Below are 72089 nucleotides of genomic sequence, written 5' to 3' on the forward strand. Positions count from 1 at the left end.
TTTCAGCTCGTTGAAGAGACGGTCGTTTGCACTTTTCAGTTCATGATTATCAGTTTTGAGCGTGGTAAGTTCTTTGTTAACTTCCGCCATGTTAGTCTTGAACTCCTCAAATTTTTCGTTTATGAAGTCCATTGATTGCTTGACCGCCTTGAGCTCAGATACGAACACATCTGACAACTCTTTTTTTAGTTCTTCGTGTTTCACATCTAGTCGAGCAGACAGGTCAGCCAACGCCTTTCCCAGTTCCTTTATCGTTGACATACTGACAACCATTCACGGAGCAATCCAGGAAACACTGTCAAGCTACTACAAAAAGCAGCGCGTAGCATTCAGTACATACCTGCATGAAAAGGAACAGGCACTTAACACCTGCTCGATCGTGCGGTTGCCTGGATTGCTCCGGAATGATGACGCCCCGGCGCCGATCCGATGCTTATATAGTCGAGGTGTCCGCCTCCTTTTGGCCAGGGCAGCGCAGGCGCAGTGTCCGTCAGACGAACGAATGCCCAGCGCTGACGCGTGTCTCGATGTAGCACGATGATGCGACGGCAAGTCGTCGTCCGAAGCCTCAGACCAGCAGCACTCCGCCGACGAAGTACTGCATGAAAAGGAACAGGCACTTAACACCTGCTCGATCGTGCGGTTGCCTGGATTGCTCCGGAATGATGACGCCCCGGCGCCGATCCGATGCTTATATAGTCGAGGTGTCCGCCTCCTTTTGGCCAGGGCAGCGCAGGCGCAGTGTCCGTCAGACGAACGAATGCCCAGCGCTGACGCGTGTCTCGATGTAGCACGATGATGCGACGGCAAGTCGTCGTCCGAAGCCTCAGACCAGCAGCACTCCGCCGACGAAGTACTGCATGAAAAGGAACAGGCACTTAACACCTGCTCGATCGTGCGGTTGCCTGGATTGCTCCGGAATGATGACGCCCCGGCGCCGATCCGATGCTTATATAGTCGAGGTGTCCGCCTCCTTTTGGCCAGGGCAGCGCAGGCGCAGTGTCCGTCAGACGAACGAATGCCCAGCGCTGACGCGTGTCTCGATGAGCCAATCTGACGATTTGAGGGCTTCGGTATATGTACTCGTTGGACGGGGCGATATGCGGGCATGCGCTCGGTGAAAAGGGACGATGCGCACTGGTGTCTAGGATAGGTAATGATAGTGCCCTCCAAGAGCAAGTGAACACTAGATGGTATTACGTTATTTTAGCGCGAAAATCTGGGTGTCCGCGTCTGTATAAACTCGCGGGCACACAATCCAACTCGCCTCTATTTATGATGAAGCGTATACCATGTCAGACAAGCATAATCGCCTTTTGGATACGAGAGTGTGCTCCAGAATTATGCGCATAGAAACCTCAGTGCTGTCAAACAAGAATGCATTCTATAATTATAGCGTAGCTCACAACAATGATACTGTAGACTAATAATCCCTCCAAATCTTAGCGGCGGGTCGGTTAATGTGGGAAAAAATGAACCAGGCGGAACAGCGAAAATTAGTTACAGTAAGCCTAATTATTGTGAGCGAAATGCTTTTGCACGTTTGTTTCTATATAGGTTGAGTGCAATGCGGTACAGGAAAGACATTAGGGAGAGATAATGAGGAGGAAACAAGGAGGAAAGCAATTGAGAGAGGAGGAAAGAGAGGCAGGAAATGGTAAAGACGCAAGTTGACTAGGCTATGGTGCTTGAGAGAGCAGGAGGAGATAAAATGATGCCTAAAGAGAAGAGATAAAAAGATAAAAGATATATGTAGAGAAGCAGATTCAGAGGAAAGCATTGCGAAAAAAGATGAGGGAGAGGCAGCAGTAGAGAGTTTGTAAACAAAAGCGCAAACGGAAGACAAAGAAAGCGGAAGTGGAGCTCTGCATAGCGGAATTTGAGAAGTAGGCAAAATGGAAGAATTTAAAAATTTGAACACACCGTTTGTGGTATCCTTTATCAAGCGCTTGCACTCAGAATCAAGGCAGTGAAACAATATTAAAACAATGTGGCTCCTCTGGATAGTATAACGCTACTTTATCTAACCTTTCGTGCCACGGCTCCGAAAACTATTGCAATTTGCTATAACACACCAGTAAAAAAAAAAATAGTCTCAATATTACTTGTTTTCGACCCCTTTGAAATCTAATGTCAAATTCTGCCACCCGACTCAGCAGACATCTGCAATTAAAGGCCTTGAAATACACAAGACAAGTAACCCGCACTCCCAAAACACTGTGTTTTTATTTTCCCACGAAAAGTGCGCGTAACTGCACTTCTAAGCAATTTTTATCAAAATTTATAAACGCATGCAGTAATAATTGATGTCTTTCAGTTATTCTCTTCGCTATTGAGTCTTTAAGATTCAAGAGCACAATTTGCGGGTGCACTAAAGCTAGAATATTCCGTTTACAAATGAATCATTTTGATTTTTAAAGTTCATTATTTGGAGACACAACACAAGCACCCTAATTCTGAGCAAAATTTGTGGGTATTCTTTTTTATTTCCCAGCTCAATGGCTAGGCCTGTTTACAATCCTTGAATACAATATTTCTAGAACAGTCTATAAAGACCGCGGTTTTTTTTTTGCACTGCCGTAAGGTCTGACTTCAGCAAATAATTGCGAGGAGGTGCGGAGGATTACTGAGAAAATGTGAGCGTGTTTAAACAAAGCCGCAACAGGGACATCAACAGCGAAGTTATGGTTACACTGAAAGAAATGTACGTGTGGCTGAAGCCGGTACCGGTCGGTTAACGTTGATTTAGGCGCAATCAAAAGGGGCAAATCCTGAATCTGTGTTTATAATAGTTACCTGATTAAGGGAAAGTAAGCAGGTTGTACATCTTGCACTTGTGGGAATATGCGGGCTCAGTATCTGTGAAGCTGCGAATTGTCCCCAGTATCAGGCTGAGAAATTCGGAACTTTATTGAAAGTATTTCAAGTAAAACTCAATTCCGCCTTTTTATATCAGCGTCGTATACCTATGCCTGACTGTCTAAAAATTCCATGGGAGTCAGTAACCCGCACTAAAGTAGAATGAGCAATGCGCGAATAAAGCTTGCAAACTCCTTTTTGCAAAGACCTTTATTGTGACCACCATGCCAGAACATTCTGCAGCGAAATACATTTATGAAATCAGCTCATCTTCACGCCGACTGAAGTACGCAGATGGCGTGAGTTGCCATTTAAAAAAGTACCGTGACAGAACGTGTAAAATGAAGCCCCGGCTCTTCTATAAGCAAGATACAACAGTCTGGAATACAAAATCTCACCATTAAAAAAAGGCTGCAGACATTGAGTGGGTTTTTAATAATGAAATGATTAGAATGCTCCTTGTGGAATCCAAGCCCAAGGGACAATGATTTGAATGCAGAGAGGGGCGACCGTGGAGATGGCTAGCTTTAAAAAAAGAATAGATAAAAATTCTAATGCTGTATATTGTATTTTGTGACTGAAACAACAACAAAAAAACATGAAGAAGAACTTCTTTCTCCCAGGAGTTCAATAATACATCGTGTATCATAAACGCATAAAGAGTAAACATAGATATACCTACATAGATAATGTAGGTATATAATGTAGCATATACCAATTTACATGTAGGTATGGGTATACCAACATTTAAAGTGGGTATATAATGTATCATACACCCGGTAAAAAGTGTAGCATACACTCATTCAATGTGGGTGCAGACCCACCGGGAGCGCTTACGACGGAGGAATCCATCTTGCAAACTGAATTTGGGGCTCAAGGCGGCGATGGATCGAGCTATAGATTTTTGAAAAATGATACTAGTGGGCATTTCTTGGCGGTAAAAAGGCCCATGGGCGAGCATAAAAATTAGAAAGATGGCGTACACTATATGGTACATTGGGCAACAGGGTTAATTGTGAATACGAGAAGGATAAAGCACCTCGAGCGAGCCACTCGCGCGATGATCGCCACAGATATTGGTGATGTCATTTGTGCAACTGCGATGATGATGCTAAAGTTTCTACATCTTCCCCCTAGCCACTAACAAGACCAGTCAATCCACTTGGAGTAGTCAGAGGCGCTGCACTTTTCGGCTTATGATTGGTCCATCCTGAAACCCATGAAATGGCTAGGAACTAAATTTGTTTTCAAGGCGTATCGTAGCCAACCCGAGTCCAAAACACGTGTAGGTCCATATCGCCGTTGTCGAGCACAATTGTTCTTGTTTTTAGCTTGTCAGATGCCTTTTGATGGCTCTCGCTTTGCAACAGGTGTCATTGCGAGTATACCCTTCTTCGCCTTGAAACAATTTACTGCAAAGCTCCTTTTGGCCTTCTACACAATTTTAGCCGTCTCTTAGATATCGATCCGCCTGTAGGGTCACAGAGGTAGTCGAGCCTTTTCTCGGAAATGAGGCCGGGGGAATTTTTCATACCATGGAGCAATACAGTTTAAGGCTCTTTCCGATGGTTTTTAGGTTTCGGCAACGCACTTGAACCTGGCCATAGAGTTTCCGCAATCTCTCCACGACTGAGGATGAAACGACCAGTTTTAATTCGATGAAGGCTTGCATGTGATCTTGTACAAGAAGCGCCTGATCTCCGAACCGTTGTTTCAATTGCGCTACCGCCTCTTTGTAGCATTCCTCTGGCGTAGGCATTCCTGATATTGCAGAAACAGCTTTTCCAGTTGAAAGGGTAATTGCGTACTGTAATTTCTCCGTAGGTGTAAGTTAGGGGTTCGTATGAATTGTGCTCTCAAACTGGTTCCTTAATTGAAGCCATTTTCGTCGACCTCCATCGAATTTGGTCAATTCCAGGGTCACTCCAGCTTCGCTCGCGTGGCTACGGTCCCGGAAGGCGGTGAGCGTGTCTAAGAAGGTGAAATACCAGACTCACCGCTCGGATGGTCTCGGGACCGAAAGCGAAGCTCCGCCACAATTTGTACGATTCGGTAGTTGAAGGCTGCTACTTCGTATGTTTCCATAGGAACGATGTCATCGGGGGTGTCCAGATAAGTATCCTCGTCCAACTATTGGATCTGTAGAAATAGAAATTCCATCCGCTCCAGAGAAATAGCCATATACATCTGTGTGTTAAGGTGTCCAGTGCGGAGGCCTACTTCGACGTTCCGAACGATGCCATCCAGTTTTCCCCGCTGCGTGTTCCGTCGCCGTAGCTTCCTTTCAATGGAGGTCATGGTGGGTACCAAGGGTCTGGCCCTCCGGAGCAGGATTCGCCGTAATCAGGTAGCGGTCCTGCTGCTGGTCGTCTCCTACGTCAATTCCCGGGTTTCACGGCACCAATTGTGGAATCTAAGCCCATGGGAGAATGACTTCCATGCAGAGAGGGGCGACCGTGGAGACGGCTAGCTTTAATGGCGAATATGAGAACGATGAAGCTCCTCGAGCGAGTCGCGAGCGTGATGATCCCACCTATGATGATGATATCATCGGTGCAAGTACGATGATGCTACAAAAGTTTCTAAGCTCATTTTTTGGGTCGTTCATTGCTATAGCAACCGGCATTTAGCTTACCATCGTTTACAGCACGTCGTGATGGCAAAGCAGGCACTGAGTAGCCTTCCTTATCGAGTTGCTACTGTTACAGCCCGTTGGTAGTGAGGAGAGGCAAGCAAATACGCCCAGCATGAACGGTGAAGAACAGAACCAAAGCTCTTCTATTTTAGCAGCTCAATACAGCCACCTCAACCCTCTTTCCAACGTTTACTCCTGCTTCGCTGCCAATCTTGAGGCCGAGTCACAACGGCTCCACCTTTTAGGCGGGGGTATGTGTATATGGAAGATGACGATTAGTGTGCGTCCAACCAGAAAGGTTTGGCTTATTCAAGGTCACCATTTTGGTGCGAATCGCCCTTTTTGATGTGCTACGCTTGTTGACTAAAATATTCCAGGGATGCACACATTTTCCACATATTATGTGAACGTTCTACACAGTTCCATATATAGTATAGGGTACCTAGAAGGGGTGTAATAAAATGCGACCCAAGACTTGTAAACAAGAGGTTGTCAGTGTGTTAGACAAATTGCGGCCCCATCGTGCCCAGCAGTTGGAGACCACTGAAAAAAACGCAACATGTTTCTTTTCTCTGTGTTGCAGAATATTTCTTTTTGTGTCAGAGTGCAGAACATTTCTATTCATGGGCAGCGATCAAAATGCGACATAAACACCTTCAACCTTCCTGAGAATTGGTTCGATAAATCAAACATGCGAGTGAGATATATTTGCACCTATCGTTAGCCTTAAGGGCTGGGTCGCTGGTTTTTGGTTTCTTATGTCCCCAAGGGCTAACTGAAAAAGGTTCTTTTTCCGGCTATTCATCTCAAGGTAACCACAGAAATGTTACCTTTTCAACAATAGCAATGTCGTTGGATGTCTGTAAGAGAAAATAAGTGAAGTCTTAGGCATCCCCAAATCCTGAGACGGCCGTTTTGAATGAGTGATTAGGCTCTAGTTAGAGATTATGAGGAAACTATCGCTTCGCCAACGTTCTTGTGTATTTCCAAAACAAGCACGTAATATATCTGCTAGCGGGTTTCAATTCTTAGTAATAAAAATCTGCGATTGTTAGGGCGTTTATACAGGATCAGAAATCACTGTACAAGCATAGAATAAATTATGTATTCTAATTTTTATTTTCATACAGGTGTTATGTTCATGCCGTCTTAGTCAAGATCCCGATGGTGACCGGCCTCTTTACAATTGCGAAAATTGCGAAACGAAACTTTTCCGGTACTCGTACTTTCTTTATTCTTTAATGCTAAGCGGCTACCACTTGCTCTAAAGTGCAGCTAGCTGTGATTGTGGCCATGGGCCACCAATTAAACAAAATATTTCAATCTCGTTTAATTCATGAATTACTGCAGAAGGTGTAACTTCAGGTAGATAGATTACAATGCCGCTTATCATGCTTTCTATTCTACGGGATGTAAAGTCGCGTTGGCCTTTCTTGGGGACAGCGTAATAGCTCCTCTTTACAACATCAATACCCAGAAATACAATTCTTATTTATATTCCGGCTCAAAATCCTCGGTGCATGCCATATAAAGCTTCCCTAGTGCCCCTGATATAGTATTCTGAGAAACAAATCTTGAGTTGCGGATAAACAAAATGTAGTATATCCATCAACTTCTCCGCAGCAGAACTATGTGAAATAAAAGGTTGTTGGTAATACATGCCTTAAAAAGTTCCTTGCCCCTAACAGCCGGTTCAGGCTATTGACCACATAGCTGAGTATCCAGCAGGGTTTTATTTTAATAAAACTGGATAACATACCAAAAGATTGACCTACGTAAATTCTGCTGCAAATTCTCCATGGTAAAGGTTGTATCAACTGTGGTAACTTTACTCATTGCATCAGGCTGTACGTGCTTATTCTGCGCATAAAGAAGTCGAAAAAAGGAAGCGCCACTAAAGCCGTCTTCTGCTAAAATGTAAAATCGGTGTTACAAACAAGGAGAACGCATTACTGCACCCGTCTTTGAGATGATGTGTCAGATCTTAGGCGGGAGCTGCCAACATGGGCAACAGTTTCTTCCGTTCTTTTCTCCGGATATCTAAAGCTACGGATAGCGTTGTTTCATTTTAGCGTTTTATAGCGAAAGCCAATTTTGTCAGCTATTATTGTTGTTGTTCTGACCAACCCTGTCATGAGTGCACGTGCATCGCATCTTTTGTGATTCGTAAAATACAACTAATTAATTCTGTCCGAAATACACACCTCAATGAACGAATAATCAATCCGTAAATGTTTTATTTTAATTAGAACATTTATTTATTTATTTATTTATGGAATATTTATTTATTTATTTATTTATTTATTATTTATTTATTTATTTATTTATTTATTTATTTATTTATTTATTTGTTTATTTATTTACTTATTAATATTTATTCGAGTACATACAGCACCCAAATTTGGGCATTACAGTAGGGGGGAAGGGACATCAAACTTGAAACTTGATACAGGCTACGATTACCGATAACATAACACGTAAGCATGCTCAGCTTACACAGTGTCAACATATTCTTGCGAACATAAGGCAATCAAGGCAAAATAAAACACAAACAGAAATGCAAACTGAAATTGGCATCTTTCATAACAAAAATTGTGATAGAGCATTTTGAAATAAGGTTGGTGGGGTGGAGACAATATATCCTGGTTGGTTATTTCATTCATGTGTGGTTTTCAGGAAGAAAGAGTTTTTAAAGTATATATACGACATCCGTATTCGCGAGCTTTGCGAGAGTGATCTAGGCGAGACGATACATAAGTGGGATCTTTAATGTACATGTCTCTATTTAAACGAATAGGACCATTATAAATATTATGAAATAGATTTCATCTGAAGAATTTGCGTCTTTACTACAGGAGAGGCAAACCCAGATGTTTGCAAATGCACAAAGAGCGGTTATGGAAAGCATAGTTAGCATATACAAATCGCGCTGCTCGTTTCTGAACCCTTTCTGGTGCATTCGTACATATTTTAGTTTATGGATCCCCAACCACACAACCGTATTCTAAAACTGACCGAACATTAGAAAAATAGAGCGTTTCCTCAAGTTTAGGTGGGGCCTGTTTAAAGTTACGTCGACGGAAGTTCAATACCCGGCTCGCATTGGCACCGACATATTAAATGGGGTCGTTCCAGGAAAGGTTGCTCGTAAAAAAAACGACTAGGCGCTTATAGTTCTACGTAACCTCCAAACGATTGCCTCCCAGGAAGCAATGCGTATTTAGAATGTTCCTTTTGTTTGTGAAGCGAACAGTATTATATTTTGAAAAGTTGAGTGTCATATTCCATGTGGTGCACCATAATAACACAGCATTTAGATCACTTTGTAGTGGAGCAGAATGTCAAGCAGACCTGACATCACGATATTGCAGCAGTCGTCTGCATGCATGGACATGCGTCTGGACACATTTTGGCTTCTGTAATTTGTAAATATCAAAAAAAGAAGGGGTCCCAGAACAGATCCCAGGGGGACGCCTGATAACACATCGACTTCAGACTAATTCAATTCCTGTGTTATGAAGGAATGGGCAGTATCATGCAGACAGCTATGAGCTGTGCTACTGCATCCACATGAACACACGCATTCTATTCGAGTGACAATCCAAAGGGATGGTACGAAAAGCAGAAAATGACTGTATATAAGGCTCCAAGGGGACTAAGGAAGAACTGGTTCACTTCAGTCCCCTGGGACAGGCACGGTGGATGGAGCGGAGGCGGAGAAACCGGGGTGGAGGCTTGGGCGAGTCTATGCGAGGCGGCGATGTCCGCGAGGCTGCTGAGCGTTGTGCGCGAAAGAGCTCCAAACAGGCGTTATGGTCCCACGGCGACGAACGTGGCGGTGCCGATGACTAGCGTCGGGAGGAGATAGCTTATGCCTGCAACGAGGCCCCGCAACCCCCGCTGCGCGTCAGCAGCACACCGCTCACTCGTGGACCGGGCACCGGCTTCTCCCGGCGGCGTCCAGAGCTATCGCAGGGCCTACGCCGCGACGGGTGATAATTTTGAAGGCAGCGCCGGCGACGGACCTCGGGCCTACACCGCGAGGGCGCCGTCATACTGTCGTCTTGGCCGACCGCTTCCGAACTCCTTCTTCCTTGTTCTCTTCTTTGTTGCTGCAGCTTTCTCTTCCGCAAGCGCTGGGCCTCTCTTCAGCCGATTGGCCACGACACTGCACCAGACCTTTCACGACACCCTCGAGAACAACCCGCTGTTTTGTACCAACAAGGTACGCTTCAGCAACTTCAGCAAAGAGGGAGGGATATTTAGAGCAGACCTCTTAACTAATAACAAATGGTGTGATAAGGAATCAAAGGTTTTTTGAAACTCTAAGAATACAAAGTTGACTTGGCATTCATTGTCGATTGAGACGGCTATGCCATAGCAAAATTGAAGTAGTTGAGTATTGCAGGACAATCCTTTTCTGAAATTATTTTGCGTTGAGCAGAAAAAGTTATCTTGAAGATGAGAGAATAAATTGGTATAGATAATGTGTTCCATCGATTTAGATATTACACAAATGAGCGAGATTGGTCTGTAATTTTGTGTTCGCGTTTTGTCTCCAGCTTTGAAGATAGGGGCAACGTTGGCACTTTTCCAATCGTCAGTTAAACACCCAAGCGCCATTGATTTTTCCAAGAGCAAGAGTAGAAATTGGACGATTCAGACAGCACACTTTTTAAAACCATAGTTAGGAATAGGTTCAGGACGGTCTGCTTCATTTACATTATTTTCTGTACTACAGCTGAGACTCTAGTTTCCTTTTTCTTTCTTTATTAACATATTTCTTTTCTTTTTGAATATTCCCTAACTGAGGGCCGCTGGGTGGGAAACCGATTGGGCAAAAAGAGACTGAACATAAAAATTGAATTTCTCAGCTTTAACCTTTAGGTCAACGCTGAAGTCGAGGTCATCTATAACATCTGGAATCGTTTCCGTCACAGCATGCTTGCTGTTAACGTACTGCATCCATACTTCTTTTGGGTCATTTTTAATACTAAGAGTTAGGTGACCCAGATTCTCAAATTCAGCACTGCGCATCTGTTTAGCTACAATGTTGGTCACTGCTTTTACGTTTCATATATCTCGGGTTGTGGTGACTAGCGATACTTTTATTACATGCGGTGCCTGCGTTCCTTGAGACTGCTGTTCATCCAGGGCTTACTAGTCTTACGCTTTGAGGAAAGCACCCGTAATAAAACATTAGTGCGCATAAGTAATAAAAGCTTAGTTTTGAACAAGTGCCATGTAGTATTTACATCCAGCTTGGTAGCACGGTGTCTAAACTCTAGTAAAAACTGATCTAGCTCTCGGGAAAGAGAGACATAGTCACCATAATGATATTAAAACAGTTTTCGCGGAAATGGATGCGGGTGTATCACGATATCGCCACGTAATGTTCCAACAACGACTTCGCCGTCGCTTATACGTGGTATTGTTGTGACACAAGAGATGAGAGTTTGTTCATTGCAAAATATCAAGTCAAGAACAATATTGCAGGTGGGGGGTAGCCTGGTAGGACGACATAAAAAGTGACTTAGCGAATGGGCATTAATTTTCACAAAAAGCAGAGTACTGAAGCGACGACGTTGCATATTTAGGCTGAAGATGGAAATATTCACAGCAAGGCAAATTAAAATCGCCCGCCAAGACAACACGCGTTGCATCTAGGGCTAGTAAAATATTGCTAAGCTGAAGCAATGATTTGGGGACTTTCTGTGTCGGTGGACTGTAAACGACCCGATAGCTATTGCGGAACCGTGAGCTAGGATAATCTTGCACCATACCGCTGAGCATGACGGGGTGTTTAGCTTTACTGGCACGCTACTGATAGCACTGTGGACAAGAATGAAAACGCCCCCACCATGCGCATTGCTGTCTTTCCGATATGCCGTATAGTTCCAATGTAAAATTTTGCTGTCAGTTATGGTGTCATCCTACCACGACTCTGCGCCCACAACGACGTGTGACTTTACTAATTCAACAAGTGCACCAAACACCTCCTTTTTGTTCTTGAGGCTACGGCAATATAGAACAATAATTTTAAGTTCCGTTACGGCATCTAACTTTTAGCGCGATAGATCTTGAATTGCTGACAATCGGCCATTGCAGTTCTTGAGCCATGAATGTTGAGTTTATTGAAGTTCAGAATAAAATCACCGCTGCATTCTCTAGCAAACTGAAGTACCTTTTTACGCCCCAATCTAACCTTGTCAGGGTAGTCTTCACCAACAGAAGAATCGGTTCCCTTTAGTTTTGACGCAGTGGCAAGCAGCCATTGTTTCTCTTCAAATGACACGCACTTCACTATTATCGGCCTGTTTTCTTGCGGTGAAAAACGCACAAGGATGTGAGCTTTTTTTATAGTTTTTTTGTCTTTGTGTTCTCAGCAAGCGCAACGTACCTTCAAAATCATGTTACACCAACTAGCCCGACATCAAGCTTTACTGAACTTCATTTCAACTTCTTCGGGCTTACATGTTCCTCACCTCAGTCCCCTTCCAAAGATATGCTTGTTTATTGAACACATTGCAGAATCCAGATGCCGTACTCTGACGCTGACCTACGCCATAACGCATGGGTTAAGTGCACCGATATTTTCCATGCTGTTCGGGAGCCTTGCGCCAACAGATGCCACCGCTCGCCGCCTGTGCCAGATGCTGTGGAAAGAAACTCGGAGACAAGTAAGGCTGTTCCAGGACCACATCTGAATCACCCGCCAGGGCATTTTGGCAACCGGTCCAAGCAAGATGATGTGCACGTTCTTTCGAGACGTCGCCGACAGGGCAGGGTTACAAATGTTTACCACCTTGTTCCGACTTCTTCCGAGAAAGGGAAAAGACCACGGAAGGGAAACACAAGCTGTGCTCAACCTGTCACGAGTCCAGTTGCCAGAAAAGGCTCACGACTTCTTGGCCAAAGGGCCGAATTTTGCAGCTCATCTGCAACCAAAACCTGTGGACCTCCGCGCTATGGTGCACACCGTTGCCAACCATGCTCCAGAAGGCGCGAAAGACGCTTGCGTTACACAGGGGGTAGATTGCGTAACTGGCTGCAAGAAATTTGCAAAGGGTTTAGCCTCGACTTTTAAAGAAACCGTGGAATGCCTCTATGACAGTGGACTTGTACTACTGCAGTCCGACAAAACCGGAGAATTCGCCGTTCTTGCGGAATCGCAGTTTCAAGAGAAGGCAGAAGCAGCCATCACCAAGAACTTCCAGCGAGAGGAGGGAGGTAAGGAAAAGCACCCAAAAGAGATGCGAACGTCTGCCGAAAAGTTGTGCAACGAGTTGTGTCTAGACCATCTGGCCGAAGCAATCAAGAGCAGCACGCAGGTCAGTCTTCTCCCTTTCTTCACGCTGAAGACTCACAAGGTGGGTAAACCTTTTAGGACAATAGAAGTGGACAAAGCTACTAGGCAGAGGAATGTTGCCACTTTTCTTCAGAGGCACTTAAAGAAGTTACCAATTGATGATTCCTTCTTGGTAAGAAGCTCTGATGAAGTTGTGGACTATCTAAAAGGCAGCCACCGTATGAACTGGTTTTCAGTTGACGTTCAAGGCCCATTCTACAGCGTACCCCAAGACAATGTTTTGTTAGCAGTGGAGAAAAGTATTGATGTTTATGGGAATGTGTGATTCCAAAACGAAGCGGGTCTTTCTTCCAGGAACTTCTTGTGTCTACTGAAATTTATTTAGACTCGTTGTACATTTGTCACTAAGGGTCTGTTTTTCCGCACAAGCATTGGGTGCCAATTGGCTCTTGCATCGCGCCAGTGCTTTGTGACATATACCTTGCGTGAGGCGACAGAGAGCTGCAGGATTCTTTGAAGGCATTCCAGGTGTATAGGTGTTTTCGTTATGTTGACGATTTTCTAGTGTGCATACCATCCAGTAGCAACGTTCATGATGCTTCTATAGGTATTTTGGAGATGTTTAAGGCTGCCCACTGTGGTCTCCAGTTTACATATAAACGTGCTGCTAACGCCTGCTTGCAATTTCTAGATCTTAGCCTAAAAAAATTCCCCTGCATTTCCCCGAGGGGGAGAATGTGAAAGTGCGAATGCACGGTTGTCGGCCCGCTTGCGGCGCTTGCGCTCGGCCCCCGCAGCCCACCGCCTCGCCGCCTTCTCTTCCATCGGGTTTGTAGTATCACGTGTACACCACGCAGTTATCAAGCCGCTATAACGCCGCTGAGTCGCCAACGCACGCCGCTGACGACGTAGTTTGAATGCGTTAAAGATATAAGGCGCGTCACTAACACTGATATCAGCGTCGTGTCCGTGGCTTGGTCGGTAGAGCGTCGCGCTGCGGCCGCAAAGTCCTCGGATCGAAACCTGGCGCCGGATGCTGTTTCTTTTTTAAATATAGAGGAGCACTGCGGACGCCGACGCCGCCGACGCCCCCGCCGCCGCCGCCGGCGGTGGATGGTTTGGGGTCGCTTATAAAATATTCTGAGCACACTTGCTGGTCCTATCGAACCCGGCCAAAAAAGGGATTACTCCCTTTCGACTCGGCCCATGCAAAGCTAATCGAGCGTGGAATCGCGTTTTCGTGTCTTTCGAACGCGGTCAAAAAATCCTGCCAGCACCGTATCACGGAAAGCCTTACCTTCCAAGTCAACCGGCTAAAGAAAAGTGGTCACCGAGATGCGTTGCTAGTTTCTGTTGCAGAAAAAGTCCTGAGAACAGTTGTCAAAAGGAAAGGTGCAGAAGAAGAAGGTGTGAAAGAACGCATTCGACCTGTAGTCTTGCAATACGTTCACGGCGTTTACCACAGGTTAAAGAAAGTCGGGGGAAAGTATAAAGTACGAGTTGTTTTCACTGCACCTTCAAAGCTCGGTGGCCTTTGTAAGGCGTTGCAGTTAAGAAAAGAAAAGGGAGCATCCAAGGCAACATGCAAGGTTCGGCACGTGCGAAAGTTTGTGAATTGCGCGGGGTGTTGTATATAAGATACCTTTGTCCGGCGGTCGTTTCTACATCGGACAATCAGGCCGATGTATCAGCAAAAGACTGCGTGAGCATAGATATGCCTGCCAACAAGTCAGCTGAGTGGGAAATCTTGGGGCACACCATGCGAGCTGCAAGTGTGAGGTCGCGTTTGGTGAAACCACAATTTTGTTCCGCGCTAAAGATAAAATGACCCGGGAGATTTACGAAGCGTTTTCAGTGATTTCAGGACTTTAGGGTGAATGCGTGAGCACCCCTTCAATTGCGCTCACCCAGCGTGAGATTAAGCTTTTAGAATCATCTTTCTAATGACTGCACGTGGACCCGCTTCGACCACGGCTATCTTTTTATCTATTTTTATCAATATATTTCACCCGTCTGACTTCTCCTCCCCATCTATAGGGAATTTGTTGTTGCATTCTGTGTTTCCTATGTATGTTTTTGTTTTGTTCCGAATAAATCAGTTGTTAGTGCGCCGTCTTCTCGTAAAAGTCTACGTTTTTTTCCTGTGCAATTCTTTGTGTTCACATCAGGCGCAACGTACCTTCAAAATAATGTTACACCAACTAGAGAGGTGCTCCTTCGTCATAGTTATAAGAAACCAATTAAAACGCTTAGCTTTCCGGTTTACGGACAAAAAATTATTGCCTAAAATCCAGTTGTCACATATTTGGAATACCTCTTCTTGACTCCAGTATACTTTGTTGGGATATGATTTAAAGGATTGAACGGAAAGTATTACTATTATTTATTGGCACCGTCAAAGGATAGAGGCCGCTGTGACTGCAGCACATTTCATAAAATGGATGTCCGTAGCATAGGCTATAGAAGATGGATATGGCAGTGCAATTTCTCAATCTGTGAATAAATTTGAGGCGCTAAACAAGGGGGACCAGAAGAAACACGTAGACACAGACAAGGCGCCACTTCCAACTAAACTTTAATTGCAAAAAACCCTGGATTAAATACACTGTTTTGACGTCATGCAAGAACGTTACACCAACAACGTGTGCCAACCTACACGTGTCCATCTAAAAACTACGTCTACGTGTCTACGTGTCTACGTGTTTCTTCGGGTCCCCGTTGTTTAGCGCCTCAAATTTATTCAGTATGTTCAACCAACTAGCCCTGATCAAGCTTTTGTTACTCAATCTCTGGTCACCCACTCCTGCAGCGTACCGGGCCAATATTGAAAGATTGTGCAACCAGCTGATGCATCAATTTGTCATTGCTTTTAAAACAAAGCTTTCAGCTCTAACAGCCAACTGTTCTTTTGTGGCGTCCGGGACAACAAACTCCAAATGCGGTGGGGGTGGTAGCAGAGGGCGGAGGTGTGGGAGGTTTTCACTCACGCGGCACACTAGAGATGGCGCGGCTAATTTACCCAGCGTTCCCTGCGCGGAAGTGCCTGCTCGCCGGTGGCGGAGTCGGCGGTACACCTTGGTTTTCTGCTTTAGCGAGGGTTATATGGATCTGTTTTGGTGAGACTTCGCGTTCATTGCGCGGTGCCTTCACACGGCTTGATTAACTTGTTCGACAGCACCTCCAGTGTAACCCGAAGCCGACGTAATTAAGTAGTCGTACGGCAAACATACGTTAAGGAATATTTTACGTTAAGGAACTCTTTACGTTAAGAAATACGTTAAGAAAACAAAATGTAAAAACCACGTACAGGTATCTGGCCGCTAGAGAAGCGCCACCTTTTGCGCACTCCTTGCCAAGAATAGGACTCTGTTTTCCAAATTGGTATTTACCAATTCGTTTGTTTTCTAAGAGTATTACAAAAGGCGAAAGTAGCAACTGGTTCTGATAAATAGCGATTATAAAAATTCCCTCCGCTTTCTGGCATTTCCCACATTTACTAAATTAGCTAGTTTAAATCGGTTTAAATGGGTATCACTAAGCTCACATGCCGAATAGTTTCGGTGTCTCCGCTTGCGTCGCGCGGTGGCGTAGCACCAAGCTAGCACATCAGGATGGCTAGGTTCCCTTGTCTCACCCTTCGAAAGGCGCTCCTCTCCGTTCTTTCTCCCGACAAACGGCCGGAGTACAGCAGCGGCGACCGCCGCTTTCGGTGCGCCGTGGCGGACACTGCTGCTGCGTTCGCGATGCCGCGTTCGCGATGACGTAGCGAACACTGCAGCAGTGTCCGTGGCGGACACTGCTGCTGATGTGTTCCCGATGCTGCGTTCGCGATGACGTAACGGCTGGCAGAATATCTAGTTTCACTGTTTGTAGACCCTCGTGAGTGAAATAAAGTAACATCGCAGGAGAAATTGTTGTGGGTGTCGTTAAGTCTTTGCTTTCCAATGACCTCTACAGAGTGGATTGCAGCCATTTTTTTTAATATCTACACCATTACTGTGGCTTACATATCGGTGGCTAACATCTCGTTATCTCTACGATTTAAACTGTGCGTTCCTTGCAGCATTCTTATTAAAAAGACGGCCTAGAAGCGTTCTTTGGGTGAACGGCCGAAGCATGACGCGTGATACTAGCGGTTGTTGATATGTCGTTCAGGGCGCAATACTAACATACATTTATGTTACCAGCAGAAGCCGTAATTTGCATTACATCTTTTACATTAAAAACAAGTCCCAGGACAACAGGACATAGAAGCTGAAGCAACTGCTTCGGCGGCAATTATTAGGGGAACGTGCCTCTTCCTACGGCTAGTGATGTTTCTGACGTAGTAACCTATTAATTACTTTGTTCGGAGATAGGTTTGTGAAAAGAGGCTTGACATGGCTTAAACTTTTGGCTGAAAAAAATCACTTTGTTAGGAAGATTTTGTTATCTTATCATAAACTGACCTAACTGAAAGGAAACGCGTCTGTTGGCACATGCGTGCTCTCCGAAGAACCCACACCAGAAGTTGCCGATTTTGGTATGCTTATATTGCTCAAATCGCAACACACGTGCAGCAAAATTTTGGATGTTTCAACGCCGTGAGAGGAAGTCATGGTTGTAATTAAAAAAGGCCTCAAAAACTTCGTAATTGAAAAATACGTTTTGCTTTTTCTGGAGCACTGAACTAATTTAAAAAGGGGTAATTATGTATTATTTAAAAGGTGGTCAACAACGCATGACTGGGAATTGTTGATACAAAGTCCGGAGCAGGACATTTTTTCCGGGCTATCGTTGTAAAGAGAAACAAATACGCACATTAAATGTGTTTTAATAGCTGAGGTTACTGGGCCTTGAAGATTGAAACAAAATGTTCAATTACCCGTTATCTAGTAAGAGCTCGGCAAGCCAACTATATCCTAGATAGCAAGATAACACCCTTGACATTTAGAATTTCATTTCATTAGGTGTACGTCTATGAAATGTACGCGTACACGTATACATACGCGTATATGTGAGCCGTACGTTACAAATATATCGAGATACTGGGCGTTTTATCGTTCCACGTCCTATGCTGTGCACCATACGTGTGGCCTAAAAAGATAAAATTGCGTAGCTTGTGCCATATGTGATATTAGGAATATTGTGGGCTAGTACTGAAATTTTCTCTCTGCGTAAAAGGGACCACGGATACTTCTGCTTTTGGACAAATATTGTGTCGCGTCGAAAGGAGACACAATTTTAGTATCAAGTCCTAATACGGTAGACAGTATATTTTTGAGCGTGTGGACACCCTAGGTGCAGACAAAAAGCAACAGTGTATTTGTCAGCACTGAGAATAGAAACACTCCAAACGGTTCCAACAAAGTGTCAAACTATTTATTTTTTAGTGATTGGCCTATGAGTTTAGTATTCTGTAGAAAAATGGATTGAGGACGCAAAAACTCTCCTACGAGCAGTAGCAACCGGCAACACAAGAGGTTTTATGCGAAAGACCATTTGTTTGAACAAAAGATTCTTCGGACTTCAGGGCAACCGGTCAAACCAGCGCGATCAGCAGGGACATTATGTTTCACCACTTGCGAATGCATAGGCATGGGCGGTATCACTGCTATTCGGAGAGAAATATGGTTCGCTGATGTATATCGTTCTGGCCCCACCTACTGTTCAGATACTAGCCTACGGCGTACAATACCATGACAGCACAAGTATAACGTACAATATTGTTCGAAGCATGTAGTAGTAGTATGAGGTGCACAATTTTTGCAACTACACAGCTGAGGGCACAAGGTTAGTAGTACCGAAAGTCAAGAACAAAATGGCTTGCCATTTAAAGTACATTTCACTTTTGCGGGGTGTTTTACGTTGGCGTCCTAAAGTTTACTTTGGCCAGGGTAACAGGTAGTACAAGAGAGGAACCTCAAAAAACCAGGCCGAAAGCATGCAGATTGTATCGTGCAGGCAATGGAGCCACTAGAAAGTTTTCTTTCTGATTGTAGCACCCGAAAACCGTCTATTAATAAGTTGCTGCGTTTTTGCAGTCGCACCTTTCCATAGGGGTTATTTCCCGTGAGAGCCGGGTGCAAGCCCACACAGGCTTTAATGACATTTAGATAAATATAAATAGACCGAACATTCTAAAATGACGCGAACCTCATCTTTACATCGCGCTCAATTGCGTTGTGCAAAATTATGCGTAAACGCCTTTGGAGCCCCTGAACATTCAATGTTGAAAATAAAAATCAGCGTAAGGAATACCAAATGCTTGTTCAAAAGTCATTTTTTGTCTTATACCCAAACGCGTATTCACGAATGATTATTCGCAAGAATCTTGTGCAACCTTTGAATATCGAGCGTTGGTGCCCCCACTGTATTCTGGATTTTTTTGGTCCCAGTTGCGCAATGTTTAGAGGACAGTGCTCCTATGTTAATACCATTGAGTTGTTGCTAGAGGTAGCGTTTAGTGTCCATGATATTCCCGCGTTTGATGTCTTAGGCATTTTATCGTCCCATCAACCGTACTTTGAGTTTACAGCACAAAGTGAAAGTCTATCTGCAAGGTCCGTAGCCTTTCGACCTTTGGCGTCAATTTTCTGACACATATGTTGTCTCTAAATTCCGGCTTCTGCGTGTTCACTGTAGGAGGATAATGCCGGCAGTGTCAACAACCTTGGCTACTGTCAAGATACGCTGCTTTAGGCATGTCAGTGGGCAGTTAAAGCTACTGCCGCAAAATATATCCAGAAATTCAGAGAATTTTGTTCTCAAATGTAGCATTGTTATGCCGCTTGTCTACATTGCGCTCTCTTTGCAGCTGCATTTGTCCTAGAGCACCAGACGTTCGGGTATTAATTAGTTTAAGTAGAGATCAATTTTTAGGAATATTCCTTTTCTCTTCCCTGTGTCTATACCCCTTGTGATATGTGAAGGTGAAACAGATTTTTAAGGGTTTTTATTGTGTTATTTAGCCCTGGTAAATGCTTACGTTGCCCTTTCGGCCGAAATGCATACAAAGGCCAATTATCGAAATCGGTGCTCTATTTCTCCTCACGTTTCTCTTTAAAGAGCACTTTGAGATTGTTATTCATGTTAATGGCCAAGAGTGAATGCCGCAAACTCTATGAGGCTCAACCTAGTCCTTTACTTCAACTAATGCCAGACAACGATAGCTCATAGCAGCAGCGAAATAGGACGCGCCAGTCAGCATATATATGCCTCCGCGGAGACTTGGTGACAGACGTTGGCAAACGCGAGCCGTAAGGGGAAAGGAAACTGAATAGCAAAAGTTGAAAGAAAAATGTGATGTAGACGCTTCTTTTGTTTGGCTAAAATTTAGCTTTTAAGGCGTTTAGCGCCACGGGAGAAATTGGCTCTACGGGATTTCACCTGGTCAGTAGGAGGTACAATCATTCTCCCTGTTATCCCTTTCTTGCTGTCGTTTCGCGGTCTGGCTGTCTGCTTTGCCGTTCTCAGCCATCGCGAAACGAAAGTCGCCGAGGAAGGCGCTGATTCGACAGCGAATTTTGACGTACACTGCTACAGAATAAACGGAAAGGCCACATTCTGCCAACCGTATGGCAAGAGTTCTCTTTTTCTAAGCACCGTTCATTTTGTAATATACTGCTGATCCAAAATAAAATTGTTATCCCTCTGTCTCTTCAGATGCGTGGAAGTGCATCTTTCAGTATTCGCACGTCTTGCCTGTACACTTCAGATAATATTGAGTATGGAAAAATTGCCATACTTGTACGTAACTGTCTTCGAGCAAGAACGGGTTATTTTTCTCAATAGTTGTTGTCCCTCTTGCGTTAAGTATTTGTCTATCGAGGAGTCGTAATTTATTTCGTCATAAAAACCTATTTATATCTTTTTTAGCAAGTGTTCTCAGCTTTTAATTATTTTTTTAACCCGTTTTCAGTTCTTGCGATGCTCGAACAAGTAACAGTGGCCACTGAACATGAATGTGAGCAGTGCGCTTGTTGAAACCAGCCACAGAATTGTAATTATTGTGGCGTTTTTGTGGGACAATTGAACTAACTGGCTATATTCAGTTGTTGGGGCCTTTGTGGAACAATAAATAGAACATTTCTTTTTTCCCTGTCGCTTTTTAGAGGTCGGGAAATTCTTTATTTAAAGTTTTTTACATAACTGTAAAAAAACCTTTGTGGTTACACTTTCAATGTTGTAGGCCTAAAACTTTCTTTTGCCTGTCATTGTTTGGGGCCTAAAACGCGACATTTTTGGTATAGAAGTAGGGCCAAGACTTATCATTTCTCTTTTGTGTTTTTCGCCAATGAAATAAAGTTCTACCATTAAAACGATTAAGCGCCGCCAATAAAGTACTTTTCTCGTATTAGGCGTAGCACAGGCAGTGCAAGTTTTTCCTATTTCTTCTTATTCGTGCTTATCCTGTTTCCTTGCAACGCTTTTTAGTGCGCAGCGCTTTGGCAACCGGTAAAGGGGCTGGGCGGTGCCAGAGGCGATGGCAAAGTCGATGTAAGCGTTACCGAGCCAGCGGAAGAGACACCCAAGGCAGAGTGAAAACGGAGGAGGTTCTGGCGGAAGTAAGTGGTAGAGGAGGGTAGTCCATCACGCACTGTGCTGGCGTAATCTCCCACGCGTCAGTATGGTTCACTTCGTACCCCTCACAATTTCGCCATGCATCGTCTCTGTTCAGGGCTGTCCCCCGCACTTTTATAGACGCTGCTCCCCCCTGAGTCGCTTATTCGAACCAGCCGACATTTTAGCCGGCTTTTCAAACACGATTTGCGACAACACGGTCAGCGGCGGCGGCGATGAGCTGCAACATAACTGCAGAGCAGGGCGCGCCGCCATGCGTACGCGGATCGTGCGATCACTTGCTGAGATGCAGCAGATATGCGTAGTGGTAGCGATGACTGCACCTCACGCTGGCTACAAATTTTGCATTAGTAGTCGTCAGTGCTTTTCTAGTTTAGTCTTCGCTTGTTGGGGTTGTATAAGGTGTACATTTTTTTTAAATTTCGTCACATGAATTTTGGGAATGTTCGTATTCCTATTTCTTGGTTTTCTGAAGTTCTGTTCGACCGATTATCTAAATTTACAATCCTAACTTCCGATATTAATGCATAAAATGCAAACCCAAAATGCATACGCTAAGGAAAATGCATAATTAAAATGCATGCTATATTATCTATTACTGCCCTAAGTAACCCCATAATTGATTATGAAGAATTATTCGGTTACTTACGGCAGGTACGCATTACTTCGAAAATGCAGGTGTCCACACAGTTTCCACATTAATGCTATGTGTTATTGCTGTTTCAACGTTCTTTAATTGGATATTTTAAGTTCGTCTTTGTTTTTTGAAGTAGATGGGTAAGATGCATGGTGTAGGTTTATTAAGTTTATTTTTGAACATTTCTCTTTTTCTTCTTTTGGGTTCCCGAATTTCCATGGGAACCCATTATGCCACCACAATAAATGAATAGGGCACTTCCGCCAGTTCTCTATTTTTGTATAAATGCAGGGCGTCACACAATTGCACATTTTCGGTATATTTGTATTCGTATTTCCAGCGTTCTTTTCTGAGTATGTTTATTTTAGTATTACTTTTGTGGAGGTGTAAAAGATGCTCTTGTTTATTTTGTCATTAAATATTTGATATCCTTACTTTCTCTATTTGTAAATCTTTTCGTTTTTTAAAACGACGCTTGACGAAATATCTCTATTTAATCTACTATTACGATCAGATATGCACTTCCACCAGTTAGGCAGTTTGTGGAGCTGCCGGGAGTTGCACGGTTTGCCCCTGTTGGGTATTTTTATGCGTAGTGCCGGCGTTCTTCTCCTGGCAGATTTATTCCGGTCTCCGTTTTTCGGAGGAGATATATAAGAAATACATTTAGCTAGTTCCTATTTTAAAGTGGTTTTTTAGTTTTCATGTTATTTTTTGATGTTCAGAATTTTGTTTGAGCAATTATCTCCCCTTACGCTATTGCGACTAACCAACATGTTACTTTGGATGGTGCTGCGTTTTGGCAGTCGGAAGCGTTACACCGTTTGCCCATATTGTCCCATTTTTTCTCATGTTTCGAACGTTCTTTTCAGGCTTTTTATACTGCTCTTCGAAATTTGGAGATGTATAAATATGCAAAATGTTGCTTTTGTCAGTTAATTTCTGAAATTGTGTTGTTTCTCAATTTGTTTTTACAAATTATCTTTGCTCAATTACCACCATTACGCCTGATAAATAATACATGAGCCACTTTTTGCCAGCTACGCATCCTCGTGGGCATGCAAGGAATTTCACCGCTTCCCATTTTTGCTGTTCTTGTTTGTGTTTTAAAAGTTCTTTTCTGGGCTTCTTTAGTTTAAACTTCGGGTTTTGTAGTAAACGTATTTATTTAGTCATTTCAGAATAACTCTGAAGGCCCCCCGGTGGAGGGTATTACCTAGGGCGTACACCACTAATATTGATAGTTCGGATTTCGTACGTTATTCGAGGCACTAATTGTATTTTTTCGCTTTTTATTATTTTTTGGTTCCTTGTTATTCGGCTCAACCAGTTATCTGTATTTACTGTCGCATAATATACAAATAATTTACTTCCGCTAATCCTGCATTTTTGTACAAATGCACTGCCCTACACGAACACGCCGTAGGGTTGAATACGTTTGAGACCACCTATTTAATAATTCCTGGCACTCTAGCATGATCTGAATACATATAAGGCAGATTTGGGCCTATATAATTCCCCAGCGCGGCCGTTGCCTTCGTGGTTGTCGACTGATCCTGTCTCTCATAACATTGACATGACAGTGAAAGTGGAGATAATACCAAGTTTAAGCATAGGGAAACACAGCGCTTGTGGCCTACACGAAACCTCGTTTTCCCCAACAGGTCGACAGTGGTTGGACTGCTCGGGTACAAAAAAGTTCAGTTTTTTCACTCGTGGCAGACAGTCGGTCACCGCTCGCAGTAGCAATGCGAATCGAAATCACAGCACATAATTTACCCCCCTGTCATTTCATTTCGCATGTGTAACTTTGTTGTCTTGATTTTCACCTTGGCAAGCGGCGATAAGGAAACTTCCAACCAGGACAGCCTGTAAGCCTACCATCGCTGTCGGCAACAATCAGACCTAGCGTACCAAAATATTCCTGGGAAGGGAAGGCGCCCTACGTCAGGTGGGGCTAAGTTTATTCCGGAACTCGCCTGCTCGCTTCGCTCGGAGTGGGGCCTGCGACTGCTCCCATAAAAAAATGCACCGGTCGTACCAATCAATTAGATTTTTCCGATCACTACTTATATTATCGGCCTGCAACGGGAATTCGCAGTTAGGTCTAGCCTTGTTTCTTAGCTATGCAAACGCCAACGTACGGAACTTAAGTACGCGGTGGCCCTATGCGACTGCTTGTCGAGCATTCTTTTTGTTTAAGCATTTTTCCTAATTGATACATGCAGATACTTTGTCGAATTCACTACACGTCGAGGCACTTCCTTTCGACCTTAAGCTCGCCTATGCAAGGGGAAAAAATAACAGGAGAGGATTTAATTTGTTTAAAAATCCCAACAGCCACATTATGTGAGTGGTAAATTTAATAGTGAATTTAAAAGAAAATGTATAAAAATCAGGCTAGCAGATTTCATTAATGTCTTTATTGCCACCTAAAGATAAAACTACACCTGTGGCTTGTCTGTCGGACAAAAAATTTAAAGAACACGTGGTAAGCTATTTTATGCGAGAACACGTTCTAGGCGCTGAAACATGGAATAGCGCGTGAGCCCCTTGTTGGAAGCGTGAATTATAATATAGCTTGTCTCCGCAGTCGTGGCACGCAGTGCCAATAAAAACATATTCGTTTAAATATATCTGCTCAAAAAAATAAAAATCACCCATGACTAAGCCCCACGACGGTTGAAATGCGAAGTGTTCATGCGTGCTAAAAGAAAATTCCGAAGTTCCAAATTCCCACCATCTGCAATGAAAGTCAAACTATCAATGATCAAAGTGCAAACCGCCTGAGAGTCAATGTCTAAGCATCGAAGATAACTGTGCAAGCTGTCTGCGAGTCGAAGTCCAAAATCCTAACTGGCACATTGCAAATCTACAGTTCCCTTCAACTCAGACAAAGTTCAAATCCAACGCCCGTGCAACGAACCCGAACGAAGGTTGAGCGGCCTAAAAGCAGTGATGGACGAATCGTATATACGTCGTATACACGCCGTGCAAGTGATAGTGGCCACTGAACATAAATGTGAGCAGTGCGCTTGTTACTTACTACCATTAACGCTTTTTTTTCTTTCTGTGATCATAATCGCCAGCATCATGTGCCCTGTCATTGTGTAAAGGTGGGCGTCCTTCAGTGCGTTTGGTTACGACAGCGCCATCTGCGACAAAGACGAAGCTTTGCTCCAAGATGTCGCCCAAAATTTTCTGTACATTGAATTTTCACCCTTAAAATTTAATACCCTGCCATAAAGGCGTCACGATTTTTGAGAGGCTGCGCAAGGTACGCGTTAAATATCCAGGAAAACGAGAAGACATAAGTTTTCGCCGATTTCTGAAAAAAATTGACTACGTATTGCCAGTAAGAGTTTGATTACGAGTTTTAATATTCTATCCAGTACATTGAAACACTTTTATTACGAACCCATTAGCTTAACCATGCAAGGTAATATGTCCCGGGTACATGGTGCGTATTTGACGTATTCATTCCAGTGAAATAAAACCTCGCAGCAATACTGTAACCAAATTTAGGAGACATTGCGTATAGTTTATTTCGCAGACGTTTCATAGCCTGGATGTTCTTTTGTTACACGCAAAAACTGTACGATATTGCTCTACAATATTAACACTTCACGGATTCAAAAATCCTTGCTGATAAAATGCGGCAAGTCATTTCTGGACCACTGGGCAGTACACAGTTGGTTTGGGCACGCTACGAAGAAGACAACAGAGTTGAGAGAAAGATTCATCTGAAAAACAACTCACGAGTACAATGGTAAACTCAACAGAGCTGACAACAAATCAGAATTGGCCTAATTTGTTTATGAGCTTTCATGAGTAGCGCAAGTTTAAAGAAGAGTTTTATTATTAATGCCAAAGTAGCCTCCCCTGACCCTCCTTACACTGATATGTACGATTCATTCATTCGTACATTCATGGGGCTAGTCACTACACTCATGGAACTGGAGTTTTTATGCCAGCTCACTTACGGACAATATGGTAATCTTAAAGAAAATATGCTGATAGTCCGTATATTATGATGTCAGCCAACCAGAAATATTGCAGAAATATTGCATCTCGGAAGGCTGTTGGAAAGACATTTTCTCTGTCCTTTGAATGAATTTTATTGAGGTCACTAGCGCTTAGGTCGGTAAAATGACCACTGTGTGATATAAACGCTACACTTCATTCACAATACCTGTTGTACTGAGAACTGACATCTTTGAAGTGTACTAGTTGGGCACCATGTTTATTTCTCTACGCAATTTGATTGCATTGCTAAACAATAAAGAGTTTGTCTTAAAACGATTGAGCACCAACCCACTTTTTGTATATGATTAGATGTAATACCAACACCTTACATAACACTTACGTAAAACATTCTCATTCTACCAGAATTTCCGCCTCATGCGAGAACAATTTAGATGCAAAAAAAACAGTTACAATGAAACATAAAGCGTTCGCCGTGTCACTTTGCTTGTCTTGTTCCCCGACCTAATTAAAAAAAATTGGGCCCATCGCCCCGCAAGGGGGACTCGAGTAAATGCGTCGCATAGGGGGTGGGTGTATTGCGTTAACGTTTTCTGTTTGGGGAGTTGGTGGTAGTGAATGCGTTGTATCAGCAGCTTCTTGACGTAGTTTGAATGAGTCAAGGATATAAGGCGCGTTCGTAGCCTTTGATTCTGTGTCGGTTTTGTGGCACAGCGGGAAGAGCACCATGTACCTCGCGTTCCGCCCACAGGTAGTGAATGCGTTGTATCAGCAGCTTCTTGACGTAGTTTGAAAGAGTCAAGGATATAAGGCGCGTTCGTAGCCTTTGGATCTGTGTCGGCTTTGTGGCGCAGTGGGTAGAGCACCCTGTTTCTGCGTTCCGCCCGCAGGGTCGTAGGATCGAAAACGCGCCGATAAGTATTATTTTTTTATATAATGTAGGGGGAGGGTTGCGGACCTGTTGTTTAGAGCGAGGAGGGTAGCGTGATGTGGGAGAGGAGGAGTGGGGGAGAGGGCGCACCTGTGCGCTGAGCTGTTGCGGACGGACGGCGGACGCTACATGTGAGGTAAAGAAATGCTCCGCATTTAAAATTATTGATATTCTATCGTTATTCACACCAAAGGCAAAACGCTGTGACGAGACCTCCTTTAAGTTTCGCAAATATCGTGATGAGAAAATGTGTGGGCCTACCTTAGAAAATTTTCCTTTTCTAAGGTAGGCTTTAGTTAAATTCAGGTATTAACAATTATCTATAGGAAAGGCCTAAAACTCATACAAGCAGAATTTTAAGGTATCAGATTCACGCCACAGCAGCCATTGAAGCTCCGGTTCGCCAGCACTCCTGTGTAAATTTCTGGCGTTGTGGCGTAAAGCTGTGACGTCAGCATATTTTAGTCGGCCCTCTGTTGCGTTGCTTGTTGTAAAGCTGTTAGTGAGGCGAAATTCCAACTGAAATAAACGGAGCACTGGCGCGTTAATAAAAATGCATATCTGCGCAGCTCACTCACGCCCAACGGAGGTAACGGGCATGTTAGAGGTAGGGCTTAGGGCAGTTTCCATTAGACCACGAAATACGGTTAGTGGTCGCTTTCATACCCTGCCTACATGTTTTATTATTTTCCATAGGGCAGTGCAAGAGTGCACAAAAGTACCCGTTATAATTCTGCTCGGGGTAAAAAGGCTGACCGAATGTGCCGCTGTTGTAATCGGGGCAGCGGTGGGCCCGTCAAGACGTGCCATGGTTGGGAGCCGCACATATCGTGGTTGTTATTGGGAGTAACAAAAGAAAGCGCTGTTGAAATTGGGATAGCTGCGAACGCATCAAAACGTGGCTTGCTGGGAGCTATGGTGTAAAACTATGTCCTGTGGGTGGCAAGATACTGCCTGGCTATTAGTTTTAAAGATGTGACCATTGCTAGATTGATAACTTGTTTTATGTCACTTTGTTGACTACAAGATATACGGTTACCGCTAATTTCAACACTGTGTGAACAAACCAAAAATATAACGTACCTTTGCCGATGAAACCTGTGTATCAAGAACGGCGTGTTGTATTTATTTACTGATTATTTTTATTATTCGTTTTTTTATAGTTTCATTTCTTGTTTTCAGGAAAAAGAAAGGCTGGGCGAAAAATAAATAAAGGTGGACGTCGAAAAAACACGTCGAAAATACTTTTTTACAAATGCAATTCATCCAGACAACCGAATAAAAAAAAATCAGCAAGAAAATAATGGCAGCTGGCGGGTGCATAAGATAGCGCCTGAGATCAAATACACCATCAAGTACAAATTATCAAATCAAATACAAATCTGTATCAAATACACATCTGTCAAATACAAATCAAATACAGATCTGTCATCAAATACAAATCTGTATAAATGACAAAATAACTAACCCAGGTGCACGCAGTACGAAAGCTGCTGAAGCTGCCCAGCTGTAGTTCTTTTTTGTCGGGTCGAACGTCAGGAGTGGCCGCGCGAGAAGGGCAGCACCTGCGCCACGCAAATTATACGGTTCGCGCAAAGCAATTGGCGTCCAAGTGTCTGCAACAAGACTCCCTCTCACGGATCTCCAGAGGAGGAGGGAGAGGAAATCACCCCTGCGAGACCAGTACGGCGTCTATCGGTATGCCTGGCCACCGGCTCCTGAGGGCCGCCGGCAGAAAGGAACTCTATTGTTGGGCCTGGGAATTGGTTCCTGCGAGTCCGCTGCGCCGGGAAGATTTTGCACTCTACCCATACGCCTGGGAAAAACCAGTTTCTACCCTTGTGCGATCACGAGCTACCGACTTACAAAACGGCTCGGCCTACAAAGCTCCAGTGTCAATAACAATCGATGCAATGTCCTGTAGACAAAGAGTATCATTGTTACAATTTAGAAAGCTGTACAAAGTAAATTACACTGTTTCATGAAAGGAAGCATCTGCTTCTGTAACAATGTTTGAATGGATTAGGTAAAGATCTCTCTCTCTCTTTATCTATATATAAATAAAGAAAGATAGGGTGGCAGTCTACAACGCCACAGGAGTCATAGGGGTGTTGTTAGGCTCTTTTTCTTTCTTTCTTTCTAACGTATTTAAAAAAATGTTAACTTGATTAACCGCAGTAAGAAACCTAATACCCATATGCCTCCTTTGGTGTTGTAGACTGCCGACCTAGTTTTCCGTATTTCCTCAACGAGCACCTCATTTCCTAACTATATATATACATATATATATATATATATATATATATATATATTGTTAGGACGTAAGGACGGATATATTATGAAATAACAGCGGACAATACCTCATAATGGCTATGTGCCATCAGACATCGCCATGTGGCTGGCAGACAGCCAGCCGCACGTGTTGAAGACGGTTGGTCTGCTCAGCTTTGGGTGTGATTGTTTCTCTGCTGCATCTGCGCTTATGGACCTCTGTGACATCTGTGTCTACCTGAAAACAACACCCAGTTTTATTTTGGTGGACGTTGCGGTTCTCCAGTTACGCCCGTCTCGCTTCCTGAGGCGATCACCTCAAGGCTCAAGGGTTGCGTCGGCCCGCGTCGGTTGGCGTCCCTGACCAAGCCCTGGAACTACGCAGCCGCACCATACTAACGCCCATGCCTTGCGGTAGCGACACACACAGTGTGCCCGCGAGCCCACCTATAATCTGCGCTGATGCTCTCCGTGAACATGAACCTGCCAAGTTCAACGGCAGTAAGGAGCAAGACGTTGAGGACTGGTTGGCGTCCTTTGAACGCGTGAATACGCATAACAAACAGGATGACGCCATGAAACTCAATAATGTCTCCTTTTTTTCCTCGGTGTCCCCGGTGTGGTTCAACAACCACGGATCTGGCATAACCGCCTGGCCAGCCATCAAGACGGAAATAATTGCAGCTTTTGGCCGCCCTGGTTGTCAGAAAATGCGCGCTAAAAAACGATTACACAGCCGCTCCCAGGAGACAGGCGAGGCGTTCACGACCTACATCGAGGATTTTTTGGATCTCTGCAAGCGCGTGAACCCATCTATGACAGAGGCTGCGAAAATCAAGCCCGTCTAGAAAGGCATCAATGAGTGTGCCTTTGAAATGCTCTTGGCGAAAGGCACGCGCTTCATAGCTGAACTGGTGAACCTTTGCCAGAGCTACGACGAGCTTCGTAAACAACGAGTGTGCACATGGCGAACCTTTTCAGATACGACACCATAGCGAGCTTCGTCCGTGACCCCAAAACCTCTTCTCCGTGTTGCACATCAAACAGATCGTGCAGTCAGAAGTCGCCCGTCAGCGGTCCCCGCTGCCTGCTGAGGCCCTTCTGGAGACTCCCACTGCCCCTCCTCGTCATTACTTCAGAGTCACCACACCGCTGCCGTCTTTCGAAAGCGTCACAAGGACTCCGGTACCTATCGCCATGTCCACGGACGTAGTATCTCCCCTAAGAGGGTAGCCAGGTCTCACCAACACCATGTACCGATGAAGCCACCGCCCTTTATTTATTTATTTATTTATTTATTTATTTATTTATTTATTTATTTATTTATTTATTATTTTATTTTTTATTTATTTATTTGTTTATTTATTTATTACCCACAGCGCCTTGCGGCATTGCGGCCCTTCTCTCAGCATCCGCCCTTATCCAACTATGCCTGGCAAACGTCGGACAACCGTCCAATCTGTTTCAATTGCTGTTATGCCGAACATATCGCACGATACTGCCGCCGATGCCTGACGCCCACCAACGACGATACCGGAGCCCCTACTTATGGTCGTCGTTGCCGATCGCCACGCGAAGCCTCCTACGGGTCCGACGTCACCACTCCACCTTCCGATTCCCGCACTTTCGCTACCCGTCGCTCGTCCTCCCCTTGTCGTCTGGCTTTTTCTCCAATGCGCCACCGACAAACAGCTTCCGAACAAGAAGACTAGTTGACACAGTTCCGGGGCAAGAACTTCATTACCAGCAAACTGTCCAAAGCCTCGTTTTTCGCCCTCAAATGTTTAGACGTGTATGTGGAAAATCGGCAAATCGACGTGCTTTGGCGTTAGTGAACACGGGCGGTGCCGTTGCAGTTATTCATGCCGACCTTTGCCGTGCGGTTAGAAAAGTTACGATGCCGTTGGATGTCTTTTCGCTACGTACCGCAAACGCACAACACGTCTATGCGTCTGCAGCGTGCAGGGCGCGAGTGACGATACAGGATGTTTTGTACTTAGTAGAGTTTATGGTGCTTCATTCTTGTTACCATGACCTGATATTGGGGGGGGGGGGATTTTCTCACTCGTCACCAAGCCGTCATCAATTGTGCACATGCGGAAGTTGCATTTGCACCAGATTGCGACGCGCACCATAATTAGGCAAGTGCTGCTGAATTGGTCATGAGCGAAGCTACGAAACTTTCAACACACTGCTCTGTTTCCGTGGTGCTGGGCTGTGCGTGCACTGCTTACACAGCCGTCCTTTTTACACCGTCCGAACCTATAGCCACGGTTGAATACAGGTTATGTTTGGAAGCTCGGGGTCCACGGTGTCGCCAATACTGTCGCCGTGATTACTCAAAGTGCCCTGTGCTGATATTTGGGAGAGAGAAAGCATGCAGTTTACAAGTGGATTCTTTGCGCCTTGGTTTTTTTTTCCAATGAATAAGAAACCATTTCCGGTAGAGGTATACAGCTTTGCTGTAAAAGTCTCTTGTCTTTAAAGCACGAAGCTCTGTAGTGCGAGGCGTAACTATGTGTCGCGGTGTTGTTTTATTACACGTTACGGAGCGCTCGAGCACGAGGCGTAAACGAGTGTCCCGGTATTTTTTTGTACGCGTTGCGTTCTAGCGCGGGGTGTAAACGAGTGTCTCGGGGTTTTAGTACCAAGACTGCATAAGGCGACAATTACGACGATGAAAGAAGACGCCAACAGCCCCATCCCCGACGGGGCTTCGCCGTTATAAGGTTGCCAGTGCGTCAGCGGCACACCTGCTCACCTGCGTGCCAACTTTGAAGATGACGATAAATGATCTTGACGGAAGTGAAAGAAAAAGTTCGGACTGTCTCCACTAACGTGAAACCTAGGGAAGAGTGAAGCGTGCAGTGTATAAGTATTCTGGGCGCCTGAGAATTTTGCCAGCGGAGATGAAACTATTGGGGTAGAGGAATGCAGTCTTGCTGTAAAAGTATTGTATCTTTCAAGCGCAAAGCGTTTTAGCGCGAGGCGTAAACGAGCGAGTGTCCCGGTGTTTTTTTAGTACGCTTTACGAAGCGTTCCAGCGCGAGTTATAGAGTGTCCCGGTGTGTTTTGAGTCCGCCTTGCGTTCTAGCATGAGTTTTAAACGAGTGTCTGCGTGTTTAGTACTATGACTACGTCAGACGGCGATTACGAAGATGACAGTAGACGACAACAGCCCGATCCTCTACTGGGCTTTGCTCCTAAAACACGCTTCCTGTGGCCGCAATCGAACCTGGGTTGCGCATGGTATGAAGCCGGCGTCTATCCAATTGCTCCACTTCGGCATGGCCGCAGTGAATACCAAGCTGCAGGTACCGATTTGCACCGTACACCGCAAGGCCAAATGTTAGCCATTGAAATGAACACCCGAGAGTTACTGTGGGTATTGTAGAAAATAACTTAGTATCTCCAGAGCACAAAATCGGAGTGTGGGACTCGCCAAACAAATAATCCATCACGAGAATGCTTAGCGTTCAATCCTTGTCTTGGTTAGACAGAAAAGTTCCTGATCTTGCAATCTTCGCGTTGATTGTTGTTATCTTTCCGCTTTTTGTATTTTTTTCTTTCCGAATGCTCCCAATGATTACACGTTTATTTATACGAGACGATGCTCCAAATAAAATAATTTGTGAGTGAAATATTTTCCCGTCGCCGTCTTCTTGTCGATTTCTTAGTCAGAATTTGTTTTATATCCGATAGAATGGATACCGAGTGAAGGAGGAGAAAAACATGGTGTGGCATCGATGGCCTGCCTCTTCCTTATAGAACCACCAGAAACATGGCGACAATGTGTTTATTCCACTTACAATTAATCACACGACACAAGGGTCTGCCGTTCTAAAAAATTCTCATGGCACTTAGGTATGCTCACGTCATCTGCAGTCCAAAGCATGGCGATACTTATAATTCCATTCTTCAGTGCCACATTTTTCTTACATTTTCATTGGTTTTAATTCATTTCTAGTTACTATCTTTGTTCACTTCTTCATCGTGCTCTTTGCTAATTCTTTTTACGTTGCTGTTCTCTGTTGCAAACTCTTTTGGTAAGAATACAGGCAACGATTTATATCGCAGCTTCCCGAGAATTTCGTATTTCCAGAGGAGCCGTAGAATACTTTACAGCCTGTACTACCTCCGACCGTCTACAACAGCAGAACAAAACTAAGCGTTGTCTGCTGCTTGACAGTTGAACATGACGGGACACGAGGAGATCACGTACACCCTGGTCACTCAGAAATCTTTCTCTGCGGAAACTATGGTGTATAGTGCCAACTCTCTGCCTGTTTACGCAGACGTAAGTCTCAGAAGATCTTTTGTTTCATTCTTACATCGATGACTACTTTTGTCATCGAAGTAAGAATTAGGCAGCCACTACAATAACCCCTTCATAACGACAGTCACTACAAGAACCTTGCTGGCGGTTAGTGGCACCACAACTGTTTAGGCTAGCACCACTCCATCTATCCTACTAAAAGAACCTGAAGCGTCAAGAAAAAAGTGCGCACCAATCAACCTGGTGAAGGTGGTTGGGAAGCGAATCTTTATAAACGATTACTACGGGCTTCTACGGCCCGATGGTGTCAATGCCACGTTCCACTGTATCTATAAGAGGTTCTTTATGTTACACTTCAGAACAACGTTCGGAATGGCATTATGATTGGTGTGATATACAATTAGACTTTGTGTTTTCACCGCAATTACATACTTCTTGAACTCTTAGTCAATGAACATTTTATTGATTGATTGTAGGGTTTAACGCGCCGACGCAACGCAGGCGATGAGGCGCGCCGTAGTGGAGGGCTCCGAATTAATTTTGACCACCTGGGGATCTTTAACGTGCGCCGAAATCTCGTACACACAGGCGTTTTTGCTTTTCACCTCCATCAAAAAAGCGGCCACCGCGGCCGGGAATCGAACCCGCGACCTCGTGCTCAGCAGCGCAACGCCTTAGCCACTGAGCCTCCGCGGCGGGTCAATGCACATTTTACGGATGGTAGTCGGTTGTTTCTTAGTGGTGTCGAGCTCTATTCTAAACCCTTCGAGGGCGAAATGGACGCACCACTGGCGCGCACACGGCCGCTACACGTGCCGAGGGTGCAGCGCAAAACGGCGAGAGGAGTTCCCTGACGCTATTCCGTGGCATTCAGCGAGAATGTTCGGGTAAACGTCACCGAGGTAAACGTCCCACGTCACCGCGTGCGCTCGTAGGTCAACTTCAAGTAGAACCATTATTTTCAGTGCAGTTAATGAGGGTGGGTAGGATTGTGTCACATTTATGTTCGTTTATGTTTTTGTTACGGGATGGAATGACACTTATCATCGAACCTGTTTGCAAAGTGTATTGGCAAAGGCATTGCCGACGTAATTGTCTCGTCTGCAAATGAAAGATGTAGTAGCCCAAAAGGCTATATGAAGGAGGCAGTGGGCTATTTCAGATTACTAGCAATGGGGGTTTCATCGGAGCATCCAGCAACTGTGTCAAGGAGGGTACTTACGTAAGACTTGAAGAATCGCTCATTGGATAGATCGCTCATTGTATAGATCTGTTCCTGGCGAGGACGTGTTATCACTAGTGAAAAAGATGGCCGTCCCAGCATCCGTGAAAACCTTTTTCTCTCAGCTACAGACTGGTACGCGGCCCGTTAAGACTTGGATGCAGGAGATAGGTTTGTATTTGGTTGGTCATACAATGTGCACTTTGTGCAATATGCCGCAAATGGTTTAGCACATTTTCATGAAGTGCTGAGACGCCATCTTTTACTTGGATGTGTTACAGTGAATGATAAAAGTAGACCTCCCCGTTTCACCATAATGCATACGTTTTCCTTATGTACCTAGCGACAACAGAGTGCCATATGACCTCATCATGCCGTTAGGACAACATGCAATTTGGAGACCGAAAAAGTGCGTTGGTGCGGGCTTGTTGGTACATAACTGAATATGGAAAAACAGCGCTAAAACGGGACAAAGAACGTGACAAGAACGTGACGAATATGGCGGTGCTCCATGTTGACCCACGAACCCTGACTGTGAGCAATTACGTCGCACAAAGTATTAGTTTGCTTTTTGAAGTGTATATGGTGCAGACACTGGATGTGGAATTGCTTCCTGCTCAAAGAGAAATCTGTACGCTTGTTGATTATTTTAAGTTATTCCGTCAGCCAAAGTTCGCCAACGGTTTTTAATCTCTCCCTGACGTGTGTTGTGTGAAGCCAAAAAGTAATATAGAAAAGGGCCCGTAGTTCAAATATTAGAAGAACGAACTCTCGCTTTATTTTTTTATTATTTCTATGTTGATTTCCTCTCGGTGTCACTAATTATTTTATGTGTTCGTGAAAGTTTTTGCGTTGACGCTGACGGTCGCGACATACCTCTTGGCTGAGAGAGGTACAAAGTTTCGCCTTAAAAATGTGGTTGAGAAAGGCCACCCTGAATTAAAACCGCGACCCGCCGCGGTGGCTCGGTGGCTATGGCGTTCTGCTGCTGTGCTCAATGACGTGGGTTCAATTCGTGGCCGCGGCGGTCGTTTTTCTGATGCAGGAGAAAAGCAAAAAGCCTCGTGTTTTCGATATTTCCGCGCAAGTTATAAATATCCAGTTCGTCCAAATTAATCCGGAATCCTCCACTACGGCGTGCCTCGTCGCCTGTTTCACGTGAGTGCGTTAAAGCCTGCAATCAATCCATCGATCGATCGATCAATCAATCAATCAATCAATCAATCAATCAATCAATCAATCAATCAATCAATCAATCAATCAATCAATCAATCAATCAATCAATCAATCAATCAATCAATCAATAAATCAATCAATCAATCAATCAATCAACCCATCAATCAATCAATCAATCAATCAATGACTCAATCAATCAATCAATGAATCAATCAATCAATCAATCAATCGATGAATCAATCGATCAATAAATCAATCATTCCATCAATCAACCAATCAACCAATCAACTAACCAACCAACCAACCAATCAATCAATCAATCAATCAATCAATCAATCAATGGAACTATAACCGGGAATTTACGCTGCAAATCCGCCAACCTAAGCGCTTGGCTAAATAGGGCCTAGGTGTACGGGTTAGCAGAGGAGTCGAACAATAACATGTGCAGCCAATTAGAAAGAAAAAAAGCCGCCCGCCCGCATCTTCCCACGGGGGGAACTCGAGTAAATGCGTCGCATAGGGGTTATTGTATTGCGTGAACGTTGCGTAATTGGGTAGTTTGTGGTTACCGTTCGGATGTGGGGAGGGTTTCGTCTTTATTATTCTTATTTAATGTTTCGTGATTTTGGGACACCGGAAGGACAGGTGAAGGTATTGTGGTCATTATTATTTCTTTTATTCGTTGGTGCTGTCGTTGCACTGAACGGAGAGAACGACTGCTTTATGGTCGCTAAAGTGGACTGTCAAGGGATCTATGAGCAGCGGTCGTGCGTTGGAGTAACTGGTGAAGACGAGGTCGATGCAACTGCCGTGGATGGTGGTGGTTTGCTTGTTGCTGTTGTTGTTGTTGGAGGTGGTGGAGACGCAGTGCAGGCCGTGGCGGGTCCCCATGTACTCGACCAACCACTCGTCCTTGCGTATGTCAACGACGGAGCTCCGTGGTGGACACGAGTAACGTGGATCGTGCATCAACCAAGGATCGCAGTTGACTGAATTCCGAGCACGCGCTCCGCCGCTTATATACACAGCGCGCGCAGTAGAGGGGGAGGAGTACGGTGGAGAGACGCGCATGCGCACACTTCCGTACACAAGCGCGTGACCTTTCCACGCCTCCGCCCCCCCCCCCCGCGCCGTTATCACGCAGCTGGCACGCCGCTATCACGTGTACACGTGCCGCTGTTGCTGCTGAGCACGACGGAGCGCACGGGGGTAACTACTGCGGATGCGCGCACACACGCGCGCTACCTGCCGCACCGCCGCAGCTGTTGTTGAGAACGACGAGGCGCACGGGGTAGCTACAGCGCATGCGCGCGTAGACACGCTCCTCATGCAACGCCGCAGCTGTTGCTGAGAGCGAGGAGGGTACGAGATAGCTACGGCGCATGCGCGTGCAGACGCGCTCCCCCGCACCGCCGCAGCTGTTGCTGAGAGCGAGGAGGGTACGGGGGAGAGACGCGCACCTGCGGAGTGAGCGTGTGGACGACGCCGCCATCAACGACGGAGGACCCGGCGAGCCTAAGAAATGCTCCGCATTTAAAAACAGTTCCATTGGTAGCAATCGAACCTTGTTCCGTCGCGTTACAAAACGTGGGATTATCCAATATGTAGTATTTTATTATGGCTCACAATGTTCAGATGTGCCAACGTTAGCACCGGACATTGAAGTTGTCATATGGCTGTGGATATATCAACCTATTGTTCAGCATCTGCCTCAACTTTGGCCCTGCGGGTAAATCAAGTCTAATGATAACAGTTTTGCAATTGATAGGGATATTAAGCCTCAAAAAGTGATGAGAAAAGGAGGCAAACGGCTATCTTCCATGGGAAGTATTTCACCGGCCGCACCAAAGACATGCTTCTTAAGAAGATCCATTCTTTTGAAGGAAGTTTCAAATATGTACAAATTTTGCTAATTGTTGCGCAAGCGTAAAGTATGGCGCTTACCTTGGATGCCTCGTTAAAGCTAACGTTCACGAATGCGAAGAGCAGTGTGTGTATTCAACTATTGTAACATACCCGCAGCCCATAATTTCCTTTGGTCTATTGCGCGACTGTTCACTTTGATCATGGGCGCAGGTTCTAGCGCCTGATTACGCGGTACACTTTCGGCTAGATATGAAAGCCTTACAACAAAACAATTCGCGCCTACCAGACAAGGAGCACCTACAACGGCAAGTTCGACCATAAATGTGAGGTCAGAATTAAAGGAGCCGAAAGTGGGCGTCTTGGTAAAGAACTTGAATCTATACTTGGGTTGGCTAAATGGGCTACGGAATGAATATTGTTCATTGTAACACTTAGGACAGGAAACGAGCGTCCTCCATCGGAGAGTAGTTTAGAGTAGACGGTGTCACATTTCACATACACAGACTTGGGTTGGGCACGTAATCAGGCAATATGACAGTCGGTTGGCCACCAGAGTGACATAGTGGACACCAAGAGACGGTCTAAAAAAACAGGAAGGCCGATTACTCGATGGAATTGCTAAATAAGTAAATTCAGAGGCTAAGGACAGGGCCGGTGGAAGGTTGATGACAGAAGCCTTCGCCCTGGAGTGTACTTAACGGGCTGCTGCTGATGATGAAGCAACAGCCGGGTCTCCAACAGACAGAAGGGCTGCCAGCTATGCTGTCTTTTCACCCTTAGATAACAACTGCAAGCTGCGGCGATATTGCCACGAACCATGCATTGGGTTTCTTTATTCATGGTTTGTTTTTACTGCCAGGCTGCGCCCGGCTGTGTTATCTGTTTCCCAAGTGAAGCGCATGTTCCATTCTTTATTTTTATGCCGCATGGGTTATCTCATTCTGAGAGCATTTCTCCCTAATTTCACTGGCCTGGAATAATCTTCTTTGATCTACAATGTTCTGGAAGTAAATCGACGGTTCCAGAAGTACTCGCACCGCAAGATAAAAGCCTGAAGAGCAGACGCCGTGGTATTCCAGTCACCGACGCTCGCTTGCGTACGTCACTTTGCTGACTGCTTCTTCACCGCCTGTGTATTCTTTGAGTTGTTAGGGGAGCACAAAGTTGCTCCAATTAACTTGTTTTTCTTGAAGACAACTTCTCCATCTTTGACATCGGATATCTGGTGGAGGTGCTGGTTACGCACCCTTTATGCTCCCAACAACCTCTGGAAGCCACCAAGCCAGCCCAACTCGTGTCAGCCGCTGAGAGCAAGGTCTTCAGCCATAGTTTGGACTGCTTCCGGATAAAGTGGAGAAAGAAGACGTCAAAACCACGACGATCAGCGCAGGCACCATGACCCGCGCTACCAATCCTGCGCTCGTCCTTCAGCAACCCCGTGAGCCCCCATCATTCTATGGCTCACCTTCTGAGGATCCCGAAGACTGGTGGGATCAAGTCGAACAGATGATGCTATTTAACCAACGGGACGGCGCAGAGACACTCAGGCAAGAGTTCTACCTTCAAGATTCAGCACAGATCGGGTTTAAAAACCATGAGAGCTCCCTCGACTCTTGGAACGATTTCAGAACGCAATTTGTAGCGACGTTCAGCACGGTTGCGCGAAAAGAGCGTGCCGAAGTATTGCTGCAGACGCGGACAAAACACCCTAACAAATGCATTGTTGTGTTCGTCGAGAAGATAAAGCTTTTCAGGCGTGCTGACCCTTGCATGGCCGAGCAAAAGAAGTTACGCTTCTTGATGCGCGGTGTGAAGAAGGAACTATTTGCTGGACTTGTCCGCAACCCGAACTATTTGCTGGACTTGTCCGCAACCGAAGCTAGCACAATTACGAAGGCCCTCGAAATGCGTGCTAAGCAGTATGACCGCAACTTTGCTAGTGTGGCCAATGCGGACTACGTCGATAGCATCCAGATTTCGGCAGACAGCCAACGCGAGACTATCCGCGCAGTAGTGAGGGAGGAGCTGCGGAAACTTCTCGCAACGCCGCCGCAACCCCAAATCGCTTCCCTTACCGACGTCGTTACGGAAGAAGTTCAGCAAGCCCTAGGAACATCTACAACGCCAGAAGCACCCCGCGAGCCGCAAGCCAGGACCTACGCGGCTGCAGCCCGTCGACCTTGTCCACCTGCACCCTATCGTCACAAGACTCCATACCGTCGTCTTCTGTCACCGGCTCGACTATCTGTTGTGCAAACCACCGCCACGAGGAAGACAGACGTGTGGCAAACGCCAGATAATCATCCGCTGTGCTACCACTGCGGAGAGGCCAACCACATCTACCGTCGCTGCCCCGAGAAGAGGCTCGGTTTCCGAGGTTTCTCTGTCGACGCACCCCGCCCTCGATCCGGCCGGCACCCATCCGAGATCAAAAAATAACTGTTCAACACCAGCCGTGGAACAGCCTGTTTCAACCGACCACCATCGCCCTACCCATACCAGTCGCCCAACCGCCGTAGCAATGTTCATTCCGCACGTGGAAGGTCTCCCAGCCCACGCGGGGGAAATTAAAAGCAGAAACTTTTGGAGAAAAAGTTGCACGACAGCGGAAAAATTAAAACCCTTCAACGACCCAACGACCAGCTGAAGACGACGATTCCCGAAATGCCCTCAGCCCGACGACACGATTTAACCCGGACGTGACTCCTGAACACGAGGACAACCCCACGGCGCGACGTGTACCCGACACGACCAAACCTGCCACTGAAACGACGAGAATGACGACGCACATTGCCGGACCGTCAGCACGCACAAACGGAGATGCGACGTCCTGACGTAACCGGAACGTGAGGAGGGCAGCGTCCGACGTCCAGTTGTCCATCGACGGCTTTGACGTAGTCACCCTCATCGACACGGGAGCCGACTACCCAGTGATGAGCGGGTCATTCGCGTCTATGCTGAAGTAAGTTATGGCAAGATGGGACGGTCCGCATATACGCACAGCAGGAGGCCATCTCGTGACGCCAAGTGGAACGTGCACATAACGCGTCACCATAGATGGCATAACGTACCCTCCTGCGTTCGCCATTTTACCTAACTGCTGTTCCGACGTAATTCTCGGAATGGACTTTCTGACAGACAACGGCGCAATAATTGATCTGCATACCAAGTCGATAAATTTTTCCTCGGATTACTCCACGACGCCGCCACCGAACCCCCATCACCGTGGTGCTGTAAGGATCGAGGACGATCACGTCACCCGGCCACCCCGGGCAGGCTTGATGATCGCCGTCTACTGTGAGGATGCTGCTCCTGACATAGACGCTATAGTAGGGAGGGACCAAAAGTTGCGTCTCAACCGCGGTGTCTCCGTCGCCAGAGGCATTGCGCGCTTTAAACAATGCAAATCCCAAAATTTGTCCACCCATTTCACCAAGGAGAACCAGTATTTAATTAAGAGCGCTACAATTGCGTTCCCCGAAGAAGCGCAAGAAGCAAGTCAAGTGATCGCGGTCACTAACTTTGAACGCGAGCGCGAAGATGCTTACAAGGTGCCGCATCCTTTCGACGTGACCCCGGCACTGCCGGAAGAAAATTGGGACAGATTACTGGATTTGGTGCGTCGCTACAGCGAGTGTTTTCCGGCAAACTCAAAATTAAGTCAGACACTCCTAGCAAAAAACCTCATTATAACCGAAGATGGAGGCCGACCTGCCCCACAGTCACCGTACCACGTCTCTTCACACAAGCGGGGAGCCATCCGGACTCAAATCGGCGACATGCTCGGCGACGACATTATACAGCCATCGAAAAGCCCCTCGGCTGCGCCGGTCGTACTCGTGAAGAAAAAAGACGGCACATTAAGATTCTGCTTTGACTAACGGCGACTGAAACTAATCACCAAAAATTACGTGTACCCCCTGCCACAAATCGACGACGCCCTCGACCACCTCTGCCATGTCAAGTACTTCTCGATTGATCTGAAGACCGGCTACTGGCAAATTGAAGTGGACGAGAGAGACTGAGAGAAGACTGCATTTATAACCCCGGCGGACGGCCTATACGAGTTGAAGGGGATGCCTTTTTGGGCTGTTCACGGCGCCAGCAACGTTCCAAATAGTCATGGACACTGTGCTAGGTGGCCTGAAGTGGCACGCTTGCCTCGTATACCTCGATGACGTTGTCGTATTCGCCCTCGCTTTCGCCCTTGGTTCGAACCTGTTTTCGAGGCCATTCGTACGTCGGGGTTAACTCTGAAGCCTAAAAACTGCCGTTTCGCATAAGAGGAACTCAAATTCTTGGGCCACGTCGTCAACACCGCGGGAGTCTATACCTGACCCCGCAAAAACTTCAGCCATTGCAAACTTCCAAGGCGAAAGGCAAGAAAGGCGTGCGAAGATTTCTCTGAGTGTGCGCATACTACTCACGCGACGTCGCAACCTTCGCACGCATTACAGAACCACTCACACGCTTGACAAAAGATAGCAACGTTTTAGCTGGGAAAACGACCAAAATGCATTCTGCGAGCTGCAAAAACGCCTGCAAAGCCCGTCCGTGTTCGCTCATTTCGACGAAAACGCCGAAACGATAATGCACAAAGACGCCAGTGATGTAGGCTTGGGAGCCGTTATCGTCCAAAAGCAAAGCGGTTGCAAAAAGGTAATCGCCTATGCCAGCCCCGGCCTGTCGAAGGAGCAAAAAAACTACTCTGCGACTGAGAAAGAGTGCCTCGCTATTATGTGGGTGATTTCAAAATTTCGCCTATATGTGTATCGAAGACCATTCGAGGTTGTGACAGATTACCACGCGCTGTGTTGGCTCGCCAATTTGAAGGACCCCTCTGGCCGTCTTGCGCGGTGGAGCTTGCGCCTGCAGGAGTTTGACGTTACAGTAGTCTATAAACCCGGCAGGAAACACTCCGCCGTCCACAGCGCGTTCTTTGGAATTGTGACGGAGAGTGACCTAGCCGCCCAGCAACGTGCCGACCTCTTCTTGTGCGTCATAATCGACTACCTCGAGGGATGCAACGTCTCCGTTCCTAGGACCTTCAAACGCAGCTTTCCAGCATTCGGCCTCAGAAACTCCGTCCTCGTGAAGAATTTCAGCCCCCGAACAAGAACAAATTACCTTGTTTTCATTCCCGTGGACCTTCGTGGCAAAATTTTGGAAGCATACCACGACGACCCGTCTTCCGGAAATCTCGGCACAGCTCGCACAATTGGAAAAATTAAGGTGAGATAGTACTGGCCACGCCTTTCCTCTGACGTCACCCACTACGTCCGTATTGTCGTTGCGATAGAGTACATGACGCGCTACGCAGAGACGGCGGCTTTTCCGGGGGGACTGCACAAGAAGTCGCGAAGTCCTTTATTAACCAAGTTGTGCTGCGACATGGAGCCCCTGAAGTCCTAATCACAGACCGCGGAACGGCCTTTACTGCGGAGCTTATGCAAGGAATGTTACGCTAGAGCCACACGGATCACAGAAGAACGATGGCGTACACCCCCAAACGAACGGACTTACGGAACGTCTGAACAAGACTACTGCGGATATGCTGTCTATGTACGTCAACTTCGAACATAAGACTTGGGACGAAGCCCTCTTGTATGTCACGTTTGCGTACAACAGAGCGACCCAGGAAACCACGCAGATTTCTCCGTTCTAGCTTGTCTACAGAAGACGGCCTACTACGATGCTCGACGCCATGCTTCCGCACGTAGAAGACGACGACCTCAACGCCGACGTCCAAGGATACCTTCAACGTGCGGAGGAGGCCCGCCAGCTCACTCGAATTCGCATAACGGACCAGCAGCTGGTGGATGGTGGACGCTACAATCTCCGACGCCGAGACGCTGAGTACCATCCTGGGGATCGTGTGTGGGTTTGGACTCCCATCCGGCGACGCGGACTAAGTGATAAGCTTCTGCGACGGTATTTCGGACCCTACCGGATTCTACGACGTGTAGGTGCACTTACCTACGAGGTGGACCACGATGGTGATTCGGGTACATCACATCGCATGCGCCCCGAACTCGTCCACGTGGTTCGCCTGAAACCTCACAGCACAAGATGATGGTCTTTTTTGTTGTAGTTGTTAGTTCGAACTGTCATTTTATTTTAGCATCGGGTCGATGCACTCTTAGAGGGGGGTAATGCCGCGAACGATGCATTGGGTTTGTTTTTTATGGTTTGTTTTACTGCCCGGCTGGACACGGCTTTGTTATCTGTGCCCCAAGCGAAGCGCGTGTTCTTCTTTATTAATGCAAAGCACTGCAAAGCACTCCCTAAATTTCACTCCGGTGTCATCGATTTACTCAGCGCTGCTACGGGGTCTCTCCTCACCACCATTGACACCTCTTTCCCAACTATTTTCCCCCTCGCCTACCCCGATGTCCCTAGAGAAAGTTGCGCAGTCGGCAGCTAACGGCGGTAGTGCGATTATCCGATCTTCGTGAGAAATAAACAGAAGCACGGATGGGCGCAAAAAAATGCACTGACGATTACACTCACTAATATGAAATTTGTGCGCAGCGCGAGCTGCAGTATTCCCCATCACGGCGCTTTTCGGCGGCGTCTCAGAAAGTGTTCGCGTGTTCAGCAAACGTGCGGCGGCGTGCCCTACTCTGCTGCTACGTCGCAGTGCGCCGCCGCCGCCAGCGAGCATGTTGCAAATCATGTTTGAACCTCCCGCGCAAATATCACGTGGTTCGGATTCTCACCGCACAAGGGAGCAGCGACCATGTTGTTGCATGTCGTGTTTGATGCGCCATCACCTGTTGCCGGTCTACGCTTCCACGGTTTGAGGGTAGGAAAAGGTCGGGGGGGGATGGGACGCACGCACAGCTAGGAGTCATGGCGCTACGGATGAAATGCCGGTTCTGTTGGTGGGAGATTTAGGTGTCGAATTACATGGCTCAGTGCAGTAATCGTCTGTCCTCCTTAATCCAGTGCTTCGGGTGCGGATTGATGTTTACACAGCCCCGCACGGGGCACCTTGAGCAATCTTGGTGACGGTACTGGCGATACCGCGGACCCCAAGCCCCCAACATAAGCTGTGACCTACCGTGGTGATGTGTTTTTAAGGTGAAGGGTAGAAACCTCTAACGGTGGCCGTCGGAGCCTTGGCCAAGCTCCGGCCGATGGGCTCCCTGCCTGTCTACCAGGTAGGGAGCTCCGGGACCTCTTTGACTACCAGGGTAAGGTCAAAGAAGAAAGTACCCCAGTCTCCCTGCTTTTATACTATGCCGTATGGTATTATCTTAACCCCCCCAACCGTGATCGGCCCCCTAAAAGGGGCCGCACCGAAGTATCGTTGCCTCCATTGCCATCTTTGACATTTCCTGAACCAGATCATTACTCTCGATTTCTTGTCATGGAGTCCCTCAATCCAACCCACCCTCTAGCATCTCAGTCAGTCTTCTTGATCGCCAAGTATCTTGAAGCAATAATAGGAAAATCGTATAAGTGCAAAAAAAAAGGTCTGGTGAACTCCTAATCGAAATAAATGACAAGCAGCTGTCTGCAAAGCTTCTAGCTCAGACTAGACATGCTGATCTCGACATCAGGGTCACACCCCATCGGAGCCTCAACAGCTCGCAGGGTGTGATATCCAAAACAGATCTCCTGAACGAAACGGATGCGGATCTCCTTGCCGGCTTGAAGGATCAGGGCGTCACTGCCGTGAGACGCATCGCTATCCGCAGAGACGACAGGGAGATTCCCACCAAACACATTATCTTGACTTTAGACCGCGCAGTTCTTCCACAACACATACATGCAGGTTTTATCCGTTGCTCCATCCCTCCGTACATATCGAATCCGCGGCGCTGTTTTAAGTGCCAGCGGTTCGGGCATGGTACAAACTCTTGCCGTGGCCGAACGACGTGTGCAAAATGCGCGGCGCACGATCATCCGACTGACAACTGTCCATCCGACACCCTCTGTTGTTGAACTGCGGCGGTCCGCATGCAGCGTACTCCCGGAAGTGTGAAAAATTCCAACCGGAAAAAAAGATAATCAACATAAAGGTAACTGAGAACATCACCTCCCCAGAGGCGCGAAAGAGGTTCGCCTCTTTCCCTCTGGGGAGGTACGCCGACGCAGCTCGCCGGGGGGCGGAGCGGCGTCTGGTTTCCACAGGGACCCAGTTCAGCCAGTCTGACCTGGTCCCTCCGCCGCCCCCCTCTGGGTTGCCTCTGGCAGCCCAACCCGCCACCACGCTGCTTGCTGAGGCAGCAGCGGTTGTGGTGGCAACCTCTTCCGCCGGGACCGGTGCCGCTCCCGCCTCTGTCTCCCCATCCTCCAGTGCGTTGGAGGGTACCGAGGTGATGGACACCACGGGCCCCGCACCGGCTCCCACCGCCACCGCACCGCCCGTGCCACCTCTGGCGCCCCGGACGCCCTCGGCGGTGGCGGCTCAAACGAAGGGCTCCCGAGGGGGGGGGCCAAGTCCGGGGGGCCCGGTCCGTCGGGCACCCCTCGGACATCCGACGACGAGATGGATGTCGGGCCGTTCCTGCCTGCAACGCAGCGCAAGGAGCGTCCACCGACTTCCAAGCTTACAGACAGGCCCAAAAAGCCCAATCCCAGAGTAACAGCCCCGAAAGACGACACATGAACACACACACACTCCATTCATTCTTAAACGTAAATAATGGGAACAGAAAACATCATTCAATGGAACTGCAGAGGCCTCCTTAAAAATCTTGATGATGTGTATGATATCCTGCATGCCAATCAGCCAAGTCTCATGTGTCTCCAAGAGACACACCTCAATTCCAAACAGACAAATTTCATAAGTAGGTACATGCTGTTCAGAAAGGACAGGGTTGGCTGCACACACTCTTCTGGGGGTGTGGCCATAATCGCCCGGAAATCCTTAGAATGCCACCCTGTCACTTTGAACACCGTGCTTGAGGCTGTAGCAATTCGCACAATAATACTCAATAGATTGATAAGGGTGTGCTCCATATATATTCCTCCTGATCATGCACTTACGAGCTCTGACTTCGAGGCACTGGTCGACCAGTTGCCCGAACCATACATCCTAACAGGCGACCTTAATGCGCACAACTCTCTTTGGGGCTCCTCCAGAACGGATGCCCGAGGTCGCCTGATAGAGAAATTTCTTACATCTTCAGGAGCATGCCTTTTCAACAAAAAACAGCCTACATACCCTAACTTAGGACATAATACGTACTCACATCTCGACTTGGCAATTGGTTCTGCAATTCTCTTTCCATGTCTTGAGTGGGGCGTGGGCACGGACCCATATGGTAGTGACCACTTCCCCACTTCCCTAACATACATAGGTAAAGTCCCATGCAGTCCAACTTCCCATAACAGGTTTAATGAATCAAAAGCAAACTGGAGTACATTCACAGAAACATCTAAACTACACCACACAACCATAAAACACCTACACCTTGAGGAAGCAGCCCAACTCATCACGGCGCACATACTCGACGCTGCCGAAAAGTCCATTCCCCAGGCCTGCAGTGCGTCCCGCAACCCAAGGAGGCCCTGGTGGAACGAGGACTGTAGGCGGGCGCGAGAGGCCCAGAACAAGGCGTGGGGTGTCCTTCGCCGGTACCCGACGTCAGATAATCTCATTTCCTTTAAACGGGCAAAAGCTCTTGGGAAGCGTGTGCGTCGTGAGGCAAAAAGGGAGGGTTGGCGCGCCTTCCTCACTTCCATCAACTCATACACCGACACTCACAAAGTCTGGACACGAATACGCAAATTAAAAGGACAACAGACACACAGCCTGCCCCTGGTTAGCACAACAGGGGACACACTCGAAGACCAGGCCAACACGCTTGCACAACACTTCGAACACGTGTCCAGTTCAGCACACTACACAAACACTTTCATGAAACACAAAACATCTGCGGAGAAGAAGTCACTGCGTGATAGCAACAAGTCGCACACTTCTTACAATTCTACTTTTTCAATTTATGAGCTGAAGGTCGCACTCGTTACTTCTAAACCTTCAGCTCCAGGTGCAGACAGGATTTCATACACAATGATACAACACTTACATGCAGACACACTTGAAACACTTCTTCACCTCTACAATAAAATATTTCTTTCGGGGCACATTCCACGCTCTTGGAGGGAGGCCATAGTAGTGGCTGTCCTAAAGGAAGGGAAGGACCCTTCCTCTCCTGCCAGTTATCGCCCCATTACCCTGACAAGCTGCCTGTGTAAGCTCTTCGAGAAGATGATAAACAGGAGACTTGTGTACTTCTTAGAGTACAATGGTCTTCTCGAGAGCTGCCAGGCGGGCTTCAGGGCGGGGCGATCTACCAACAATCAACTTGATGCGTTAGAGTCTTATATCAAAGATGCTTTCCTCCACAAGCAGTACTGTATGACAGTCTTCTTTGATCTTGAAAAGGCGTACGATACTGCTTGGCGGTACGGCATCCTTAGCGACTTGAAGTCCTTTGGCATGTCGGGTAACATGATGAACACGCTTGCCAGTTACCTGTCTGAGAGAACGTTTCGCGTGCGAGTTGGAACTGCACTTTCTAGGGTTCATGTGCAGGAAAACGGCGTGCCGGAAGGTGGAGTTTTGAGTTGCACTTTGTTTATTGTAAAAATGAATTCTCTTCGGAAGGCGCTACCACCATCGATTTCCTGCTCCATTTATGTAGACGACGTTCAATTATCCTTTAAGTCTTGTAACCTGTCTGTCTGCGAGCGCCAAGTCCAGCTTGGTGTTAACAAGCTAGCTGGTTGGGCAGACAGCAACGGTTTTAAATTTAATCCAGGGAAGTGCACTTGTGTCTTGTTTTCCAAGAGGCGTGGCATCCGGCCGGATCCAGACATTCATCTCAATGGTGTCTCGATTCCTGTCAAGAAAGAACACAACTTTTACGTATATTCTTTGACAAAAAACTCACGTTTATCCTACACATAAAACAACTAAAACATAAATGCTTAAAAACAATGACTATCCTGAAGGTTCTGTCGCACATTTCTTTTGGTGCTGACAAACAACTTCTTTTACGTGTTTTTACCTGCTTGATAGGCTCACGACTGGACTATGGTAGCGTTGTCTATGGGTCAGCCACTAAAACATCCTTCAGAATGCTGGACCCTGTGCTTCATCTAGGGCTCCGCTTGTCATGTGGTGCCTTTCGGACTAGTCCAGTCGAAAGTCTATATATAGAGTGCAACAAATGGAGCCTAGAACGTCAGCGAGCCTACACAGACCTGCTTTATGCTTTTAAAATCTCATCAATGCCTCACCATCCTTTTACATCAGTTTTTTATGATACATCCATATCTCAACTTCTTACTAATCGTCCATCAGTCTCTGCTCCCTTCTTTTTCAGAGTAAGAAAAGAAGCGTCGCAACTTGATGTCACGTTCTCAGACACCATCAAAACCTCCGCTACTGAACTTCTAGTACCGTGGCAGCTTCGCCCGATATCATGTTATGTATCTTTTATAAGTGTCGCGAAAAACAGAGTGCTTAGAAGCGCGATCGTGCAACATTTCTTGTTCCTGCAGCACAAATATAAGTGTGCTGAATTTTACACGGATGCTTCAAAAACTGCCACAATTGTGTCCTGTGCTGCGCATGGTGGCAACTTTAATGTCTGTAGAACTATGAATAGAAATACAAGTATCTTTACGGCAGAGGCCTATGGCATACTTCTTGTAGTCCAACATATTGTTCAATGTCGAATTCCGAAATCTGTAATTTATACTGATTCTTTAAGTGTTGTGCGTACATTATCCTCACAGAAGTCTAAAAACCATGTGGTCCATGCTCTCATTAGTACTCTTATGTCTGTGCATGCGTTAAACCTTGAGGTGACCGTGTGCTGGGTGCCAGGGCACTCTGGAATTCCAGGTAATGAGACCGCAGACCGAATGGCGGCCGCTGCTGCCCTTACAACTACCGTTGACATAACAACAATACCCTACACCGACCTCAAATCACACATCAGACAACACCTTCGCACAACATGGCAAGCGCACTGGAATCAACAGACTGACAACAAACTACACATTATAAAGCCACTCTTGGGAGCATACACCACTGATACTCACAACAGACACAACGAAGTTACACTGGCTCGATTACGGATAGGCCACACGCATGCAACACATTCCCACCTGCTCACGGGATCTCCACGACCCCTGTGTAGCAGGTGCGGGGAGGGCCTATCCGTAGTCCACATACTAATAACATGCGAGGCACTTCACACAACACGACACAAACACTTCAGAGAACTCTACAGACAACATATCCCACTACATCCATCGCTGTTTCTAGGTGACGATGCCAGTGTTTCTATGAAACGTCTGCTTGATTATTTGTCAGATGTTAAGTTTTTAAACCTTATCTCATATCACGCATAATCAAATCTGGCCCTATACACCAGCCATCACCATTACCTTTAATTGATTTTACTATGTCCCATTTACATGTTTTTATACCTACCTTTTTGTGGTAATCACTTCGCTTCATTATATAACTTCTTTTCTGGCGCTCTTTGCCCTAGTTGGCCTTGCACCATGAAACACCAACCATCATCATCATCATGTTTACACAGACAAATTACACCCACAGTTAGATGCATACCAGAGGGAAGGAAAACGAACTGCCACATGCTTGTACGCGAGATTAGGTAGGGCTGAAGGGATTTCACGTTTTAAATTGTTAAGGGGCGATGCATGCCGTTCGTTAGGAGGAAAAAGAGCAAGAAATAAAGCATTGGCCCGAACATAAGTGCGATTGGGCGCAATAACAACTGAAAGATGCTGGCGCCGCCGTTACAGCCTCAAGTTCAGCTCGTCGAGTAGCGGCGAATCTCTCCCGGATGAACCGCAACTTGCCCACTTGGAACGCCGGCGTGAGCGAATAACACTTCTTGAGAGGGCTTTCAGGTGATTTTTCGACGGCCTCTGTCACTTATGCGTGCGCAGGTTTATGCGAGCGCAGGTTTGTAGTGGAGAATAGTGAGATCGAGGAGGGGACGTGCACGCAAAGCTGTAGATTTTATGCCCGTACTGATGAATGGCATGTCTTTTGTGCCGGTGCGAGGTCTAAATGCGGACGTTGAACGGCCCAATAAAACCTATCCGAAGTATTCAGTGGTAGAGTAGATTGGGTTCGTGTGTTAGGCTATGTTCAGACGACCACGCAAAAGCCATATCGTGATCTAAGGACACAAAACCATGGCATGTGACGCAGTTCGGTTGGCTGAGACGTGAAATGATATCATTCTTTAAACTTATTACGACAGTTGCGGCAACAGTCTGAACCAAGCCTTACTCAAACACTAATATACTTACAACGCGGGAGGGACACAGGCAATTCCACGTTTATCTGCAAGAACGATGCTTAGATCCTACAGATATTCATTCAGATAATTAGCTAGGAAGTATGCTCCATCGCAAATTAGAATATAGATGTTTTGTTTCCTGCACTCCGCGGCCTGCCTCCAGCTTTGTAGGTCATCCGTCTTCACAGAGTGGAAGGGCACTAATTTTTTTATGCCGCACGGGTTATCTCATTCTGAGAGCGTTTCGCCCTACTGTCACTGGCCTAGAATAATCTTCTTTTATCTACAATGTTGTGGAAATAAATCGACGGTTCTAGAAACATTCGCGCTGATACATAAAAGCCTGCAGAACAATCGCCGTGGTATTCCAATCACCGGCGCTCGCTTGCCTACGTCACTCTGCTGACCGCTGCTTCGCCGCCTGTGTATTCTTTGAGTTGTTAAGGGGCACAAGTTTGCTCCAAACAACTTGTTTTCCTTGAAGACGACTGCGTCGTATTTGGCATTGTGACAATATTCGTGGCTGCTTTAGGGAAATGATTAGGTGCCTAGAGATTTCACTTTAAAGCACGTTTAAATTGAGGCACACTTTTTCGACAGCTTATGTTTAGTAATGTTGCGTTACAAATTAGTAATATTCACGTAAACTGCTATCCGCAGCGCAAATAACAAGCGTGATCTCTGCAGTGGCTAGGTGCCAGATAAGCGAATCATTGCACAGAACAGCACTTTGTATACTTTGTATTTTAGTAGTTCCCAATATTCTCTTACCACTCGCATATCCGACTATATGCATTTTGTCGACTTTTTTCCTAGTTTGACTCATGCGTCTGTGAGAACTCTGATTCCCGCTTATTGTCCGTTCCGCTTATAGAGCCATTACAAGAAGGCTGGAAAATAGACGGGCGATTTTGTTGCGGAAGTAACTAATTCAATGCTAAACGCTCGCTTTTAAAATGTTATTCTAAACCCTGCTGTGGGTACTACTTACTATGTTGTTACTTAAAAGTTAGCTGGCTTTCACAGTGCTAACACTAGTTTCTTAATAGCGGCAAATATTTCCCGTGCAGAGTTGTCATTGTGCTTGGTGACAAAATTAAGTATTGATTTAGTGATTGATGTCTCGTTGAATACCGAGTTATTGATTTAGTTATTCATATCTTCCTGCATACCACCGAAGTCTCTGCGGGGCAGAGTCTCAGAAAAGGCGCGTACCAGTGGTGTAAATTTTATTTTATACCACATTGCAATTAACGACGGAGGGTATATGGTTAACATAACTGCAGCAGCAAAAGAGTAACTGCAGGAAGTGCAGAAATCGGTTGGTGATCATTAGGTTTCTTCGGAGATTACTTTTGACATAATACGCCGTCAACTTGTACCCGTAGTTTATAGAAACAGTCACCACAATAGGTACTTTAATGATAAAAATACCGCGGCATCTCGAATAACGTGAATCCTCGGGAGGGGCTAAACGTGCAGTTTAAAGTGTATTATTTGCGCCTTTACGTTTTTGCCAAAAGAGTTGAAACCGCTGGGACGTAGAGGTATAAAGCTTTGCTGTAAAGAGTATTGTCAGTGGAGCCCGAAGCTATTCAGAACGAGGCGTACACAATAGTCTCGGTGTTTTAGTACTGTTACTACATGAGACGGTCACTACCACGACCAGAGAAACAGGATACGCAAACAGCTCCAACCCCCAAGGTGCTTCGCGCCTAATAGTATTACTGTGGCTGTTGTTTCTATCGGTTATGGGGGCTATTTTTTCTATAGGTACCAGTTGAAGACTTTTCCCTAGAGTCTCGCAGCATTGAGTACGGTATATAGTCATATGTTTCCGCGTGGTGTTAGTTTTAGTTGAAGTGAAATGTGACACTATGCAAGCAACTGTGTTCCAGTTCAATTTTTAGAGTGGAGATCCGAATGACGCTGTTCAACCTCATATTGGGGGAAGGCCTACCCTTTGTGCCGTCCTATACCCGCTAATCCTGTCCGTCTGCAAACAAGAATCACTGCAGAATAAGTACACATGGATGTGGTACGCTTCACAACCCAGGCTTTAACACCACATAAAAAAGTCGACCCCGTTACGCCGATATATTACCTGCAACCGAAAAGTCAATAACTACACACATTCTCACGCAACGCGGGTATACCATTGTAATTGTTGGCGTGAAAACTCTCTGGGATCACGAGACTGAGGCAAAAGCAGTTGCTTTATTATAGCAGTAATAGAGCCATCATTGGGAGACCAGGAGGAAAGCGCGTCCGCACTGCTCACTGCTTTAACACATCTTCATCTTCTATCCGCACAGAGATTCAATGCAGCGAGGGGGCAGAGGCGCCTGCTCCTGCTCGTTAGATGCAGCTGCATAGGAGCGTTCCACGGCGGGGCTATCGGCTCTCGGATTGGGAGCAGCCTCCACTGTGGTTTCTGAAGGGGAAGAAAAAAAAACACAGAGCGTGGTATCTGCATACTTTCAATTATGTTTGACTCACAACCGAGTATTCAGCATCAGAATGCATCCAGGAAGCGATTTGTTTAGATAACAATCAGCCTTACACTATCTGAATGTCGCAAACGTCTAGCTAAACTTCGCAAACGTCTAGCAAACTTCGCAAACGTCTAGCTAAACATCAGGTGTTGATTGTACTGCGTGCGTTAGCAATTTAATTCTGAAGTTCACCTGCTACGAAAGCCGGAAATAAATGATCCTACACCGTTATTCATCAAACCTGCCTCCAGAGTCACTAAATTTCGTTTAACTGAAGCTGCACGCACAAGACCCGTTATAACGGTTGCATTTATATATGCGCTGGTTAAAATTCACTAATTTTATGTTGCCTTTCCAACACACAAAAAATGTCGTATGCTCTGACAAATGATGTCGGGGCGGTTAAGTGGTGTTACCATTTCAGGGCATCCCACAAACGAAAGAATCCGTCATGGTAGCAGCAAAAGCGGTTGAAATTGCTGTTGAAAATTGAACTCCAAAGTTCGAGGCTTCCTAATTTGTTTCCATTTTATGCTTTTATTGAAGGCTCAAAGCCATAGTCTTGAAAGATCTAGCTTGCTCCGAGCCATGGCGTCATTATTCCGGCCGTTCTGTTATCCCCGATGGGTCGCCGCTTTTTCGGCGTAGTAAGGAAAACTTATTGCCGCTTCCATGCTATTATTGAACGTTTAGGAACCGATGTACAGCATACCACTCTTGTTTGTACCTTTCGAGCACACATACGGCGCGAAAAAAGGCACGAAGTGCGCCCACAGCGTGCATTTTTTCCGGCCGCTCAGTGGAGCATCCACACTAGCAGCGCGACGCTGCAGCCGATCTCGCGGCGAATAGGTTCAATGCCCTCACTGATGACATGTCCGTTGGGCTGTCGGGAGGCTTACACGTAGATGTCAATCACGCGACCTGTATGGTGTCTCCACTGGCACAGAGGATTGCATTGTGCGTTACACAGACAGTAAGAGGCCTACGACGCGCGAGGGAAGCAGAGCGCCCCATGTTTTTTCGCTGTTATAAAGCTTGAGTCCTTCGAAGTTTCACTGAGCTGAATGGACAAGAAGTATGCGGATACGCAAATTACAAAAATACTGTTGTTTGTTTCGTGTACTACGCCGATTGTGTCCAGCCTCGCAGGTAATCCATCTTCACAGAATGAAAGCACTAGTATTATTGTCTGATCAGAGTAAATAGGATTATCTTACAAACTTAACGCTACTCCAATATTAGTATATATTGCCTCAATGGGTGTTTCTAACAAGTACATAGAAATCATTTGCGAACTTAAGAATATGTGAATACACAATTCGGTAGCAGCCTAAAGTATATTGAAGGCTCTGTTCCAGCCTATACCACTGCTTCACCTTCTATCATTCAGAAGTGCTGCGTTCGCATTCTTATTTTGTGATTCTGACGTGTCGAGATGCTTCTGCAGAGTACGCCTCCATTTGAGGTTTACACATTTGGTAGAAATGGCAACTTGTATGCTTTCTAAAACTAATCTTCAGAGTTACACACCTAACGGGCATACAAACCGCACCTTAAGCAGACAAGTGCTATGCCAAGGCATGTAAAAAGGGCGGGAGCATTCGAATTCTGCTGATGCTTTATAGCGTGCGGATAGGTGCCTAGCTACGCAGCTTCTTAGTAATCACACGCGGAAAATACCAGTGCAGCCAAACGTTTTAAGGCCAGCTGGTATAACTAAAACGAGATGTTGTTTGAGGTAGTTAGTGCGGTGTTAAGACATGTGCAGCTTAAGGAATAAAAGCCGAACTCACATTTAATTGATATTTCCTTATACAAGTACTTGTTAGACCCCCACCCCCGAACCATAACTCGATAATACCTAATAAACATCTAAAAATGCACATTCCTGGATATTTTGAGAAACAAATTGAGAAAAGTGGGGCCCTCGCTTCGCAGATACCAAATGACCATAAACTTTATGGACAGCTGAAACATTCCTCTAAAATACGAATCCGCGAGAACACGTTTACATCACAAATCAAGCCCAAAACACTAAACTTGGTATCAAAAGAATATGAGAACAAACAAGTCAAACAGTTTCCATATCATAAGTACAGTTAGTCTAGAAAATAACTTTTGAGAGACTTTTTGAACAGTAAAAAAGAAGTGCCAGAGTTTATAGTTGAAGGTCATTCATTCTACAAGGAAATCGCACTGAATGCGGAAGTGTTTCCCACATTGGTATGAGCTTGGGTAGCAGGAAATTTTTATGCGCCTAAAATCTGATCACATTTTTATCTCAAAAGTTCATGTACAATAAATGGGAATTCTAGGTGTATATTTACAAATTTGTGTAACAAAGTGACGAGATTCAACTGGAACAAAACATTAACGGGCAAGATGTTGTAAGAGCGGAGTAATGTGTAGGCGTTCGACTGCAAAGAAAAGAAGCGACATTGCGTATTGACTGATTTTGGATGTGTTGAATGGATAAGTGACAAGCGGATGTGTTTCCCGTGGGTCTATACCGTAAGTAGTATGACTGCGAACGAAAGCAAAATACGGAAGCAGTGCTGCACGGGTAAAAAGGGCTAACTTTGCCCAATGCACAGATAGCAAACATTGTATTGTTCTTAAGATTGATAAAGTGACTGCGAAAGGTAAGGCTTAGGTTCAGATGTATGAAAAGATTACATAAGTACGCGGACAAGTGGAATGAATACCATGTTGTATTACGGGAATAGTAGATAATCACCTATAAGCACTTTAAAGGACCTTAAATTCAGTTTTTGGGGAGTTAATACCCAAGTAATGTCTGCTGCACCAACTCATGATGACACCTATAAAGAGATATAACTTTGACACAAGAGCACCAATTGTTTCTTCAGGTAAAAATATGGCCTTGTTTTCTGCATATGAAACAGTGGCCACAGTGATAAGAGCTAAGAACATCAGAAAGAATATAAATGTTCAAAACAAAAACGCAACGGACCTTTACTGAGTCTTGAGGTACTCCTTGGTTAGCATATTTTATTGAAGAGACGTTTTTGGCAGCGTGTCTGTGTACTGTCAGTCAATTTAGCAATTTTTTTCAGAATGTCAGCGAAGGTCCAGTTATGCCGTAGGACAGAAGTTTATGAAACAAGAATTGGTGATTTACAGTGTCAAAGGATGTAGTGCGTTATAAAAAACCGATCCCACTAAATTTCCCAAATCGATACATTTCTTTATAAATTCAGCAGCAGACAGCACGGCTAGATTAGTGGACCTACCTGTGGGAAAACCGAATGGGTGGTCTTTAAAAATTAAGCAACTTAAATTCGGATAAATAGCTTTAGAGGCATTTAACAAACAATTTTGAGACTCTTAGGTTAAGGCAGGAAAGAATTGAAATTGGACGGTAGTTGGTAAATGTTTTTTTTTTGTGGCCCTTTTAAACACTGGAATTACTCTGGCTTTTTTTAAGAATGAAGGAAGTAATCCGTGTTTAAACAAAAGGTTGATAATTAGACAGAGCTTGTCTGAAAGAAAATGTGCAACCAGTTTTAAATGCCTTGCACAAATGCAATCTAACCCAGGCCCTGTATTTTTAAGATTAGCAATCGCGGAAAAGACCTCCTGGTGTTTTGGGGAACCCAAAGAATAATTGCGTGGTACGTCCCAGAGAAGTATACTACTGCTGTAGGAGGCGGTGGTTATGGCAAACGGAAGAAAAGTATTCCAAAAAAGCATTGGCGATTTCTTTGGGCTCGGAGAGGGTGGATCCAGTGTAGTCGATTTTGGTTACAAGGTCATCAGCAGAAGCCTTGTTGTGCAAGGAGTTCAGGAGCAGCCACTGCTTTTTGGGGTCAGTCCTATTCCTATCGAATTATTTTCGTAGTACCTTTTTTTCGCTTGCTCAAGCAAGGTGTTTATAGACTGCAGTAGGACTTGTATCGATAAGCCACACACATAATAAAGGGCTAAAGTTTCGTTTTTATACGTGTTTCCTATGTTCCTTAAACCTATTTGAAGACAATTTGCCATCCGTGGGTTGGGCGGATACTTGTATTTCTTTTTACATTGGACAGTACGTGTATTAACCGGCACGGCGGTAATTAAGCTTAATACAGCGGTAATATAGCTCATATTCAAATGTTAGAAAAATAGAAAAATGATCTGTAATATCAGTGAGAACAACCTCCACACAGGGAAATAAGGCCATGTTAAATGAAACGTCACAAATGAGTGTACCGGTACCGTGAGATGCTGCTGTTGTTGGACACACAACAAGAGATTCTAAACGAAATCTTGTGAAACAATCTGCGTAATGTGCATGGGAAGTACTATCCGGGTCAAGCAAGATAACATTATTATCACCTACAATAACTACCTTGAAATGTTCGAAAGTTACGTTTGATGACACTTCACTGATAGGACACCAAACTTCACTTAAGGAAGACAATGGTGAGCGATAAATGTAACCTGGAATAAGGATCCTTTCATTTTAAGGAATGAGCGGTCAACCTCTACCCACACTGACTCACAATTATTCCCTCTGAATTCAAGGTCACAACGGAGCGTGTAAGTGACATCTTAGGAACTAAAACTCGCGGCACTCCCACGACTATCAGTTTGGCGATGGCAATATTTAGCTTGATCAGATGTCAAACCGCTCATTTTGTTGTCAGCGCCTGAAAGCCAAGTCTCTGATATACAGATGAAAGTGAAAGCAATGCTGAACTGAGGAAATAAGTTTGTAATTGCATCTATATTCTTAGGAAGGCTGCGGGCATTGAAGTGAATGAGCGAACGAATCTTATATGGTAAGTTGACACTTCACAGTTTCCGGAGAAAGCAATGCCATGAAACGAGAAAGTGTAGTAGACCTTAACTAGTGGATAAGGCAAGGAAAATTTTACAATGCTCCCGTGCAGAGCGAAGAACGGGCTAGGTGAATATGCGATACGCTCAGCTTTCGTCTGTTTTGCTAGATTTTATCTGGCTGTTATCGGTTCACACGTCCTTCAACTTGGTTTCCTTATTTAGTGCCAGCGCCTATGAGAATATGTTCTTGTTATCAAGAGTTAAGTGGTCATTCACATAGATTGGCAGACCAGTGGCACCAGAGAAGCCGATACTGCAGTGGGCAGTCTGGTTCTGCGAGCCTCCCTAGTGAACTGATTTTTTACCACGCGAGCAGAAGCGAGCAAAGATACTCTTTTCGGTGGTCTTTGAAGTACCAAGGTGAACCGTGTAGATATCGGCGGGCACTCGACATCATCTCTGATTCATCTCAGAATGGCTCCGCAGTCTTCACCTTGGGATGAGAGGGACACCCTAGATCTCAGCATTATTCTTCCTCGAATACTGCTTGAAATCAGGCACTCTTTTTTTGATTAATTCCTTTCGTTCCAAGAGCGCCTGTCCCTGCTTCAAACGAACACTTTCACAAACTGAAGCTTGCTCGCCTAGACCAAACCCTTTCACCTTGATGATAACTTTAATTACTAAATCATCAACTAGTGAGTAAAACTTCTCGTTCAAAAGTTCTTCGAGAGGTTAGTTTTTTTTTGCTGGTTGCTCTAGGGTAGGCATGGTGATAAGAATAACCAGGGTTTCAGTTTCAATTTATTTCATTTTGGGTTACAGTAAGAATGTCTACAAAACAAGATTTCAGATGGAGGTCCCAGAGTCAGACACTGTAGGGGGGACCTCCTAATATTCATTAGACAGAAACACACGTTATAAGCACAAATGTATTAATCAACGAAACGGAAAATATTATCAGTAAGATAAATTACGAGATAAAACTGGCAGAATGCTCCAGGGTGATGGCCTCGTCTTGGACCTATAACGACGCTGGCAACAAAGACACTGAGAGCCTCCCACAAAGCAGCAATGGAAAGAAGGCACCTTAAAATCTGTGGAGGTTTTTTCACTCCAATTCTTCCGAGTTAGCGTAGCTCGCGCGCCATATGTGGGAATCGTGCATGGTGTTTTTTGCAACTACAGGCCTGCAGTGCGAGCCATATTTATTTTGAAACTGACAGGTTATGTTATCGACGACATCTCGCGAGAAAATACTTCCGATGGGTATTTTTCTGTTCGTTTGTCCGAGTGCCTTCAAACATTATTATCAGAGTAGTTCTGATATAGCACATCAGTTCGAGCCGTTAAGTTAAACCACTCGCCTTCGAGAAGAGGCCATGTATTAACAGCAGGCAGGAATTTCCATTTCTGTACAGCTCCATGGTGAATAAAATATGACATGGAAGGAATAGCCCAATGTGTGTTTTATGCATTGCTATATTTTCCCAATCTAGCGTTACCGAGTACTAGTGCTAGTAGTATATAAGACGGCGTTTTATAAAGCAAGATAAGTTGTAAATTAGGTTACAAACTGCTTTATCTTCGCGCTGTACTTATAAATAGGGTGTAAAAATTAGTTTCAATATTGGAGGATAATGTGTGCAGTAGGTCGCAAGTGGCTTCTTCGGTGGTTGCACCCGGTTGCTCGGTGGTTGCTTCCGGTGGTTGGGTTATACTTTCTTATTGTATTTTTTACGGAGCTGAGCTGACATACACGCTGCCTAATGCGGGGCACCCTAGATTGACCATGGCCTTTATTATGTTTATTATTCTTTCACCCCAGTAATTGCGGTGCAAGGCCTCTCAGCGTAGAATTCAATCTTTCTCCGGACACAGAAAACGGTAAAAAACACGTCGGGAAAGTCAAGATAATAACGTTCCACAGACTACGCCAAGTTGAGGAAGCGAGTTGTGATAGGGGACGGGTCAAGGGATTTCCCATCGGTGTGTCCAAAAAGTTTTTGTAATATTTTATCTTTTCGTAGTAGCAGCACTGTTTATGTATCCTTAATATCAGGCTTTGGAAGGCTATGTGCCTGCGTTCCTGTTTGTTGTGTTGATCTGTTTGCTTTTGCGTGAAGGCAGTCTCGCTATATATTGTGAATAGGTTCAAACAATTCTTCAAAAACATTAGATTTTCCCCTTCCTTCTGATCTTAGCTTCGACGTCTCTAAGCTGTTGTGATGAACAGAAACCGGTTACCCTTTCTCAATTTAGCGACAAAAACTGCATATAACGCTTCTACACACAAAACAACGGGATGATTTATTTTATTTTTTATGGTTAAGAGGCCTTCTCCATTCACGACGCAATCTTTTGAACCACCCGCTGCATTGGACTGTGCGCCTATTCCTGATGTCGTGAAGCAGGTGGACGAAGCGCGGCCACTGGTACGACCACTTACGTCTAAAAATCAAAATCGGAGAGCCGAAATTTGCGATATGGCGGTAGAACACCTGCGTTTACCTTCCCACCCGGATCCCTGCTCTGGCTTTTGGTGCCAGAAGCGTCTCCTCGCTTCAAGGGGCCATGACGACAAAATAAAATATTTGTGTTATTCGAAAGATTTTGTGTTCAGTAGTTCTCCAAGCGTGTTTTCCGGAAGCAAACGATGCTTTATTCACTGCAGAATATTTCAATTTATGCTAAAACTTTGATTCTCGTGCCAAAACGTGTGTTTGAATGACATTTGCAATCACATCATAACACCAAGTCATTCAGCTAAACTTGGTGTGAAGTGGAGACTTGCTTACTGCTAGTTTAACTAGATGGCAGCACCAAACACGACAAGCCGTTTTCTGCCTTTTGTATGTTTGTGACGGTATTTAAACCTGGATTGATTTTTTTCCATGGAGAAAATAGTCGCTTAGTGAAACATGGGGCTCGCTTGACAAATATGGTCACGTATGCCACCGTAGCTTGCGTCAATCGGCCAGTGCGTCTGAGACAACCCCATGGCCCTCCAGTGCAATGCATCGCGCATAGTGCGCACAGTATCAACAGAAGCACGCAACGGTACTTTTATGTCTGCGTGTGGTTTCGTAACTTGGAGTGCTTGTCCCACCATTTTTGGTAATATAATAAGAATATGCCGTAAATTTAAGCGCAAATTGCTCGTTCGGCAAGCTTATCGGTTTTGCCTAATTTGCGCTTGCTTTTTGCGGCCTCCGCCACTCGCAGATCGGGCTGGTATGACATTATATGTTTTGTTGCGGGAAATGACTTAGTGGGTCGCATGGCCATTCCCCTTTTTTCCTAATTATACAGCTTATTTGAGCCCCGTTTACGTTAAAAGTGGCGTCAGCATGATTCTAACGAGCCAATCCTTTGAATGTACCAAACTAGAATTTTTTTCTTCATGGCCCCTTAAGCAATGAGAATCCGATATACCACCGACTCTGCAGAGCCGCCTAGCGCACTTCGCGTGTTCATGTACAACACCTACTACCTAAGGTCTATCCTGTCGTAGGTTCATTTCTATGAGTAGCCAAATGGGCCCCATTGGTAATAAAGCGGTTTCCCGATTTGTTGTGGTGTGCTGTCTTAGAATGTTTTGGGTGTGCCTACACATTGTGTTACTTTTTTTAATTTTTGAAAGCGATAGTTTTGCAAACACTACGTTAACATGAATGAACATGTGCTGCGTGCTACAATAATGGTGCGTAAAATTCAAGGGAACGCTTTGACGCCGTGTAATTGTATTGTCGGAATACATGAGAAATTTACGTACTTTAACAGCGGATATTTGGTTTGCAGATTTAATCGTTGCATCAAAAACTGACCCTTCCAAAAATAGGTTTTTATCGTGGGACGCATTTCTATTGAAAAGATTAAACATCAAACTGGAACATTGTTATGGTACCCGGCGTGAATAGTTGCTAATATGTTTCTATAAAATATTTCTACCTTAATGCTTCTCCCACTGTAGGTTAAGATAACATTTATGTCCTGCATTTGAACCACGTGGCAGCCAAGAATGGCTGTTTGAAAGCTAGTGGTTAACACCGTTGGGTTTTGGATTCTTTTGTTAGTCTTATGAACACGAAAAAACCCAACAACGCTATTAAAACTCTGCTTTGTTAAAAATAAATGAATGAATTTAAATTTTTATTACGAGAACACAAGCGTAATTAAATATCACAGGGCGGACGCAGGCACTTCTGTCCTACATAGAATTCCGACAGCATCTTTGCTGCTATTGTGTGCGAATACCTTAGCAGTGGCCTTGCAGTGATTTAATGGCAATTTGAGGAATTGTTTTCGCGTTCCACGCAATAGGTTCAGATATCAAATCTATGAATCCGAGTGTCATGCACTTATCTTTATCCGTTTCCCGATAAGAGCTGAAACATCAACTCAAGGCTTAATTACGCTGCCACAGCTACTGTCAGTTTTGAGTGCTGAAGTTGTTCTTTTTTGAAGTATTCTTGCCAGGAACGACGACAGCTGCTGGTTGCACCCAATACGCATTCTGTTTTTTATCAGATAACCTTTTTCCCCGGTCAAAACAATTCTACATTAGGTCGTGCATACAACTCTTTGGGATTCTACAGTATTTTAAAAAAAGCGAAACAGTATGCCAGTATAAAAGAACATAAAATGCCAATCTCCATATTTTTAGGTATTTCGTCCGGTGACGTAACGTTTCTATTTCTTAGGAATTCCTCTTTTTAGCAGCACTTTTTTGAATAAACAGCAATTGTATTTGCCGCATATATAATGTCTCCTTAAATCTTCACCTAGGACAATTGATAAAACCTAAAGCTGTGTGATTTATTTTTCCAAGTCAGAAATTTGAAAGCTGAAACTTCGGACGTCGCCTTCACATTGAGTCCTGGGATGACTTTTCTAACTTATGTGGTACTGTTGTGTGTTTACTGGATAATGTAGTATTACTGTCGCATAAAGGGTGTTACTTTGAACTGGGTGAGTGACGAAAACGGTGACCGGACTATGTTGAAAAAATCGAAGAGGGTTTCACATACCCTTCAACACGCCCCCTCAGTAAAAGATGCAGGGAATTGTAGCCCGAACACTAGCCCATCTTGGTGCATGGCGTTAGACAGGGCGTATTAGAAGTTTCTCCAAATGGACGTAAATAGGTGATTCGTTTTAAACGTTTGCCTATGAACTAATTGGTGCACCTTGATATCGGACCTATTCACTGTACCTTAGAACTGATTTCTATAACTTGTTCGGCCGGTACAGTCGCCAAACGCCCTTCTCAGTTTATGTGACACGTTTCTGGGCGCGTAAGGACGCAGATTCTCATCCCTTAAAAATCTAAACTGCCTACGGGACTAAAATATTTTCCAGACTTCTACCTTCCCGTTATTTCATTATCATCATATTCACAAACTCTCTGGTGCATTTTGTTCTACGATAAGGGCAAGGACATACGTGAAACCCTTCGACACAGACGATAAGATTGTTTAACAAGAATCGGAAAATTTGGGCAGTATATTTTGCTACGGTGAATTATAGGAAACATCACACATCGTGCAACTTTACCTCGGCCTAATACGTTCTTCTTTCTGGACCGCACAAAGAACTTTGTATGGACATCTAATATTATGAGAAATATCTAGGAAATTTTTCAAAATATTTCGAAGAGCTTAAAAAGATTCACATCTTTGACAATTCCAAAAACGTTTGGTGTACGTTGTTGCAAAGATTTTGATGTAAAAGCCAGCATGATTTTAGACTCAGAATCTACTAGAAGATACGGGCAAAATACATTGCTGCATTTGCGTTGTTTTTTATAGTCCCGCAATACAAAAGCACGCACTATTCCTTTTTTCCCGAATGTGTTTTAATCAGGGCGCAGACCTTCAAAAGATATTAAAGTATGTCTAGAAATATTGAACCTAAACGGATGATATTTATATGTCTCTGAACGTACCCGACAGGAGAATAGGTACAGAAATGGCCAAGGCGAGAATAGCGACTTGAATCTTCATGGTAGTCACCCTAAGTACTGCAAGTTACAGACACAGAATTTGATAATAATTGCTTGTGACACATTCTTTGGAAGCATGTTCCAAGAGCACTAATTTTTCTGCTGGTGAGCAAAATAGAAACTTGTGAGAGCAAAACCAGTGAGAGCAAAATAGAAACTTGTGTATATATAGTTGCGTTTGTCTCCTTTTTAATTAAAAACCGATAAACCCGCCCTACTGAACATGGCTTCATAATTTTCAAAGGGTGTTAGCCATAGTATACGGAAAAAACAGCAAACCTATATTGTAAGCAGGAAAGCGTATTGCAATCAATTATACCCAGCAATTGGTACAGTGAGTACTTTACAATCTGGCTGTACTTGTTATATTTTTTGGCGGGGGGAGAGATTTGCGCTCCTTGGTTTACGACAAATTGCACCATGGTATTCAAGTGTTTATTTGTGGACAGAACAGTTTTTCACGCAGGTGCATTGTGGTGCTTCAAATGGTTGCTCTTCGTTCAATCACTGCTAGCGACTTCTTCACTTTGTAATGGCTGCATCTCGAGCGTATACAATTCTTATATGCTGCTTGTTCTCTTGGTTACGTACTTCCGTGCTCCTACTTCTTTTATACATTTAGAGAGCAAACCAGAATTTCACAAGAATATGGAAAACAATCTACTGAATCTATTTTGTATTTCAGGCTGCTTTTTGGTTGTTTTAATATGTCTCAATTGTGATAAGAAATGTAAAGATACTTGAGCTGGAAAAAATTTCTGTGTGCATGTTTGTGTCTGCGTGCGTGCGTGTGCGTGTGCGTGCGCGTGTGTGTGTACGTTTGTGTGTGTGCGTGTGCGTGTTCGATGCGTGTGCGGTGTGCATTACACGTTGCACACCGCACAAAGGGGGAGTATGGTTCACTTAGCACACTTGTTTTCTTGAGGGCTTCTCACTTGCAGATAACATTCTGTCTATTTTGCCGCATAACTTGGTCAGTTATGTTATGACGCTGAAAGGGTCCCGCCCCACAAGACAAAAAAATACGCTTTCAAAAGGGCGGAAAACATCTCCGGCTTACGAAATTGGATGTTATCTGCCAGTGAGAAGCCGTCAAGAAAACAAGCGTGCCAAGTGAATCATACTTCCCCCTTTGTGTTGTGTATCTGATACTGACGACATGTGGCCACATGCATGTAGAACAAACTGGACGATGTTTAAACATACGTCTGCAAGAGCACAAAAACGGTAAAAAATCAAAGCAGGGCTCCCAACTATGGGAACACTGCACCACGCTTTGGTGTTCGTCCATCTTCAGTGATACCATAGTTTTGTCTTGGCATCGATATAAAACAACTCGAGAGCTGATAGAAGCATTTCACATTAAAAGGTCCAGAGATAGATGTGTTAGTGCCCCATCAATTTTTATAACAGATAAAGAATATGTTTATCTGTGCAACTCATTGCTATCATACGGGTTCTTGATATGTTATAGTGTTGCTGTTTTAATACTGTGCCATTCAATTATCGCGTGTACACCTGTATGTAACCACTGAAAAAAATGACCTTCATGGTTTTATCTGGGGTGAGAATAACGCACCAGGTAAGATGTTGAAAGTATATATTTGTGTTTTTTTTTCAATAAACAAATAGTTGCGAGTTAGCATCGTGCCATCTGTTTTCTACCTTTTGTCCCTGTTGTACGAGCGCTTCCAGCTTCAAATTGAACAGCTACCATCTAGCCCAATTGCCCGTTCTAAACCAGCCATTTCTTTGGTTTGATTTCTTAAATTGTTCAACGACTTTTTGTTGTCTGACGAATTTTTGCGAAGTATTTTGTGAAGTGGTATTCTCTCTGCACTGCGTCTAATATACTACAGTTACGTCTTGGCGGTACATTGTGTTCTTATGTTTTTGTGCCTGCTGTTCGAAATGCAGTGTCAGCCTCACCTGCCACATGTTATGCTTAGTTGCTCTTGTATTGCTTTTACTGTATTTCGTTTTCTCTGACGCTATGCCCCTGTAAGGGTTTGAGAAATAAATAAATAAAGCGGCCGAAAGTGCAGAGCAGTGATTCGCCATCATGGGCCGTACCGCCATTATCTGATCACTGCTACCACACCATGCATTTTAAATTTCCCGTTTTCACAATGCTCGCGTGCCCCCTGCCTGACACTGCGCCAGCGGGAATTCTGTTCTTTTTGTGCTGGTTTCAATTCCGTATGCCAAAGCTGTTTTGTGTCATTTCGAACGCCCATTATTTTGTCTCGCGGGGCGGGAACCTTTCGGTGTCATTTAGAACGCACCATTTTTTTCTGGCCCGGCTGGAGCGTTTCTGCGGCAAAAACTAACGCGCCCTTTTCTTCTGCTGAGAGGAGCCGAACAGGCCATTGTATTCTTGCGCTGCCGCTTTTTTCGCTTACTATCGTAAAAACCAGCCCAAAGAGTATTCCTAACTAAATGAACGCGGGCGCTGCAGGTTGGGTACGAACCTTTACCCCAAAATTTGCCTCCAGTTTTCTTTGAGCTATACGACGGGGAGACGTACAGAAGCGCCAGCGGCTCACGATATTCCAACGCTTATGGCTATATAAACCGCTTGGCTTTCGAAGGCTCTGGGGTACGCCGTGAACCACAGTGTTACAAAGGGACGCCCTGTTGCTCTACTTGGTCCAGCTGGCAAGCTACGAAGAGAGGGTGAGCGCCGAAAGTGCTCTGCCCTTAAAAGAACTGTATTACGATCTACTTCATTTCGATTCATGGCAACCTGATGTCTGAGTTACATCTTACTTTATTATCCTGAGGAAATCTTAGTGGGAGTTCATCTGTGGGAATAACAGAGCGAAACGCGATTCTACCACGCGCATTTCAAGGCGGGTCTGAGCGGTCGCTGGTTTTAGCGCGGCGGCTCCCGTTCCAACACTTTAGTCACGTGCGGCCAGCGGTAATGGCGGCCTTTTCTATTCATTTTTCATTGCGAAAATGTCAATGTTGTGAGCCGTTTGTGTCCCTCGTTTTCATGGCTAGAGCACAGTATTTGAGATTTTGAACTCTTTTTGTGTGTACTATTATGTGACTTTATTTTTACGTTGTCGAAAATTTCAGGGCAGTTGGCCTTTAAGAACATTGTACTGCACAGATTACTACTATGCAGAAGCGAAGTAAGAACGAGGAAGGTTTCTTTAAATGTCTTAGTAAATCAGCGAGCGAAAACGGAGTAGTCCCACAGTGTCACTGAAGGTAAACGCGAAAGCCTCTCCAGCAGCGTAATGAAGCGCCAAAACAGGCAGAGGATGTTTGTTTCGTCTAATCATTCTTCGCCGTTATGTTAGCGGATGCTCACCAATCGCCCTAGACCTTAGCTGGTTCCACAAAAGCATGCCGGTGTTGCCGCGACACACCAGCCTTCGGTTCCACACCCGGCCGGCCCTGGCATGATCATCAAGTAGATTAGGCCACCACTGCCGGTACGGAGGTCTGCGAAGACGCTGGGCGCATGGGTTGTGTGTGAGACGCCGAGCTGCGAGCAACGATACTTTTTGTTTTCTTATCTGCAGACCGAAGTGGGTCCATAATAAACCAGTTTGCTTAGGCCTATTTGACTTTGTCTATGCTACAAATTGTTCGAGATTCGGGGCACTCCTAGCCCATGCTTCGAACGCCAACGAAGAGCCGCAACGCGAGCCCTTCGAAGTCTCCTCATGTGGACACTCCCATTCACACAGTGAGCCTGCGGCTTCAAGGCGCGTCGCCAGAGCTTGGACTTGTCGCAGAAACGAGAGCCAGGACCAGTGCACCGCAACCCAGCAGCAAGGTATGGTCACCCCCATCATCAGTTTCCTGAATCCTCGAAACCCGAAATCGTTCATGGAGAACTATTGTAAGACGCGGAAGATTGGCAAGACCAGTATGAATTAGTAGCGTGCTGCCTTTAATCAGTGTGACGACGCGGCTACATTAACAACCGTGTACTTGTGCCTAGAAAATGGTGCCCGGACGTGGTTTCAGAACAATGAATGGAGGTTATCGACCTGGATGGGTTTTTGAAGTACGTTTATGCGAGCACGTGGCAATAGCGATCGCCGAGGGAATGCCGAGCGCTCGCTAAAATCGCGGGTTCAGCTCCGGAACGAAAGCGTGACCATGTACGATGAAGACATGCAACACCTCTAGAGAAGAGCTGATCCCTTCATGACCGAAGAAAGAAAGGTACGACACCTGATGCGCGTGATAAAGGAAGCCTTGTTCGGAGGCCTTGTTCTAATCCCCCCAACGACTGTTAGTCAATATATTACCGAAACTACTATGATGGAAAGGACGCTACGGCAGCGTGCAAGCCTGTATGAGCGCCAAGCTAATTTCGCGTCGCACTCCGGTGGCTTTGGCAACGCGCTCGAGAACCCTGATGCAATTCGAGAACTGATTCGCTCAATAGTCAGCGAGGAACTACAAAAACTTCTCGACATCTGCCAACCTTCCATTGGTTCTATTGCTGGCGTCATTCGTGACGAGGTGCAACACGCCCTGCGAGCGCCTCCTGTTCATGCTGATTCGTCAGTGATGGTTCCGGGCCCTCTGCGCATGAGTTATTCAGATGACATCCGGCGTCCTCCTACCGCAGCAGCTCATCTTGTATAATACGTACCCGTCATACCCGTGCAGTCGGCACACTCTGCAGAAGTTCCTTTGTGTACTCTGGTCCCGGAACCCGCAAGCGTTTGCTGTCAACGCAGTTGGCTTCGTACGTTGAGTAACGACGAAAGAAGACAAATGTGTTTCTCAACGCCGGATTTGCAGCCTCTCTCCTACCATTGTGGCGAAGCCGGACACTCGTACAGGCACTGTCATTACCGACGAGTTGTACTGGGGGGCTTTGCAATCGACGTTCTTCACCCATGTCCCGGCCAAAGACCCCACGAGAATGCTGAGTGCATTGCACAACAGCGCCCCGTGCTCACACGGCAGCGCCAACAACCAAGCACGCCGTGTCCACTCAAGGTCGCTTTCCGGAGCTTTCTGAAGAACAAAAAACAAGACTCTGGGAACTGGTATCCAATTTTAAAGATTGCTTTGCCTTCTAATATACACTACCTCGAACACCTATTATGAAATGTGGCATCATAACAGAAGATGCAAGCCCTATGCGACAACAATTTACCGCGTGCCCTAAAAGGAGCGTGAGGCAATGGAAACGCAGGTAAAAGATATGCATGAAGATGGTATCATTTACCCGTCAAGCAGCCTATGGTCATCCCAGTGGTTGTCGTTAGAAAGAAAGACGGAACGTCCTGCTTCTGGGCCTATTATAGAAAACTGAACAGCGTGAAGTAAAAGTACACTTATCCACTGCCGTACATTGACCAGTCGTGGGACAGACTTCGCCGAGCCAGGTGCTTCTCTTCCATTGACCAAGGAAGGGGCTATTGGCAGATCGAAGTAGACGAAATCGGTCGGGAGATTACTACCTTTGTTGGGCTGTATGAGTTCAATGGGCTGTTTGAGTTCAAACTACTCCCTTTCGATCTATGCTCGGCAGCAGCCACTTTCCAGAGGGTGATGGATACTGTTCTCACCAGTCTGAAATGGCAGACGTGTCTCGTCTACTTAAACGACGTCGTCGTTTTTTACGAAACATTTGAACAATACCTACAGCGACTGAAAAAGGTTTTGAAAGCGGTTCATGCGGCTAGCCTCTCATTGAAGCCGGAAAAATGCCACTTCGGGTTCACCGAATTGAATTCCTAGGACCTGCGGTGAGCGCAGATGGAGTGCAACCGGACCCAGAAAAAACAGTTGCCGCGGCTTCCTATCAGGCCCTACGAGATGAAAAAGGCGTGCGACGCTTTCTTGGTCTTTGCGCCTATTACCGCCGCTTCACCAGCAACTTTTCAAGGATTTATGAACACCTACTGAACCTAATCAGAGAGGACGTCCTATTTTTGTGGACGGAGGAACAAGAGGAATCCTTCCGAGAACAGCGTCATCGCCTACAGTCAACCCCGTGCTTGCTGGTTACTACGAGGAGGCTGAAACAGAGCTCCACATTGGTGCCAGCAGCATGGCACTGGGTGCGGTGCTAATGCGGTGGCAAAAAAGAACCGAGAAGGCCATTACTTATGCAAGTCGTGTGCTTTCGCGAGAGGAATATAAATAAATTTCTTGCTGTGATTTGGGAAATAACAGAATTCTGCCCGTATCTTTACGACTGTCCGTTTAAAGTAATAACGGACCACCATTCCCTGTGTTGGCTAGCCAAGCTGAAAAACCATTCCGGGCGCCTTCAGCGTTTTCGCGTGAGACTGCAAGAGTTCAACGTTGACATAGGTTATAAATCAGGTCGCAAGCACAATGAGGCCGACAGTTTGTCTCGTGCTCTGATCGAATCTCTATGCGAAAACGCTGATGATGAAACTTCTCTGTTTACAATAACTGCATCCGAACTCCCGGCCCAACAAGGCGCTGACTTAGACCTCCTATTGCTCATCGACCACATTGAGGGTAGAAGCGCTACCACACCACGGCGCCTCTCTATGACACTCTCTTTCGTTTCACAAAACGGAGTCCTATACAACAAAAACTGCGAGTCCAGCAACTGGGCATATTTTCTTGTCTTACTACAAGACCTCCTCTACGACATCCTCTCTGCATGTCACGAGAAGCCGACAGCGGGATTTCAAGCGGACTTTCGCCAGAGTGCGTCAAAAATACTACTGGCTAAGGCTCAACGTTAGCTTAAAACGCTACGTCCAAACGTGTCGTCATTATCAGCGCCAGAAAACGCTGCCATTAAGGCCAGCGGGCTTCAGCCTATAAAAGCGCGCGCCGAGCCTTTCGAGCAGAGAGGCATAGCCTTGCTAGGACCCTTGCCATCTTCGGCGGTTGGAAGAAATGGATCGTAATCGTAACAGGCTACTTTACTCGTTACGCCGAGACAAAACCTCTATCTCGAGGGACACCGCCTCAAGTGCCCACATTCTCCATCACAAACATCATCTCACGAAATGTAGCCCCTGCGTGCATCATTGCAGAAAGGGGAGCGCCATTTCCTACCCATCTGATGCAAGAAACGTTAAAACTCAACCGTACCACACACAGGAAAACGACAGCCTATCATCGGCAAACCAATGGGTTGACGGAAAGACTCAACATAAGATTGGCCAACTTGTTATTCATGTACGTACATGCACAACAAAAAGCGTTGGACGGAATACTGCCGTACGTGACGTTTGCCAAGAACACGCCGACGCAGGAAACCACACGCTACACACCATTTCGTTTGGTGTATGAACAGGATGTGGAATTCTTCCGGAATACAGGTACCTATTCACGAACAGGTCGAATTAGCTGTTACGCGACAAGGGGTACAATTTCCAGAAACTGCCGAGGAAAGAACCCGCTGGGCTCGCTTCGAAGAGCTCAAGTAACGATAGTGTCGCCACCTCTAAAAGGAGTGGCAGATAACGAGGATGGACACTTCTGGAGGCTCATGACAGAGGGCAGCGTAAGTACACTGTGTGTAAGGCCCCTTTGAGCGCAGATCTGTCAGCGTCATCGTGTTTGAAGTGCGCAGGTTCATGGGAGGCCTTGACAACGGCTGTCGACCCGACCGGGCGCAGTTCGCAGGCTAACGGCGTTCCGCGGGAAAGCCTAAACAAGGATGTTAGCGAAAGTGGGCAACACGAGTTCGTTCAAACGGAGGTTGTTTCTCCGGACGAGAGTTCCTAACCGAGACACGCTGTGGCAGAGCCGGCAGTCGAGATTCTGAATGATGTTCATGGTGCAGCTAAG

General features: G+C 45.6%; 1 protein-coding gene across 1 annotated transcript in view; it reads right to left on the bottom strand.

Annotated features, from left to right (window-relative positions):
• Positions 1-341, bottom strand: part of LOC144144829 (uncharacterized) — a 944-nt gene extending 603 nt beyond the window's left edge. The window contains exon 1 of the mRNA XM_077676338.1: positions 1-341. This exon is cut by the window's left edge and continues 603 nt beyond it. Coding sequence (XP_077532464.1) covers positions 1-273 — 273 coding nt within the window. The 5' untranslated portion in view covers positions 274-341.
• Positions 342-72089: the final 71748 nt, after the last annotated feature.

Source organism: Haemaphysalis longicornis, unplaced genomic scaffold, assembly GCF_048455015.1.
Source record: "Haemaphysalis longicornis isolate Haplotype H1 unplaced genomic scaffold, Haemaphysalis longicornis Haplotype H1 scaffold_7, whole genome shotgun sequence".
Classification (NCBI taxonomy): Eukaryota; Metazoa; Arthropoda; class Arachnida; order Ixodida; family Ixodidae; genus Haemaphysalis; species Haemaphysalis longicornis.